At 42.2% G+C, this 72,089-nt stretch overlaps 1 protein-coding gene and 1 long non-coding RNA gene across 2 annotated transcripts; one reads left to right on the forward strand and one right to left on the reverse strand.

Annotated features, from left to right (window-relative positions):
- The first annotated feature begins 6,620 nt into the window (after positions 1-6,620).
- SNX10 (sorting nexin 10) lies at positions 6,621-44,804 on the forward strand. Its single transcript, XM_075083106.1, has 7 exons — positions 6,621-6,689; positions 24,052-24,107; positions 30,850-30,936; positions 32,984-33,084; positions 33,671-33,769; positions 41,802-42,017; positions 42,453-44,804. Exons 2-7 carry the CDS (start codon positions 24,084-24,086, stop codon positions 42,529-42,531), a joined length of 606 nt encoding a protein of 201 aa, XP_074939207.1. The 5' UTR covers positions 6,621-6,689; positions 24,052-24,083; the 3' UTR covers positions 42,532-44,804.
- On the reverse strand, positions 41,420-46,568 carry LOC142052664 (uncharacterized). The gene is made up of 2 exons (XR_012658937.1): positions 46,433-46,568; positions 41,420-41,959 (listed from the first exon to the last, which is right to left on the reverse strand). It is a non-coding gene; the product is annotated as an uncharacterized LOC142052664 (long non-coding RNA).
- Positions 46,569-72,089: the final 25,521 nt, after the last annotated feature.

Here is a 72,089-nt window from a genome sequence, read left to right on the forward strand (position 1 = left end):
CTATTGTTGTTAACAAAGTATGAGGATTGGGTACCACCTGGTGTACATCAGTCACTATTTGATTAGTAACTCCTAGATCTTGTACTAAACAGTGTTCCTGTGAATGTGGCTTTTTAACAGGCAAAATTGGGGTGTTATATTCCATTGACATTCTTGTAACAGTCCATATTTTAGGAAGTTATTAATTATAGGCTCCAGTCCAATACGGGCCTCCATTTTTATGGGATATTGTTTTCGTCTTACCTGTTTAGCTTCCTGCTTTAATTCTATTTTTACTGGTTCGGCTGATTTTGCTCTTTCAGGACTCTCAGTTGCCTATACAAAAGGGGTTACAGCATCTTCTACCTCCAAAAAGGGCTACTTGGTCCCTCCTTCTCCTTGTCTTTCGTTGCCTCAAGCAATTCCTATAATACATATATTTGTGCTTCCCAGGCATTATTTTCTGGGATATGGACTTTTATTTTGTTTTTGTCACAGGTTATCTGTGCCCCTAATTTATTTAACAAGTCCCTTCCCATGAGGGGTATTGGGCATTCTGGCATGTATAAAAATTCATGTTCAAACACCTTGTTTCCAATTTCATATTTAATTGCTTGCAAAAAGGGTCTAACCTCCTGCGTTCCCATTGCACCAACCACGGCCATAAACTATTTACTTATAGGTCCCTTGCAACTATTTAATACAGAGTAGGTTGCTCCTGTATCAACTAGAAATTTAACTACATCGTTCCCCAGCTTAACATCAGCCAGGGGTTTGGCTGGGGATTTAATTTCCTCAACCCCCAGTCCTCATCAGTCCGAATCCTCTTCCATGATCCCAATCAATTGCCCAGGTACTGGGGCTGTAGCTGAGATGGGAGTCCTATTAGGCTGTCCATTCAGACATTAATTTTTCCAATGTCCCTTTTTTTTTGCAAAGAGCACACTGATCTTTCTCCAATGGAATTCTAATTCCTGATCCTTTCCCTGTACCTTGACCCCTTCCTCGTCCTGGTCTCCTCTTGAAACCTCACCCTCTAAATGGAGCCTGTGTCTTAACAAAGGCAGCTGCCAATATTGCCACATTCTGCCTCCTAGATTTAAATTTTTCCTTTTCACTTTCTCTCTTTTCAATTTCCTCCCAATTATTATAGACTTTATATGAAATTTCAATTAACTGAGATATGGTCATTCCTGACATTCCATCTACTTTCTGTAATTTCTTCCTAATATCAGGTGCTGACTGTCCTACAAATAATACGGTAAAAGTAATTTTATTTGCCTCATCTTTAGGGCCCAGGTCTGTCCATTTCTGAGTTACTTCACACACCTGCTCATAAAAGGCAACAGAGTCTTCTGTTTTACCTTGTATTACTTGATACAATTTGGCAAGATTCTTTGGTCTAGATACACCATTTTTAATTCTGTACAAAATCAGTTGCTGATATTGTTTAATCATGAACCTCCTTGTACTTGAATTCTGGTCCAGTTGGCCTCCTAAGTCGGCATAAACTGCTCAGGACCACACCTGGCATTTTGCTGCTCATTTTCTTCCCTTGCTTTTTCCATAACCATTCATTCTTCTTCTGGTGTAAATACACTATTTATTGAAGGGGGGGCCTGTATTACAGGGTGATACTGTGCTTGGGTTCTCCCTGCTACCGAGCTAAAGCTTTCACTGCCTCTCTCCCCCTCCTATTTCACTTGTAACATTTTCTCCATCTGGAGCTACCTACATTTGAATATCCTCTTCCTCATCTTCCAGTTTTAAAGATCTTTTTCCCATGCTACAAGCAGAAAAAGACCACAAAGGTTTTTTCATGTCATCCATTGTCACTAACACATTTGAATCAGGTATCAACAATTTACATTTCTTCCTTGTTTCATGATCCTTTCTTAAAGTAAAGAACAAATCCACATATGGAATCTCATCCCATTCATCTTGCCTTTTACAAAACAACATAAGTTGCAAGATTGTATTATAATTCAAAGACCTCATTTCTGGCCACTTTTCCCTCATCTTCCAATTTATACTTTGGCCGCCACTGAGTACAATGTTCTTTAAATTTCCTTTTGTTAGAGGATCCCCACCAAACTATTCCAATTTTTCAAGATGCATCATAATGGGGAGCAAGGGGAAACCTCTGCAGATTGTCCTGCTCCCATGTTATCCACAAAAAATGTTTTTACCAACTGTGCTTTCATGCACTCTGGTTGTCACCGTCCAAACATACACAAAGTTTACAAAACACTTTAACCCTTTTACCTCTACCTATTTCTATGCACTCCAGTCATCACTGTCCAAATGTGCACAAAACTTTACAAAATACCTTTAAGACCTTCACCTATTGCTTCATGCACTCCAGTTGTCACTGCCCAATCATGCATAAGACTTACAAAACACTTTTACCTTTACCTATTTTTATCCCATGCAATGCCCCATTATCATGTGTCTTTGAGTAGCTTACCTGCTCTGGATGGGAAGATCACTCATGGGGTCCGCCAAACAACAGGTTGGTACGCACTTGGAGTCTAAAGAGCAGCTTCTCCCCAGTGGCAGCTGGCAAGATGATCCAGGCAAGGCCTCACAGCTCTCCCATCTGGGTCTCCAAAAACTGTTGTCCGAAAAGCGGATTCATCGCCCGGTGGGCAATGAGTCAATAATCACGCACTCAAGAGAGACAGTGATAATTTATTTCAGGGTTGCTCAAACATGCGTGCTCGGTGGTTTTCCACAAATCAAGCACACTGAAGCTGGCTACTTCACTATATTTGTACAATAAGTCCATACGTATTCTGCCTATCTAATACATATTCTTTCTAATATACATAGGTTGCGTAATGGCATGAAGTCATTCCTCTTGGCTCTGCCTCAGGTTCTTCCACGCATGCCTTTCTCTCTTCAGGGGCCTTTGGTGGTCTTTACAGATGAAGTACCCTAACCCTTGCTATCCATATATATGGTTGCATGTTACGCAAGGGCAACTTAAAGCAATTTTCTCTTGCCAGCTCTCCTTAATTTTTCTTCTAAAAGGAACATTTTTCCTTGATTAAATGAGTGAGCTGATGGCCAAGACATCCTGTCCCTAAGCTTAGGTTAAATATTAAAACATGAAACAAAGCTTGATCAAAAAGAAAGGAGTCTAGATTCACGCTAACCAAACATATACAATACCCCTTCTTTCCAAGGCGGGGGTTGTTCTCTTACAGAACCAACATTTTAATCACTCTGTGACTTAGGCTATGTCTTAGGAAAAGTTCTGCAGTGCAAACCAGCTTATGCAGATGGCCTAACCTTCACCCTCTGCGTGCTCTGCAGCATTTGTTCCAGGCTGGCTCCATCAGTGGTTGGAGTGCAGCTCTTGGTTATGTCTCAGGTGAAATGGTTCTTCGGTGTCTTCTGCAGCTGCTCCACAAAATGATCCTGATCTGAAAATGCTAACATAGATGCACACTCAAGTTTGCCCTTCCAAGTAAATTGGCGGCCATAACTGTAGCAGATTTAATCTGAAGTAAGTCTAATTGATGTCATGATAGCAGAATAATAATTTATTGCAGTGGAAATATTAAGAGAGAGCTGTTTAGAATAAAATTCCCCCTTTTTTGGCTGACATGGAAAAAATACCTTATTCATCAATAACTCACTGATGAGCAATTAGTTTATCACAGCGTTGAGAGGCAAGATCTCGGTGTAGAGGAAGAAGTCCCCTCAGACCAGCGGGTCAGCCAAAAACAATGGGAGGCCCCCATTGTTCATTCCAGCACTACTGCTGCACGGCGAGAAAGGCTCACAAAAAATCTTGATGCAAATGCATTCTTGGACATTCATGTCAGGACACAATGCTGCTGGTGTGAAAAAAGCTGGACAAAAATAGCATGAGAACTTCACAGAAAATGCACAGGAGTTTCTTCTATGCAAATTCTCAGCTGGCAACGAACCAAATTGGTAACATCAGTTTTACAAAACTCCCCCTTGCCTCCAATTTCTAGCCCTTTCTTCAGGATACTAATCCTCTTTTTTCCAGTGCTTTGGTCTTTTTCCCCTGTCTATTTTTCTTCTGCTGCCTCAGTCTTTCCTGTTGTTTTCCTAGGATGCTATATTTTTGTATTTTTTTATTTAGGACCTGCAATAAACCTGAATTTTGCAGTTGAGCTGGTAGCTATTTCCCCTGCAGTAGGTCCAGTGGTAGATGCTCTGAGCAATAACTGACAGGTTCGTCTGGATCTCTCACCAGACAGCATTACATAGCTCAAAGCAAAATGAGAGCTTGTTTTGCTGGCAGAAGGAAGAAGGGAAAGGAGTTGGAACATATGCCCCTGTCATCCATTAATAAATATAGAACAGAACATGAAATAGGAAACATCAATTAAGATGACTGGGATTAGGAAAATTTTATCTATGCTAGCAAGGTCTGGGTGCATTGACAAAACTTGGCTATGGGAAAAAAAACACCACCCTTTTAAGGACATTTATCAAGGAGGTCTTGGACAGATCTTCTACTTCAGAGCCACGAAATGTGGATGTTGTGATGATTGGCATCCAGTCCTTTTGATGCAAGCTTTCCTACTGAACTTTTCTTCCTTCCTGTTCACATAGGAGCACCATTCCTATGTTCATTATGCTGCTCACCACAAACAGGCATCTTGGTAAGGTCTGATGTCCTCCAGCCTCCCTTCTTTCCTGGAAAATACCTGCACATCATAACTTTATGGGAGGAGTTAATTCACTAGAACACTGAAGTGGGACAGAACAAAAAAAAAACCTGGGAAAGGAATTAAGGGTTGAAATCCTATGAACAAGTTTGGAAGTTTGAACAGACCTTCTCTGAAAAAAAAAAAATTTGTTCCCTGTCATAATTGTTCTTTCCTTTTTCAAGAACACTTGCCTGTACAGCCTCTGTTTGCTAAATTTAACTATATCTAATTCTGATTATTTTTTTGCTGGCAAAATTGTGTGGCTTAGAGGTACCACTATTTCACCTTTACCCAGAGATAACTAAGAGTTATAAATCTCACTGATAATAATTTTTATTATGCTAGACTATAAAAATAAAAGATCCGATTTCTGAAAACAAGCTTATACTAGCAATCCCACAGAGAGCTATTTAGTTGCCAGTTAGCCTCATTCTTCCTTTTTCACTCCAGACTTTTCCTACACTGGCCTTCCTTCGTGAATCATTTCTCAGGCAGGATGGTGGCTCAGAGCCGCTGCTCAGCACAGTGTCTGACAGCAAAAAAGGTGAGGTCCAGCCTCGGCGCTTGCACCATCCTACCAAAAAATGGGCTTTATACAACTTTGCAGGAGAGATACCAGCAGCCGCTTGAGCCCTGTCCACACTGGCACTGGGTCTCTGCTGCCAGCGATGCTGAACCACCGTTACCAAAAGCAGCAAATATTTTTGGGAAAAGGCTGATGTAGACCCTTCCTGTAACCCACCTGTAATTCTCTGTACTCTGTTGTTTTGAATAAATTGTTGTTCGTGTTGATCTCTACATGTCTTTGTAGTGTTTTGCTAAAGGGCTCTTAACAGAGGAGAGTTTTGGGGTACTCAAGGCAAATTAATAATAATAATTTTCTTCTAGCAGAATTTTTATCCCAGAACTTGCTTCCTATTTTAGTATTTTCTGGGAAAAACTAGGCCATAGTTTACATAAAAAGATTAAGAAAAGATTCTAGGCTTTTTAGTATCTAGAAATGAAGCAATTATGTATAACAGTATTAAAACGATTTCTCCTTTTCAAAATAGAAGTTGCTCTGATTCTTTGGTGATTCTTTATCAGTACATAGAGAAGGGAAAATCATTTGAGCTCTTCAAAGTAGAAAACCTTACTAGTTCTTGATGCAACAGAAAATTAACTCGTTTCTTTCCACTCTAATTAGTGGATATTTCCTAGGCACTTTGTTTATTTATCTTAAAACTATTTCAGCACACAAGAACAGCCTCAGCAGCAAGAGACATGTTTTCACAGATAAATGCTTTCTCCAAGCTTGTTAAGCTCCTTTTCAGAAGCCAGATTCCAAAACCCAGGAATCTGACATTCCAGAGATGTGGCACAAAAAGTCACCGTTCTATTTCCAAGCTGATCTCCAAGTGCTAGCACATGATGTTAATCATGTATTTCAAATTCCTCTTGGAACTTTAATGTCTAGCAATCTAAGATGGGATTTAGGTAAAATACAAAAAAACCCACCCCAAACCACACCAAAATCCAATCCCAAAACAGTAAGGAAAAAAAGTACTAGTGTTTTTATTTCCTGAGAAATCAAGTAAAGCTGAAAAGAAATCTTCAGAAGATATTTTATTCACCCTTTAAAAATGTATATTAATTATACTTTATAATTATATATTATATAAAATTAATTAAATTTACCACTCTTAATTTCTCCCTTTTTTTCCCCTCCCTCCTTAACTGAAAGGCTCCTAAAACCAAGTCTTTTTGAGGAAAGCCATTCTTTGTCCCTCTGGGTTTCCATGATACGGATGGAGGACCCAGACCTTAAATTCCACTCATCCGCCGGGAAGCCCCCCCCACTTGGGGCGGGCCCGGGGCTCTCCTCCCGCCCCCCCGCAGAAGCCCCGCCCCCTAACCCCAGCCGGCACCCCGGGGGCGTGCCGGGGGCGTGCCGAGGGCGCGCGGCCCCGCCCACCGCCGGTGGCGCACCGCCTCCTCCCGGCCTGCGGGCGGTGGCGGGAGCGGCGGCGGCGAGCGGTGAGTGCAGACCCGGCGCGGGGACGGGGCGGGACACGGCACACGGCGACTGGGGTCTTGCGGCGGGGTGTCACCCCCCTCCGGCCTCGCCAGGGCTCCGGCACCGGCGGGGCAGGGGCAGAGCCCGCCGGGCGCCCCGGGTGGGATCGCTGCGGCTGCGAAGGCCGGCGTGGCTGGGTGGGTGTGGAGCCTCCGCCTCCTCCTCTGGGTGACGGTGGGGCGCTGCCTGGGCTCGTAAAATAACCCTTGGTTTGGGCAACGCCGTGGAAAGCCCGGGTAGAAGCGGCGGGTACTGTTACAAGAGCTGCCGGCTGTCACAGGGCTTGGTCCCTCCCTGTCTTTTAGAAGTGTATTTATTCCCCTGATCTGTGGGTAAGGATGAGGATACAGGGCTTCGCTGTGATTTACAGCTGTATAAATGACTACTCTTAGTAATGATTAATGCCAGGTGGTAAAAGACTTTGGTTTCAATAATTATTAATCTTGTTTTGAACCAAGGCTTTTTGTTTTGCTAAAGAAAGTCTGTCGCCTTTGGCAACTCTGACCTTTATATGGATGTGTAAAAGCCCTATGTATATATATATGTTATATTATAACCTATATAAATAATATAATCCTGAATGTCATTGTGTATAATAATATTTAAATATACAATGCATATCATATCCTGTATATAATGGCATAATTTTATATTAAGTACATCCTATTTGTTAGTCAGGATCCTGCCTTATTATTATTTTTAAATTCTGCGTGTTATTTATATTAAGCGATGTGAGCACTTTTTGGTACATATGAAGAAAGCCTCTGAAAACATGGTATTGCAATTAAAACTAACCGCTTTATAAACCAAAGGAAGTTCCAGTGATTGAGTTGCTGGGTTTGCCTTGGGCCACATGCTGGAATTAGGCACAGAGGCACGCAGGCAGCTGCCCGCGCCCTTCCCTGAAATGCCCATGTTTGCTTGTGGTCTCGCACCCACCCGCTGGGATGGCCCCATAGAGACGTGCGGTTGCCATCGCATCAGCGCCACGGGCTGGGTGTTCTCACAGCCCCTTGGAGGACGTGGCAACTTTAGGTAAATATTGCCTAATTCTGCTAGCAGTGGTGAAAAGGTAAAGGCAGACGAAGGTGTGGAGGCAGGCCGCTGCGGATCAGGGTCCCGCCTGCTTGGGTGTGTCTGAAGGTCCCACCTGGCACATGCCCAGGTCACCCGTTGCCCAAGGAGAACAGCAGCTTGAGTTTTCATTGCCCAATCTGCTGCTCACATGGTCAGGAAATAGCTCAAGTGAAGAGTATGGTCTTCCTATTTGTGCTAGGGAGAACTGAAACTAAAAGTAATGCAAGGCAGAGCTTATCTAAATGACACAAACCGGGCTTCCTTTAGAAAAATGGCAATACTGATGTTTTCTTTGTGTAGAAGATTAAAATAATTATGCCTACCTCAGCCTAGGGTATTATGCTATGTTTATAATGCTTGACTTGAAATCTAGAAGCCTCCTGTTTATCATGTATGTTTTATATTCACTCTAAGAAGTATTTACCTTTTAATGATTTTCATTTTAAAGAACTTGCATACACCATGCCTGTAGTCATATACTTTTAAGGGCTTATAATACATGTGAGCTTTATTATAGGTGACTATGATTTAAAATTTTATTTGCAAAATAATTATATTTAAGTATTTTTTTAAAGGAGAAAAACATTGTGAAAATATTACTACTAAGGTACTAACAGCATAATCTCTCCACTGCTATAGTAGAATTAGGAGACAGTAGCACCTAGAAGCCTCATCCAGTTACTTGTGCCTCATGGTAGGAGCTGTGCAAATACAGGCAGAAAGGCTGTCCATGGTCCCAGAGAAGTTACGAAATAGAAAGCAAGATGCTATTTGTGAACATAGACAGAAATAGTTGTTTAATCAAGTACCTCCAAATGTTCATACAAGTGGCAAGTTTGTTAGAAATTATATTGGTATCATGGCTCCTCTATCATTTATGTCTCTATAGTTTAATTGCAGTTAACTGTTATCAGCTGAGCTACTGGAATTAAGGATTTGTGTTTCTATACTATTGCAAAACAGCAGTTGCCAGCTTGCAGATGCTCTTTCCTAAAATTAGCGGTTTTGTGATAGAATCTGCTGCAGTAGTTTTTATATTTGAATAAGATTGTAATTTATTTCAGTGATGCAGGTTTAGTGTTTTTTTTTTTATTTGTTTGTTTAGTTTTTCTTTCAAGATATGTTTATGGTACAGGGATAGCCCGGTAGAAAGCTGGAGTAGCATCACACCACTGTGTTGCTGTGTTTCATGAAATATTGCTTAGGTTCTATCTCAATAGACTTTCAGTTTTCTGGTTTTCCCTTGTTCCCTGCCTTGCAGGCAGGGCTGGGTAAATGTTGCCTTTACTCTTCCAAGCCTCTCCCTTTCACCTTTTAATACACTAAGCAGTTGTTTTCAGCTGTGCTTTTCCGCATTAACTTCTGAAGGCAGCACCTTTTATCAGCCCTGGTTTACCTGCTTAAGCTACCTCTGCGCTCACCGCACGCCCACGGTGCTGTGATGCTTTTAGCGTAGATGCTGTGCATGGGTCAGGCATGAGCGGTGCCCTGCTGTGCTGCAGGCTCCAAGTGTCCTGGGATTTCCCTTCCCAAGCACAGTGCCATACACAGCAAAAACCACTGGGGATTTGGGTCAAACTGAGTAGTTCTCAAGCATAAGAGGAGGTGGAGCATTAAATTAAGCCAGCAGTTGGTAAACATGTTGTGATTTGGCTTTTCTGGGTGAGCGGTCACCATCTAGCCAGGACTGGTGATGTGCTGATGTAAGGTAGTAGTGCTGAACAGATAAGGGCAAAGGCTATGTTCCTAGACATTTTTACAGAGCTCATGCCACTGCTGCATATGAATATCTTACAAAATAGCTTTTCCCACCCAGAGAAGGTCGTGGCAGTTATCATTTTGAAGCTTCCTGCATCCTGTTCCTAGTTAAGCAACCTTAGAGCACCTCCCGTTGATGCCTCCCTCCATCGCCTTGATGCCTCCCTCCATCGCCTTGATGCCTCCCTCCATCGCCTTGATGCCTCCCTCCATCGCCTTGATGCCTCCCTCCATCGCCTTGATGCCTCCCTCCATCGCCTTGATGCCTCCCTCCATCGCCTTGATGCCTCCCTCCATCGCCTTGATGCCTCCCTCCATCGCCTTGATGCCTCCCTCCATCGCCTTGATGCCTGTTGCCCCTACTGTAGAGTAGCCTTGCCTTTTGACTGAGGGGCTGCACCTGCTGGTACCAAATGTGCTTGCTTCAGTGTGGTGTTCCCCTCCGCCTGCCCTTCTGCTGGTGCTCTGATCCTGTGGAGTGAAAGATGCTGCCAAGAATATTGATACAGAAGTTGGGCCTTTCTGACTGTAAAGGGCTGAATCGGTCTTGCAGCCCTATTTTAGTCAGATTTTGCTGACTACTTCTCCCTATAATTTCAGGCAACTGCAACCTTCTCTCCTTTTATCATACAAATTTGTAATTTCTCCATATGAAAGAAGGAAACACTTCTCTGGCAGGCTGATTTTTAAAAAACAAAACAACACAAAGAAAACAAAAACCCCAAACCAACAAAACCCACACTGTAATAAATCCCGAAGTAAAAAGGTTGTGAATATTTGCTCAGCAGCATGGACTGCTGCAGGTGTTCCTTGCTTCCTGGGAGTAGGTAGGTAGGATAGGACAGGTGACAAATTTGATATATCATATCTCAGCAATGTATCACATGGATCTTATTTCCATGTATGTGGTATGTAGTATGCATAAGCTTTTGGCTTTGTAAGCAGAGAAGTAAAAGAAATCTGGATAATTTAGGACATTGTGATTTTTCTTTCTTTCTTCTTGTTAAAGATTTTGCATCTTTATGTTATCTCAAAAAAACCTAGCTCAGCAAGTTGTTTATTCTTCTGATACTAAAAATAATAAGAGGAAAAAAACCAGCTATGTGTCCTGCAGGAATTTCCTGACTTCTTGGCAGGATAGCTCTTGGGATAGAGAAGCAAATCATGGTATAGCTGCTTGTTGACTACAGGAAACTACATGCACAGGTCTGGTGCATAGAATTTTGGCTCTGGATCTGTTTATCTGTAGCATTCCTTGATAAATCTCTACACAGTACAGCTTGGCCATGGGTTGGTTGCCTGGATGTAAGTGACTGGTGCCTTTCAGGGTGCCTTTCAGCCTGTCCAAGGGGATCCAGGACATCTTTATGAGGCTGGCATCCTGACACATGACCTACAGTTGACCCACCTTCTTCTTGGGCAGCAGCTGAAGACTAGGACACCTTGTGAGCATCCACAAAGACACTGAATGTTTATGTTTAGCTATCCAGATTTCTGCAGGACAGGGGGATCAGTGGGAGATTTAACAAAACATAATGCAATAATACAATTGCAAATAGTCCTGCATTTCCCACAGAGTTCCTCCAGTGATTCTCTTTCAGCCTGGAGAACTTAAAAATATAATTTCTCTTTTCAAGGTCTAATTAGTGATATGTCTTCACAGAATCCTTAGATACCCTCAGAGCTTCTGGTCCTAGAAACTAGTTTCCTTTTGAATTTTGCTGGGCATGTTACTTACATGCTGTCTTGCTGGTACCACAGCACAAGTTATTTCAAAATGTCTCCCAGTACCACAGAGGAATTAATCAATAGACATGAACCATGCAAAAACCTTTACAACTCAGCATCAACCTGTGGGCCTGGCCTAAAAGGAAGGACTTCATCGGTTTGAAAGGAGTGTCCCTTTGCTCCAGCATCCTCATGTGATTGATTGATTGTTATGGATTGCCACAGAGTCATTGAGCAGGATGCATACTGATGGGTTTCGTTTGTCTAAGAACAGATAAACCAATGATGATTTTGTTACGGATCTTCTCTCCAGTAACTCTTGTGCATGAAAAGACAACACAATTTGCTTTCCATGCCTGCTTCTTGAGGTACGAAGAAATTGGTATTTCTTAGTATTTAAAGGATTTGTGGCGTAAGAAAAATACTTCTTCCTTTCCCTTTCTTTTCTACCAGAGTTGTCTAGGAGGATAAACTTACTGACAGGTATATCCTACACCTCAAAGCAAAATGGATGTTTTGCTCCTGCAACAAAGCATCTATTTTACTAAAGAGCTGACAATGAGTAATATACCCTGACCTCTGTGTGTGTGTGCTGCCATCCGTCAAGTTCAAGTTCCTGCTCCTCCTTTCCCTCAGGGAAGCCCTAAATGCCCACCTATCTTGCTCCATGCATACAGCAACACGTTATAACTTTGTGCCTTCTAATAGTCTTGTTGTTTTAATTGCATAATGGTGATGCATGGTTTTAAATTAGTCATAACTTTGGTACCCGTTTTAATGAGATCTTCAGCTGTCTTCCCAGAGGGGAAGGCTTTGTTTTCCCAAGAGCAGCATGCCTCTTCCCAGAAGAAATGAACCTCTATTAATGAGGCATGAAAAGTGAGGTGGTAAGGGGAGTGTTGGGGAGTGTTTACAAGGAGAAGGGCGATAGCTGTGAGTTCTAGGCGCTGGAGAACATTTTGATAATGCCAGAGCCTATAAAGTCACATCAGTGTGTAGTGTCGCTGCAGTCATATTTGCTTTGAGGACAGTTAAATGTAATAGCCTTGTCTCATGGTGTGGAGTAACACAGCCCCAAAATACCCTCACGTGTCTTCACAAATGTGAAACAATGAGACCAGCGTTTAATGGCTGTGACACCGGTTGGTTTGCTCCCCAGGAATTTATGACTACGTTGCATTTGTTATGTCTGTCTGATCAGGGTGAAGATTGGTTGTGGTATGACTATTCAGAGTTGAATCAACTCTAATTGTTGGGGAGACAGGAAAGCAAATCATTCATTTGATATGAGATAAAACCCCTTGTCTCCCCCTTTCCAGGCGGATGAAGGTGGGAGTTGCTGTGAAGATGGTTGGGAAGGCAGCCAGGTGGCTGGCTTAAACAGTCCCTCCACCTCTCACACCACAAAACTGGATTTGGGCACTAGGGTCCAAGAATCAGAGAGGATTTATAGTGAAAATGTCCCTTTGGGGATTTTATGAAGAACTGTTTGAAGCAAATACTTGTGCAGAAATGAAGCCTTCCTAATCTGCTTGTCTGCAAGGAAGCTTTCTGACTGCTGTTTCACTCCTCATCGCAGGTAGATTTGGTAGGAAGGTCTGCTTGACCTGCTGGCCAGGAAAAGGCTGTCTACACTAGGTGTGTAGTCCAAGGCTGAATCTTAAAGTAGGGATGCAAGATTCTCTCCCCGCTGAGATCTTTTTCAGTGAGCTTTGCACAGCTGAACCACAGGGATTTAATGCAAACCCTGGTATGTAGGTGTTAATAATTCAGGTCAGTTTGCAAAGAAAGCATCCTGACTTTCTCAGGAAAACCACCCTTCAGTACATGCGCCAAGCCTTATGACTAATGCAAGATAACTGTAAAGAGAATTTGGAGTACTGTGGACTATCTTTAAGACAGCATAAAGGCAGTCATCAGGCTTCAGTCAACATACAGATTTTTACTTTCCTTTTTGCCATTACATATTTGAATTTAAGTAAAAGATTTGAAAAATAATAAGCTATCATCTAGCATATGGGTATAAGCAATGATCTTTCTTTTAGAAAAGATTCTTCCATATTCTCCAGGCTCTTCAGAGCCAGAGATCTTTGTCCAAGGCAAGTTTTGCATGTTAAATATCTTTTATTAAGACTAGCAAGTCTGCTTGAGAAGAACATGGCTTTAGGATGTGTAGCACCTCAGATTCATTGGAGGAGGGCTTGCAAACCTGAGAGCTCATTTCTTTTCTCAAGTATACTTCTAACCTGTCATATAAGGCACTGTCTCTGCTTACAGCAGTATGTTGCCTTGCTCTTAGACCATGACAGCGCTGACCGGTAGCATGTTTCTGAATGCTGTAGAGTTATTTTGTCCACCTGAGGATCACTACAGCTTCTGTCATTCTAACCTTGGGTGGCAATTGACTTGTCCTAGACATCTGAAACATAAGTCTGTTGGCAGCGTGGAAAATGGTAATTTGGTTTGGTGTATATGATTACCCATTGACTAGATTTCTAGCAAAGCTTAATTCTAAGCAATGCCATCTTTTCCCCATAAGCTCAGCGAAACCAGATAACTTTCAAACGTCAAATGACTTAATTCTCTCTTTAATGCAGATGAAATTCTTGTTTTTCAGCAGTCAGTTAATAGCTAGCTCTTATACTTACAAAAGTTGTGTTGTTTTTAGGCTAGATGACAACCATTCTCCTTCCTGTTCTCCTGCTAGACCTGTTTTACTAAACAGACCGTGTCGGGACGGACAGCACTATCCTTATAGAGTGCTTTCCAAGTATGTAAAGCACTTGCCCGTATATAAAGTGTTGCAGGATTTGAAACTCACCTATGAAGCGGAACACATTGTCAGTGATGGTTACTTCCCTCTTGGTTGGTGATAGCAACCCAATTGCATCAGTTCTGCGGAAGTTACTGGCAGTGACCAAGTAGGCCGGATACCCACAGCCAGGCTTTCCTCTGCAGGTTCCCAGCTGCAGGGCTCCGCATCATCTGGGCCATTCATTTCGCTGAGTTGCCTTGACTGAGGTTTCGTTCTGAGATGCGTGTGTAGTGCTGGACTGAAAAGCTGTTGTCCCTGCAGCATCATTGTGTTTCTGAAGAATGGTAGAGCTCTTTGTGGCTGTCAGGTCCCAGCAGCCATGTGACAGGTGGTTATTATGGATTTGCACGTAGGTCTGCAAAGTAGGTTTTCAAATACATCCATACATAATGTGTAGGTTTCAACTGGTTTAGCTAAAGGTGTGGTTATATAAATTGGCAATTTTTCTGTTTTAAGACTGGATTGTGCTTTTTTTTGGCCTCAAGTAAATATATTTGAGTGAACTTGGAATAAGCCTGTTGTGGTTTAACCCCGGTCAGCAACTAAGCACCACTTACTCACTCCCCCCTGGTGGGACGGGGGAGAGAATTGGAAGGGTAAAAGTGAGAGAGCACATGGGTTGAGATAGAGACAGTGTAACAGGTAAAGCAAAAGCTGCACGTGGAAGCAAAGCAAAACAAGGAATTAATTCTCTCCTTCCCATGGGCAGGCAGGTGTTCGGTCAACTCCAGGAAAGCAGGGCTCCATCACGCGTAACGGTTACTTGGGAAGACAAATGCCATTACTCCGAACATTCCTCCCTTCTTTCTTCTTCTCCCAGCTTCATATGCTGAGCATGACGCCATAGGGTATGCAATACCTCTTTGGCCAGTTGGGGTCAGCTGTCCTGGCTGTGCCCCCTCCCAGTTTCTTGTACACCCGGCAGGGCATGGGAAGCTGAAAAGGTCCTTGCCTAGTGTGAGCACTACTTAGCAACAACTAAAACATCAGTGTGTTATTAACATTATTCTCATCCTAAATCCAAAACACAGCTCTGTACCAACTACTAGGAAGAAAATTAACTCTATCGCGGGCGAAACTAGGACAAAGTGCGTTCTGCTCATTCAGACAGCACCTGCTCTGTAAGTGGGAAGTCTTTCTCCTGCTAAAGGCAGAAAAAGTCCTTCAGATTACTTAGTGGTCTACTTGAATTCATTGTTGGGAAAATATCATGTGGGTTTGGGTACTGCGAAAACAAGCTGTGGGATGTATTTGTTTTGCAGGGATGAAGTTTTCTACCTTTGCTCCTCTTGCTGCTTGACCTCGAGCCAGTGTTTGTTCTAGGATGGCTGGCAAGTCCTTCAACTTGGCTGTGATGGCAGAACAGTCAAACCCAAGTGCTGCTTTTCTTCTCTTCCTCCCATTTTTGTGTTTGTCATGTCTCCTGCTGTTCTCTCACAACTTCTGAAAGTTTTCCATACCAGAAATCTGCCTCCCATGCTGAGAGTGGGCTGATGCCGATCTTATGAAGTCATGGTGCAACAGTGTGCTCCATAATTGGGGTGAAAGTAACCAAATCACATCTTAACATTTAGTGGGCAGAAAAGAAATGAGAAGCAGAAAATCCAGGGATATGGGTAAATCACTGACTTTCAACCTGATTTTCTTATTGGTCAATCTCACGAAAAGTTCTGCTGGCCAAATGCTGTTTGCTCCTCAGAATTGTCTGTTTTAGTAATGAGTAACACTATTTAGAAGCTGTGTCCTTCCAAAATATTGTTTTCATGCCACTGGCACAGGCTAGCTCAGAAGGAGAACAAAGCCCATTGAACAAACAAGCTGCCCACTTGAAATCACTGTTAATACATTCTTAAATGGTTAATTTAACTGTTGATAGGTGCAGCTCATAAACTAGTGCAATATATGGATGCAGCTATGCAGACGCAACACCAGTAAGGTTTTGCAGTAACAATGGACCATCTGACTTGTTCTTTATGGGAAAAGAGCCTGAAGAGTGAATTGCCATTGTGTGAGAGACTGGATGGCTGATCCAACTGGACCATTTCAAGCATCCGTCGTGGGCTTGATCGACCTAAACCACCCAAGAAACACAACAGTTTGACCGGAGTTGATCAAAATGCGTTGTGAACATGCTGTATTGACTGCAATATTTTCTATCTTCCCCACAGTTTTGAGCTGCGGTTATAGAGAATGCTTAGGATCAGTCTGTTTCAGGATGTTATTACTTGACTCTTCATTTTATTTTTGACTGTATCTGTGCTTGGTCTTTCCCAGCCATCTCCCCAGATGCACATCATAAGACTGGGACTTCTAATTTTGTGGTTACGGCCAAGACTATTGCTTTTGCTTCACTTTCGTCTCTGGGGACAAGACCAAGCACTAGCACCTCCTAGATGGGACCAAGTGGTGTGTCATAAAAATAGCTCTTTTGGTAGAATAAGGAAATCCACAGCAGGAAGAAAGCCAAGCTAAAACACGTAGTGCTGTGTAACAGGAAATCAAGCAGCAGGGAAAAATCATATCGTAAATGAAAAGCATTTGAAATGACCAAAAAATGAAAAATTACTGGCACATGAGATTCAAAATGTTCCAGGGGGTGAGTCAGGAAGGAAAAGGTCAGGCAATGTCAGCGTTTGTGTTTGAGACACTGAAAAAGAAATGTTACAATAAGCCTGCATGGCACTTGCTGATTTTTGCTCTGCTTACTCAGCAGGAAAGAGGCAGCTGCCTTCAGCCCTTCTTTCCCCATAATAAGTAAAAATTAGTTATTACAGAGAGATACCTTGGTGAAGATAATATTTTTAGGGCAACATAATTTGATTTAATGTAATGCAATATTTAATTCCTGTAAGAAACATGAAGCTTTGGAAGAAAGAAAAACATACATTCTCTGAACATAAACCCTTCTTCAGAAGCAGCATTCAAGATTTTTATTAGGATTTTAATCAGTTTGCTGAAATGCTGATACTTCAGTGTCTATGTACAAATCCCTTCATTGTAATCCAGCTTGTAGAAACAACAACTGTCTAATGTGGTTTTTCTAACTGGCATCATATAAAAATACCAGGGGTGGTTTATCTGTCTATGCTTGTACATTGCTGGTTCTTGTTGGTGCATCTAACAAGATGTGCTGTGCACACGTAAACCATACATGTGTACATCTTCACTCATCACTTTTGTAACTAAACAGAACTTCGACTTGGAAAGTACTTGGGTACTATGTCAGCAAGTGATTTTAGCCTGGAAACTACTTGCTGCTTTCCCTTTGTTTTCACGGGTAGTTTTACTGCCAGTGGTATACCCTGTTTGTGTAAGTATTGGTATGCTACGAGCTGTAGTGCTTATCTGGTATTTTCCATGTTGAGTACAGCTACAGTTGAAGGATGGTTGAACTTGCCAGATTGCCAGTGTTGCTTCTGCTTCTGAAATCAGTTTTCCCTAGCTCAAGGGATCTTGGAAGTCCTCTTGAGCAAACACCCTTACTGGGACTTTACCTTGGAGGTCACCAACACTTCCCTTCAAAGACTGCCTTATCTCTTTGTCTTCTGAAAATGCCCTAGCAACAAAACCTGCAATTATTTACGCTATAAAATAATTTAGTGTAATTTAAACTACTTAGTATACACCATAGTGTTTGGAAAGAGTAGCAAAGGCAGGCTCACATGGCAGACCAGATTGACAGGCTGCCTCGAGGACACAGGAGCTAGAGCTGGAGGAGAATTTTGAGTGGTCCCCAGGTTGTCTGCAGAAGCTGTGTCGAGCATCAGCCCTGAGTAATAACTGATTACCATGATGACTCATGGACGTCATGACAGATTGACATGTGCTGTTCCTTCGGTGTCTTCACCCACAATTACCCTTTTCTAACCATTCCCTAAAAGCCCAGTCTACCAGCATTAGCCTTACTGGTATTGTCTTATGGGAGAAAAAGAAAGAAATGGTTGCTCTGGGATCAGCCACCCACCAAAACTGCAGAGTATACATGAAGTCCTTTGGTTGAGCATACCTCTGCAATTTGAGACTGAAGGAGAAAAGAAAAAAAAAAAAAGAGGAGAGTGAAGAAACATCTGATGCTCTCTCCTACTGTGAACAGATTTTTTAGTACTTCTTCCTTGTCTATCTTTAGGCTTTTAGAAGTTTCAGAGAGGCTTGGCATGTGAGTCATGTTGCTGTCCAGCAATATGGTATTAAGTTCATGCAATTCAAAGTGTGGTATAATACCAATATAATTGGAAATCTGTAACCCACACCTGACATGGCAGTCCATGTCATATATATATTTTGGAGGGGAGAGGTAAGTTCGTATGTTTAGTTAACTCTTCGATTCTTGCATTCCTCTGAAATGAATTATTCTTAATTTTTTTTAATGGACTGAATTAATTGTCTTGATAAAACAGGTCTCCATAACTAGGAAGATCGCAGCACAAAGGAATGGCTGGTTGGGGAAAAATGATAACATAGTGTTTAAAGAGGAGCTGTCTTGCACCTGCTGGCCATAAACAAGCATTTAGCAACCAAATGGAGGGAAATCCTGTAGGAAAAGAGTAGTTAACTAAGCATCTTGGCAGCGGTGGCTGGAAGTCAGAATTTCAAGGGCAGCCAGAAAGGCATGATATTTGGCAGTTCATTTCTACATAACGTTGTGGTTGGAGGGAAGGTGTGTGAATTCTGTCGGTGGTTTGGAAAGCTCTTGTTCTTTTAAAAACAATTTAGGCAGTGTCCTCATTTTTTGCTCAGCGGCAAAGTGATTCTGCTGCTACTGTAATACAGCACTGATGAAACAGGTACCTTGAGCTGGAAGGTGAGATGGATTTGCCCAAGGCGTACTTTATTTTGTTCACTTCATTAAGCAGTCTGCAGACATCTGAGCGCTGTGCAGAGCTGAGATGAAAATACTTATGTATTTCATATTTTTCTCACTGCTAATGAGCAGACCTTTACGGTGATTTGCTGAGGGAAGGTGGGGCTGGTAACCAGCAGGGCTGATGAAAGAATGAAGGATGCTCTGTGACCTGCACGGTCTAGTTTCAGTCCTCACCATCCTGTTCATGGACAGTGAGGGACAGAAGGGAACTCTTGACTCCTGTGATGAGCGCAGTCGAGTTGACCCCAGATATTAAACTGGACCAGGAGAAGTAGAAGGCATCAGCTTATGCTGAGGCTGCATTGCTGTGGACTGAGTGGAAGTCTGCTTGGGGAACAGCATTTGAATAATTGAATAATTTGAATGTTTACCGCCAACAAGAGCAGTAGTTCTGTGATGGCCACATACCTGATTCCTGTAAATGCCAGGATGTGTTATGATGTGGTGAGTTTGGTACCACAGAATATGGTACATTTTATATGTATAAATTTATGCCACCTATATATAGTTTTCACATTATTTTCTTCAAAGCTGAGGAATAAGTCCTCAGAATTTTGCCTGTTTCTTATACTCTGAGCTTCCAGTACAAGTCACCATCTAAGTCACTGCTGAACTAGAGGGACCTTTCTGCTGATATATATGGTACGGCTGGTCTTATGATTTCAGGCAGTTCTGTTCCATGAGAAAGTTAACATTGCTTTCTGCCACTCGTAATCGTTTCGTTTGAAACCTATAATAATATTTCATCCATGCTTCTGACTAGCTGTGAGCTAGTGCTAATTGGGGGTTTACCTCCTCCATTTCATACTCCCTTGGAACAGCAGTGGCACAGATGTCTCATGGGTCCTCTGCTTGGTGCAGGAGTTGCAGGAGATGCTCTTTCCCCAGCAGTGATGCTCCCTGCCAGTCACTGACCTTTCAGAATTAGTCCAGAACCTGAGGCTTCTGCAAATCCAATCAATGCTCCCCAAAAGAGTTTTGCATTATGCTATCCTGAATATAAGTACTACTTATGTTTTAGCATGGGATTATAGTCTCTTTTGAATTCTCCAGAGCTAGCATCTTATTTTATTATAGCTCTGTTCTTCATACGCTCCCCCTCCCACCATCGGTCCCTGTGTATGTATTTTCCTTACAAATCCGTACGGATGACTTGACTTTCACAAACATAGTGCGCTTGAGTGCACACAGGTATGTTCTGTGATAGTGAACTCCAGGTACGGATGCAGCTGAACTTTTACGGACTGTAGATTAGATTTCTTACGGTTTTTTTTTTTTTTGAGTGTTAAGGTAAGAAAAACATAAAATGCAGGGAAGATCTTTAAGTATATAGAGATTTAATTGTGATCTCTCCGTCACACTGAAGCCTTGAACAAAAGTTTCATTTGATACTGATGACGGGAACAACCTTGAAAGTGCATCTGAGGACTTTGCTTGTGACTGGATAGGACTTTCAATCATCACCAATGTCTAAAAATAAATCACTCTTCCCCATTAAACCTTGAATCTGGTCATTTAGTCATATGTTTAGAAATAATCAAAGGAGGGTGGATGGATAATTCTTGTAAAGATCAAAACTTATTGCTTGAGGGGAAACACTGGCAACACAGAATCTGTGAGCCCTCCCAGAGCAGACAAGAATATTGCGTAAGCCACTGCCCAGCAATGAGTGAAATCATAAAATTTCACTGTAAATAAACACAGCTACTAATGAGGTAGCTGGGAGGGCTCACATTTGTTTGAGCTGTTTTTGTAGCAAGTTGTCATGGTTTTTGTCTGTGGTACTGCTTAAGTTTTAATCTTTCAGTTTGGGGAATGTAGAGAAGAAGTTACTTCCTCCTTTAAGAGCACTCCATTTACATGATAAAAGGGTATTCCCAAGTAATATAAAAGAATTAGTTTTAATTTAGATATTAAAATATAAAATCAGCTCTATATGATGAAATAAAATGTAATACTTCACAGTGTTTATCTACTATCCCTAAGAAGAGCACTGGGGTTTATCTATTATACCTAAGAAAAACACTGCAGTACTTGTTTGGGGTTCTTCTCCCCCGCACCTGATTTCTACTTTTTTTTTTTTTTTGGTTAGGCTGCAGGAAGTATGGCAAGTCATCCTACGTAATCTTTTTGCTTTGGGTTGTTGTTGGCAGTTGTGGAGCCATTCCCTGGCGGTTTCATTGGTTATGCAATTAACAACTGTCAAAAATATGTACTGTAAGGAGCAGATGTTATATGAAGCTAAGTAATAATAATAAAAAAAAAAACCTTCAGTCTGATAATAGATCAGAAGCAGAACTAAAACTTACTCAAAGCAATGGGTTTTTTTCCCCCAGTCACAGCTGAAAGTATTTTATCAAAACTACAGATCTACCACTGCCTTTTTTGATTCTTTTTCCCAGCATTGGTTCATTTCTTTGTCAGTGGAATTTTTTTTTTTTTTAATGACTAGAGAGACCAGCAACCTTCTGTTTGTCTTCTGGAGGTAGCTGCTTCTATCACCGGTATTTTGGGTAGGGTTTTTCTAAAGATAAAAAGGCATCATCTTAAGCAGACAGTTGAACTGTTCTGCTTCAGTGACTTCTGCATGTGTTAAAGAAGTCCTAAAATACATATCATGCTAACAGCCAGAATACTGCATTCAGTATGTTTGTAAGTGGCAGAAGCATGACTGGGGCAATCCTGGACTTGCTGAGGCGTCTGTGGAAAGGGTAGCTTTGATGGGCTAGTATTTCCATTTTTTTCAAATTATTTGATAAGAAAAATTAAATATTTCAAATATTTTAGGAAGGTTTTTGGTGCTGAAATATTAATTTTAGTCATTAAATATGGCTGTTTGGAGTTTAAACTGTTCTTTCTAATCTGCACTAGCACATAACTCAGTCATTAGAAAGCAGAAGACAGAATGAAATGTGTTATTTCAGCCCTGTCATTCACTAACAGTGTCAGGAATGAGATATTTTGGGCTTGCATAATTTCTTACTTAAAGCAGTTAAGAGACAGGAAAGAGAGAGGCTGCAGAATCTGATAGAATAAAGAGAGATATATAATTGAAAAAAATTTTGAATTGCCATTTAAAAATCAAAACCACATTGAAGCAGAGCAGAAAGGGGGGGGAAGCCCCAAAACTATATAGGTTTACAGCTGCAGAAACCGCCCTTCTTCTAACAGCCCGAGCCCTGCACAATGTTTTCTGTGGTGTGGGCTTGTGCTTGCGTGAGAGCTAAAGCCATTTACTGCCACCAAAAGGAAAGCTCCTCACAGACGTCTGTATCAGCAGCAGTTACAGCTGATGAGCCAAATTCTCGCTGACCTGCTTGGTACCAACTGCGAGGCAGAGCCTGTGCAGCAAGGAGTGCTGAAGTGCTCTTCTATGCCTTCAGCCCTGAGCATATATACCAGTTAAACATAAACACATTGAGCAAAAACCCCAAAAAACTTTTTGGGAGTGTTCAATAGTCCTCTGTGTTTTTTATCAGTGCAACCCTAGCTACAGAAGCGAAATGGTGGCCTTATCTTTATGGAGACTAGAACCGTACTGGTGGCTCCGTTTAGGATGTCTAAAGTCCTGTGCACAGACATCTCTATTTGGAGACAGAGTATCCTATTTTGATATAACTAAGCCTATAGAAATTTGACAAAGATGTGTTTGTTCCAAAATAATTTCCCGGTCAAAGAAATATATGTGTGCTTATCTTTGTGCTCTGTTTTACTGAAATAGGTGGAGCTGTATTTTGAAAGTTAGGCATGTTTGTAAGAGGCATTGGGCAGCGGTGGGTGTCTAGGAGTCCTTAGCTGGCCTTGACCTAAATATGTAGTTATATACTAACAAGAGCTAACCTAACTAACGCTGTATCGCTAAACCTTAGCAAACCACTCCAAAGGTGTAGCCATGTGTCTTCCCTAGTCACATACAAACATTTTGCAGCCAGCTGACCACAGCTGCCAAGGATTGCCCAAGAAAGCTGCAAATCCACCTTTTCCAATGCAAGGTGCCCACCCAGAGAGATGCGTGGGAGGATTTTGCCCAGCTTCTCCTGCTTGAGTAGCATCCATCCTGACCATGGGGCCAGCGCGGGGGGCCATACTCCTGGGTGATGGGGGGATCCTGCTTGGGTCCTCTCGGTTTGGAGAGAGGACGCTGTTTTTTAAAAGCTGAGGAGGCAATAGGACGGTCTTGTAGGTGGGGCTCAATGCAGGTGTTAGCTGGCAGTGGCTGGATGGCATGTGGGAGAGGTAAAGGGGAAAGGCAAATTGCAAATCTGTTTCCCATGGTGGTTGCTTTTCGGCAGGCGGCATGTATGTAAGTTGTCAAGTGAGTAAAGCTGCCCTGCTGTTCCCGTGTGGGTACCTGTCCTGAGCGAACCAGCTGGTTTACGGGACTGCAGAGGTAGTTAAAATTTTTTTTTCTGGGGGGACTTCCAGTGAAAGAGTAGGTTTAAAACATAAGTTAATGACGGGATTTTTGATTTGGTCTAATTATAAGCAACCCTTCATGAGGTTTTAAAACCATGGACACAATGAAATTTAGCCTGAGTTGCAGCTGGCCTGCAGGATCAAAACAGTTTGTTTCTCTGCTTATCTCCGTTTCAGAGAAACGGTTGAAAGGGGCTTTTGATTCTGCTGACTCAGAGGTTTTAGTGTCTCTGGACCTCAGCTGCAGTCACGCAGGCGTGTTCTTGGGTGCCTGAGAGCAAGGTTCAGGCAGCACTGCCTCGGCTGTGTTTGTGCGCTGGGGGTGCACAGTGGGGAGCTGTTGGGAGGTGGGTGCAAGGATGACCCCCGGGGAGGCTCTTGGAGCAATGAACAAAAGTGCTGAATACCAAAGATGGACAAGCATCACTGGGCTGTCATGTACAACAAATATCTCCAGAAGGGAACTAACCTAGTGCTTCTAAAATGGGATTTTCTGGTTTTTTTTAAATGAATGAATTCTTTGATGTAGTTAATGCAAACATGTTTTCTGGTATATATGACACTGAGCCTGGCTATTTCCACTGTCTACTAATGTCCAGCAAAGGTGATAAAGACCTTCAAATAACTACTAAATGCCAATCTGATGTCTGTTTTGTCTTTTCAGGTTGATTTTTATTTTAATACAAACCAGTGAGGATGACACCAAAACATGAAAAACAAGTAAGTCATGTCTAAGCTTTAATAAAAAAGGATTCTAGTTTGGTGGTAGATGCTTTAATTGACAGGCTACGGAATATTCTGCAGTGATGCAGTGCCAGTTCCTTCTGTTAAAGTTTGATGGAAGAATCAAATATTCATTGGATCAGAGAGAAGGAGAGTAAGTGACTCTCTGCATAAAGAGCTCAGACACTGAGACAGGAGAGAAAGACTTGGATTTCAGTCTTCTCTCCATCAGTCTTCAGGTATTTTGTAGGACAGTGGTTGGAGCTGGGTCTGAACTCTGATTAGCAGATGCACACCACAAGAATCACACTTGGACCTTCTTTTCAGCTCAGGCTTAATGAACATTACAAGTTTCAACAAATTATTTTGTCTCAGCTGTTAGTCTCTTGTCATCCTTACTACTCGGCATGCGTGGAGTGAAGATGCCCCACATCCTTTGTGGTTGATCCTTTTACTAATAGGCAACCTGATAGGTATTCTCGTTTAAGCCTAGCCATCAACTAAGTACCACACGGCTGCTTGCTCATTGACCCCCTGGTGGGATGGGGGAGAGAAGTGGAAGAGCAGAAGTAAGCAAACTCATGGGTTGAGTTAAAAACAACTTAATAATTGAAATAAAATAAAGTAAAATAGTAGTAATAATAATAATATACGAAGTAAGTGATGCACAATACAATTGCATACCACCCACTGACTTATGTCCAGCTGGTCCCCCAAACAGTGATCACTGTCCTCTGGCCAGCTCCCCTGCCAGTTTATATACTGAGCATGATGCCATATGGTATGGAATAGCCCTTTGGCCAGTTGGGGTTGGCTGTCCGGGCTGTGCCCCCTCCCAGCTTCCTGTGCACCTCCTCGCTGGCAGAGAATGGGAAGCTGGTAAGTCCTCAACTAGAGTAAGCACTGCTTAGCAACAACTAAAACATCAGTGTGTTATCAACATTATTCTAATCCTAAATCCAAAACACAGCTCTATACCAGCTCCTAGGAAGAAAATTAACTCTATCCCAACTGAAACCAGGACAATGGGAAACTATTTTCCTTGGAAGCTTTGTGGAAAATGACTCTGGCGGTTATTGACTAATCAGATGTGTAACAGTGGCACCATGGAGCATGAGTTCATCACCTGATTTGGTCCTGAGCACAGAGATTTGAATTAAGATGCAGCTGGAATGATTAAAGCAAATAATCAACTCATGCAAGATTATTTTTATTCCTCCTCCTTGTGGTGGATTTTTTTCCCATATTAAAAATAGATATTTCCATGTCAGATTTCCTTATTTTCCTAGTAGGAAAATGTTAACAAGAGACTTCTCAGAAACACAGTTTTTGTGGTCAAATTCTATATAGTAGAGCTTCTGGCTTATACTTGTCTCTGAGTGATCCATTGCATTATGCAGAAATATTTCCAACAGGAGAAGGGCGGGAGTGGGGGGAGAGGAAGACTTCTTATGTCTGCTTTAGCTGCTTTTATAGTGTATTCTTCCTTTTGAGGCAAATCCAAATGTGAACAGTTTTCAATGCTTGTATCTACCTCAGTGCTGCCCTTTTCCCCTGCTGTCAGCACTCGTGTTCTTTGCATGGGACTGTAATCATGAGGGAGTAGGTGTAAACTAGGTTTGGGGGTCACTTTGGCCATTTTGACATTTATGTCTGACACTAACTACTTGGGCTGCTCCAGGCCTTGAGGACAGGGTAGCAAAATGCCATGGTGCTATGCCTAAACTGGCTGCCTTAGCCAGGAGTTAAAAGGCACGTCCAGCCAGAGACGCTGCTCTGCTGATTCCTGCTTGTTAGGTAGTTATGACTACTTTTTGTAGTAGTTATGACTGATTTTGGGGCAGATTTGAAGTTCTTAATGAAGACGTATCCTGGTTTAACCCCAGTTGGCAACCAAGTACCACACAGTTGCTCACTCACCCTCCCCCCCATGGTGGGATGGGGAGGGAATCTGAAGAGCAAAAGTAAGAAAATTCATGTGTTGAGATAAGAACAGTTTAATAATTGAAGTAAAATAATAATAAAAATTGTAATGAAAAGGAAAATAACAAAAGAGAAAGAAAGGAACAAAAGCCAGGAAAAACAAGTGATGTAACTGCTCACCACCCACTGATTTATGTCCAGCTGGTCCCCCAAACAGTGATCACTGTCCTCTGGCCAGCTCCCCTGCCAGTTTATATACTGAGCATGATGCCATATGGTATGGAATAGCCCTTTGGCCAGTTGGGGTTGGCTGTCCGGGCTGTGCCCCCTCCCAGCTTCCTGTGCACCTCCTCGCTGGCAGAGAATGGGAAGCTGGTAAGTCCTCAACTAGAGTAAGCACTGCTTAGCAACAACTAAAACATCAGTGTGTTATCAACATTATTCTAATCCTAAATCCAAAACACAGCTCTATACCAGCTCCTAGGAAGAAAATTAACTCTATCCTAGCCAGAACGAGGATGGGATGTTTGGGCTGGTGTGGCGGCTGCTGGGCTCCATTTCAAAGCTATAGCACTAGCAGTTTGGATAGGAAATGCTTACTTATGAGTTTAGCAGTTTCCAAGGAGAAGGAATAAATGGAGATACCACTTTTTCCAGTAGCTTTCTGCTGAGTCTGTATTGTTCCCAGTGCAACAGGCCACCACGACGAAGCTTGGATACTTTGAAGTGTCAGCAGTAAGTTCTGGTTTTGATACAATTGTTGCACTTAAGTGTTACAGGACACACATTATTCTTGAATGCATGATGGACATGTGTGTATTGTGCCCCTCAATTGAAAAAAAAAAGAAAAAACACAAACAAAAACCCCAACCAACCAAAAACCCCAGAAAACAAAAAGGGAAAGTATATATAATGTGGCATAATAGCTAGATATGCAATTCTGGAAAAACCAAGCAGAACTGGGTGGGGTAGAAGATACCTTGAGAAAGATTGCAGCTGACAAAAGTAAAAAGTCCCTGAAACCTTGGCTCTTTTCAGGCTCTGCTTCTCAGCTTGTGCAGCTGGACTGCAATGCAGTCTTGTGAGAAAAGATGAAGTTAGTCTTCATGTGGGTTGTGGGAGGAAGAGGTCAGCCTCCAGTCCATTAGGTGAACAGTGCATTACTTGAAGATAGACATGCCTACTGAGAGTATCCTAAGTTTTATAGCAAGATGGGGAGGGAATGGAATATATATGGAGGAGAAAGGCATTTGTTACCCAAAACTGCTGTAATCTGGTGACTGTGACCAGTGAACAGAGCAGAGCAGAACAGACTGAGCACACAGCAGCAATCTCCCAGAGAAATATTATTCCTAACCTAGCTCTGCTTGGACCCTAGCATAGCCTATATGTGAATATTGGCCTTTACAAGCCTACTTTTATAGGGAAAGGGAGGCATAAGCACCTTTTCTAGAAGTGTATCTGCAAGTACACTGGGCATTTAGGGCTGCTTTGATTAAATCAATGTTGTTGTCCCAGTGGGGTCATGTATCCTGGAGAAGGCTTAAAGGTCAAAAGAGAAGGGATAGTCTACATCTGCAATGCCAATGTTTCAGAACAGCAGAAACTATAGTGGGAATTGGGATTAACGCTTCCTGGATTCAAGACCTTTATAGAGGAAGTAACCAGAGATCTTGAGAAAGGCTGTACATTTTTGGTTTTGTTTTCTAGTTGCTTAATGTTTTCTTGCTTCATTCTGAACTCATTATTGGTAATCTTAGGTAAATAAAGGGGAAAAAAAAAATAAACAACAAGTGTTCTGCTGAAATCCCAGTTTCAAATCAGAGCTGACACTGACTGTGCATGAGGGCTGCAGTTTGCAGAGGTGCTCTGCTGTACTGCAGATCATTTTTACTCTTGGCTCAGTGCTATTCTGCCTAGACACCTGCCTGCCACAGTGTGTGGCAGGTCTCCTTTCTTCTATAGGTAGTCTGGAGGGTGTTTGACTTCCTCAGTATTGAAACTCAGTGACTAATTGGAAATTAAAAGTGTACAGGTGTGGTTTTTTTGTGTGTGTGAATCATGTAGTCTATAATGATTTGCAAGGCACCCTGTAGCTAACCCCCAGCATATCAAATAGTAACTTTTAATCATAATACTTTGGTATAACAGAGGTTGAAAGAAGCATTTTACTTCAAAGATTGATTTGGTTCTGTACAAAGGAGAGGGTTACAGAATGTTACTTGGAAATGAAGTGATTTGGGGAAGCGGGACGAAAGGGAGGTCAGTGAGAAGTTGGTGCGGCAGTAGGTAAGAGGAGGGGGACTGAGGTTAGAGTATGAGCAGGCTACCTGCAGTTGTCACTTCTGGGCTGCAGCAGTTGGAGGGAAGAGGAGAGCAGAGTTCCGTTTGAAGCTTTCTGGCATAACCCCTCTCCTTCCACTTGCAGGACTGATGCATTTAGTCTTCAGGAAAGAAAAGGAAGTATGTTTAGAAGTGGTTGCAGCTCTGGGGAAGAGTGGGTCACGGGGAAATAGGAGGCTGAGGAAGACAAAAACTTGGGAAAATGTAAGACTATGGCTATGAAAAGATCTTAGAGTGGGTCTGAAAGCATACTATATCTATACACGTATGCTAAATAGGATAGATGGTGAGGCAGGTGGAAAAAAGCAACCAAAAAATGGTTTACCTCTCCTTTGTTCAGCACATTGCTCAGGATCTACCCAGGAGGGGGAATAACTTTCTCATGTCTCCCACCAGCGTTTTTGTAAAAGTAAAGGTGTGACCCTGAGCTGGTAGAAGTATTACAGCTCTGTTCATTTGTTTCTCTTGTGCTACATTGGCTTGGGGTTAAAAAGCTGCAGTGGAGAATCACGCCTCTGGTCTCTGGTGCTCTTCTGCAAGGAAAGAAACGGCAGAGGTGGTGGGAGCCTTTCAAACAGGTTTTCTTTGGCAAGGTACTCATGACACACACCAAAAGTGTATCCAGCAATAATGCAGAAAAGACCCCAGCGACTACGAGCTGGGCTGAGATAAAACCATGGGCTGTATCCAACCATCAGGCCACATGCCTCCCATCCCTGAAGCAGTACTGCCTGGAAATCGGAGTGGTAAACGATGTAATCAAGACCGTGAACACCTCCCTGACATGTACAGAGTGCAACGACTGTTCAGGGAAAAAAAAAATCTTTTCCCTTCAAGGTTGTCATTGTTCTGCTGTCAGTCTTGTGAAGGTTGCTGTTGGTGGCACACTGAAGCGTGCGTGGTGGTGGGGAAAAGACTTGGCTGAAGAGTAAGGTTTTATTTCTGACATCTGTGGTTTGAGCATGGAGTGACACATTTTGAGAGCTTTCTACTTCAAGATTTCTTGATTTACGCAATGATATACCAAAAAAACATGTTAGTTACCAGAGACACTGTCCTTCCACAGTCTCCTGTACCTGGAGATCTTGTGCAGTGCCTTCCTTTCAGGGGGAATGTAACTAGAACTTAAAATTATATGCTTTTCTTTAACTGAGCCATTAAGTGGTTGACTTAGCCCTTTGGGTGAATAGCTTGCTTAAGCAACTGAAGTAGGCCAGCTTATTTGTTTGCTTGGGAAATAACAGGTAGTTGGCACACTTTCAACCTTTGTATTTTAAAGGAACTTTTTCCATCTTAGTATGAGCATACAGATTTAGCTGTAAAGGCATTTTGGTTTGGTTTGGTTTTGTGGGTGGTTTTTTGTTGTTGTTTGTTTTCGTATTTGTTTTTGTTTAAAACCCAGTACCAGTTTTTACATGGTCACTGAGGATACTCAGAAGCATTTAATTCTTCAGCATCTTCCTATTAGTGATGCCCAGTTACATTACAGTAATGCCCACAGGCCTCTCATGCTCCTTTGGGACCTGAATAAATGTAGGAATTACAAGGAAATAGGCTAGATATGACGACTGCTACAACAAAGACTCTATACTGTTGTCCTCTGAAAATGGGGAATTACGCTCTGCAGTGCAGCTGTGTTGCTTCCTTGGGCAGGTTGATGGACAGACTGGAACCAAAGTGCCCAGGTCCTATATCCTTGGCTGTACTCTGTGGCTTAAGTTCCTGGTGTATCAGGAAGGATATACAGCAGAGGGGGAGGATTCATCTCCTTCCACACAGCATCTGGGACACTGGGCTTGAGACCTTGATTCCCTGTGTCAAATCTGTGACTGGGGCAATTAATAGTGGTACATCCTTTTCCACTGGGCTGGAGCAAGTCATTTGGGGTGTAGATAAAGGCAGTTTTTCAGTTCCTTGTGGAGATACCAAGCACTTACCTCAGATCCCTGAGTCTATGGGTATAAATACTTGATTTAAAAGAATATAGATAAAACAGCAAAAAGAAATATAGAAGCAAATAAATTGTTATATATAAGTATTGGGTAGTTGGAGCAGGTTTAAAACACATTCTTTATGAATGTTGATTAATTACAAGGGTGGGAGAAGCCTAACATACCTGCCTAGTTCTCTCTGACATGGGTGACTTTGATTGTTAGGTTTTTATTTTGTGGCTACTGAGTTCACCAAACCTCCCATGCATGAAATATGTATGAATTTTCACAGTATTGCTTAATATGAAATATCCCTTTTCAGCTAGCAGTCTGGCAAAAAATTTCCCAGACATGTGGTGGAGTGCAGATGATTCATTGCTCTTTGCTTCTCCTTTTATAGGGTTGCAAAATTCAATAAAACAGCAGTTCAGCTTTTAATCTGAGCACAGTAGTTTGTGGAAGAGCAGAGCAATCAAGAGAGTCTTTCAGGCTGCCTTTGTCTTTGGAAATTAATTGCTTGATTTTTTATTATGCGCTTGCAGGAATTTGTAACTGTCTTGGTGCGAGACCCCAGGACACAGAAAGAAGACTCATGGCATTCCTACGTAGATTATGAGATATTTATTCACGTAAGTATCAAAATGTCAGCATAGATTCTTTGGGCTCTTACTGCTGTTTCTGTCCAAGCCAGGGTTCTCTTTGGGGTATTAATGGAATTTCTTTATACCACTTCTGGGAGGCTGGAGGCTATTTTCTTCCTTTTAATGACTGAGATGCACTGGAACAGGTAGGGTGGGTTGGCCAAAGGCCGTGTAGAAGGTCTGGCAGAGCTGGGAGTTGAACCTGGTATTGTGTTCACATGTGCACTGCACAATATCTTGCAGCAGAGACTCTTAGCTTTATTTGTCAACTAGAAGACTGTCATAGTCAGTGATATGTTACCATTATAGAAGAATTTTGATTTTAGATATTAATGGGAAAACAACTTTCTTTTCAAGGAATTGTCTGGTTATTTGTACTTTAAGTTCTCCTCAGTTCTTCTTTTTCTCATGTTATTTGGTTCTCGCAATGTGGTTGTTTTCACTGTACCTTGACATTGATATTATGCTACTTTAGTGGTGCTTGGGTATGTCAAGTAACTACCTTTGGGTTTATGATTGTAGTCTACCATATGTTAATGGGAGTGCACTGAGAATTATGGTTCTCATGTGTCTTAAATCTACCCTATACATAATTTTGTTTTGTTGATTATTCTTCTTTGGTGGATGACATATAGAAGGAGTTATCCTAATTTCCCAAACCTTGACCCAGGGATTTTAATTGCAATGTAAAAACAATTTTTGTGAGGTGTATCTGCTATCAGGTGAAGAATTTGAGAGCACGGAGTCACATGGTTAATGCTTGGCTCAAGATCAAAAGCTGTTCCTTCCTGTGTTGGGAGAGTTAAGCATTCAGCATAATGAGAGCAAGCAGTCAAGTGATGGCTTATTAAATGTCCATCGTGACAAGTGCTTCTCTCCTGTGTGGCAATCAGAGCTGTGAAATGTTTATGTTTTGCAATGTGGTTTAGGTACTGGTTCCAAAGCAATTATATTTTTGACTCTGGTAAATAGAAATTCTGTAGATTTGGCGGGGTGGGTGCTGTATTATGGTTTCACAGGCATCGGTGCTTCTGAATAGAAGTAACATTACTGGCTTTATCAGTGACTGCTAAGTTGGGGTGATGCCATTTAGAGCCAGTGGTACATGACTCAGCAAGGGGCATCTCTGAAGCTGACAAGCATCAGCTCAGCTTCTTACTAGCGCAATGCCAGGGCTTTCAGAGACCAAGTCTCTAGGTAAGTCCTACCATCCAGGCTTCTCAGTGGATTCAAAACCTTGGGTCTGGCAGGCTCTTAGACCAGCTGGGTTCCCCTTTGTCCTCCTAGAGCATTTGGCTTCTTAAACTGTGAGCTACCCCAGATACTCTTCCAGAAAGCTGGCGTCTTTGGGCCCTCTAAAATGTGCATCATGCGGCTGGCTCGGAGGCATATGGCGCCTGGCAGGCGATTGAGGGTGGATTGGACTGCAGGCAGATTTATAAGGGACTCCTGTCTGGTAGATGACGTTTCATCTAAATGTATGCTCCACAGGAGAATTTGGCAAAAGCATTTAATTTCTGTGAATTGTTTCTCTTTTGATGAATTGGCATTTTTCTAGTGAGCTAATAGTGTTCTGTGGGAAAACTTCCAAATGCTGCTACATGCAGAGAGCAGTCACATTGGTTTATTTGATTTGATTTAAGTAGGTTTGCACACTGGAAGAACTCTATGTAGCTGTTTGCAGGATTATAACTAGAATAGCTAAATATGATTTTTTTTCCCCCTGGAAAGATTGGTGTTATCTGCTGAAACTTTTTTCTGAGATCTTTTTCCCTGTTACTGCAAGTTGTACCATAATCCAGAAATCTTGCTTTTAAAAAGAAAAAACACTGAAAAATATTTCCCTGAGAAAGCAGTAGAAACTGTCACCAGTCCTATCTGAAATGATAAAGCACAGTCCTTAACCTAAACTGAATTAATGTCAAGCTTTCCACTGGTGTCTCAGGGATTAGCATCTTGGATATGGTTTTAATACCATGCCTGCACTTTAGCTTAAGCTGATTTACAAAGTAAAATGTTTTTTATTCCCCAACAGACAAACAGTATGTGCTTTACAAGGAAAACATCCTGTGTTAGACGACGCTTTCGAGAATTTGTTTGGCTTCGGCAGAGGCTTCAGAGCAATGCAGTACTTATGTGAGCAACTTTATATATGGCTATTTAATAATCTGTCAATCATGGAAGGGGAGGATTGTTTCATCTTAATTCTGAGAATTACAGAAATGAGAGCTGGAGCATGTCCTGTGTGTCTTACTAGCACAAGTTTAACTCCGTACAAGGCATTTTCTCTTCTTTAAATCCAGAAGAATGGGGTTTGTACTAATACCCTTTGTTTGTTGTGCCTCCCTGTAATTTGTAACAGATTTGATCTGTTTCCTTTTGCTATGCACAGGTAACAGAAATAGCAGTCTAGCATAGGTGTACCTACCTCCTTTCTGCGCTTTTAGCATGTGCATAGGTTCTGCAAGGCCCATAACAGACCCAGCCAGACATGCATAAAGGCTTAACAAATGAACCAGAAAAATTAGATGAATTTATTTTTCCCCTTGAGATGTGTGAGAAGCCCTCTCAGTTCTCAACCTTGTGTTCCTAAATTCAATTTCATGAGCTTCTAGAACATGACCTGTGATTTTCACATACTCGGGGTTGGCATTTGCTTATGGCATTTTTCTCCGCTATTTCAGATTGGTTTTAACTGTGTATTTGCTTCTTGTTTATAAAGACAGCTACCTGAACTGCCATCTAAAACTCCCTTTTTCAATATGAACAATCCTCATCACGTCAACCATCGCCGGCAGGGTCTGCAAGAATTCCTGGAAAAGTAAGTACAGTCTTTCCTAGAGATGTTGGCATTTCTATGATGTCATCAGTTTTCTGGTTTAAAATAGCTCATCTCTGGTACTCGAGAGCCACCCTGTGGTCATCTGTACATGTTACACATTTGGTTCTATTTTTTGTTTGTACAGTCATATTTCATACACATGACTTCAGCTCTATTGGTTATAAGGAAACTTTGACTATGGCTTTTCCATTGTGTTTCACTGCATTGGTTATAAATAATAATTTTTGATTTATGTCACTTTGCAGTTGTGTACAAGGGTGGGAGATCTTTCACCATGATGTCTATTTCTACCTTTCAAGAGTGAGCTAGGTATCCTCATACAAAGAAACAGACTTCTCTCCCTCTTTATGTTTATGGAAAATCAGTGTCTTTGAGGGCAAAACCCCTGGGAGCCTGGGAAAATTCTGTAGCGAGATCTCCTAACACAGATATTGCTTATAATGCAAATTACTTTGTTTACCAGTCCCATTAACATAAACAAGCTTTAGCAGCTGTGACCATTTTCAGTACAGCTGCAATCTGTATAAAATCATTCATCAGGGTTAGCTAGAGTCGGGCCTGCATTACAAGGGAGTCCTGTATGAGTTTCAGTACTGCATCCCTCAGTCCTGCTGCTGTAATCACTTCACCTTCTGCAGTGGCAGAGATCCTATTGGTGTAATTTTCTGCTTTCTCTGCCATTCTTGTAGTACCCTGTCACTGCAGGTGTGAGAGCAGGGTGCTCATAGCTGCTGGCGCAGGAATTGTGCATATATTTGCAGGCTCTCTTTAGCCACTGCTCCGGGTAAGGGCACGGTAGGACACTGTGCGTAGTGACTATTCATCTTCCTTCAGTATCAGTGTTTCCATAAATGAGAACTGCATAAGCAAACGGAAAAAGGAAATCATTTAATTAGGCTTTAAGAATTGTGGTCAGTGGGTAGAAGAATATTGGACCCACTATTTTTCCAGTAAATTTATTATAATTATAAGCCTCCCTAACAGACATTGGTCCTGAGGCATATTTGTTAGGCTTAACAGCTGTATGTACAGTTATATGAGATCTGTGGCCAAAAGTATAGCCAATAAGTACTGGTTGAAGCCATGTGAGTCAGGGAAGGGAAAGCAGAAAAGGGTCAGAGGGTTTTTTCTGCACCTCGAGAAAGGACAGTGAAATAGAGTGACTATGCTTATAGAAGAGATAACATTAATGGTCATACAAAGAGTGTGGTAGTTCAGGTCCTGAGTCTGAGCAGTTCTGGCTTAGCTATGCTGCCCCGTGGAGTAGTGAGTTTCCAAAATAACTCTCATTTTAAAATGGCAAAGAGGCCAATCTGGTAACAAGGTACGGTATTTCGCCATCGACAATATTTACAACCACTGTCTATGCTTCAGAAGGTAAAACACAGAGGCAGATTCTCTTAAATGTATCCTCACTCTCCAATTTTGTGGATGTCCGTAGCTTAAATGTAGCAGAAAATGGCGGCATGTGGAGTGTTTTACCTTGCTGCTGTTAGTCCAGGAGTAGGAAGAGAGGCATCTCTGTTGTAAGGTAATGATTTAAATGTTTGAACTTGGATGCTGTTTAGAAAAGTGTCAGCTTTCTCTCAGCCCTGGGGAATAGTTGGAAGGAATTTTCAGAGATATGATGAATTGGCTTGGCACCTTACGTGCTGTACCATTGCCCTCTGCTGGCTGGCACCTCTGTGCTGCTGCTGCTGCTGCATACAGAAGGGATCTTTTTACTGGCTCAGTGAGCCTGCCATGATGCCTTTTTTTGTTTATTTTTATTCTCTCCCCTTTTTTATGAGTCTGAAACAAAGGTTATGATTTCTTTTTCTGAAATTGTATTTTTGAGCTTCGTTGATGTATACACACACACACACACACTTCAGTGAAGCTCTGGGTCTGGATGCTCCATGTTCTGTAGTGTGGCAATGCCAGGGGAAGCTGGACCTCCCTGGTGTATTAGGAAGGTGGTGGGAAAGGAGCCAGAAAGTAGTTGCGTGGGGTCGTGTAACCCAGAACCGCAAAGCTGAGTACTCCGTTCACCCCAGCAACAATGGCAGTCACTGTGCACAGCCTCACAGCCCTGCTGGTGTTTCTTTGTGACAGCAGGAAGAAGTGGGATTCTAGTGTATGTGGACCTGTCAAGGGCGAGGTTCAGAGGTAGCATTTCTCAAATGCCCACATGCAACACAGGAACACAAGCTCCTCTCTGCACTCAGTGTCTTGTGAAGTTATCGGGATCCAAGCCATCTCTGAAATGGAGTTTACATCTTTCACGGTCTTGGTTTGTGCCCTGTGCCTATTTCTGCGTGAGCGGGTTGCTGCCATCTCTGCCCAGACAGGAGCCACGTACCCGAGGAGTAAGGGTCGAGTGGCTGTAGGCTCTCTGGTATTTAGCTCCTGTCCCTGGAAGCTCCACCATATTGCCTATACGTGGACAGCTATGGAGTTCTCTTGTCCTCCTTCACACATCACTCCAGAATGAGTTACCTCGGGGCAAGGTGCTTACTTAGAGCCTTTGTGAAGCCTCTCCGTGCTGAGCACGGTAGCATGAGAATTAGGCCAACAGCTGGAAACTACAGCAAAACACTAGAGTTTGGTGAGATCTGGAAACAGGTGCCCCATTTTGATTTGGCTTCACTGCACAAATGCAGGGTAAGACCTGCTTGTCTTATAGGTTATTACCTCTGAGTGATGAAGAGCTGTAAAGCTCACTTCTTTTCTGGGCATAATTTAATATTTCAAGAGGCCATTTGCATTAACGGAAGTCAGCTAGCCCCTTTTCAATTATGAATTACATCGTAAGAATAAGAAAAATTATGTGTTTTTCCTGGTAAGTATCCTCATACCTTTGAGGATGTCTGTAAATTCACAGGAGAAGCTTATTCTTAAACTGGAGGTCAAAATTAAAACACTGTCTTATAATATTAAGTTCTGTAAGAACCCCCTTGCTTTCATCCCTTTTTAGCTGCACAGGTTTAACTTCAGGATTTAGATTACCTTTATAGATCATCCCTGCTTGCTTATTAGAAAGCTAATTAACAAAACCATTTTAAATGAAGTTGGGTTCAATCAGTGACACTTTTTTACTGAATACAGTTGGATCTCAAAAAAATTATGTGGTTCAGGAAAAAGGATTAGTCTTCAATTAGTTTTCAAACATGCAGTTTACGCTGGGGTGGAAGACATAGTAGGGGTTTTGGGAAAGGATCTGAGGATTGACAGGAGATGAAGGGCATCCACAGTGTCACTGCTCTAGATGGCTGTGTGTTGGGCTCACTTGATGCCAAACAAGCCACCCAAAACTCGGCTGCCTAAGGCAGAGCCATTCTCTGGAGGTGGCTGGGGTCTTGCCCTCCTCCTCACACCTCCTTACCTTCCCCACCGCAGTCACGCAGGCAGGAGCTGGTGCAGGGTCAGAGGACACTCTCCTGGCGGTGTCTCCACTGGGTGCTCTCTCAGGGATGCAGAAAGCAGGAGACTGGCTCCAAAGGGGGTGGTTGCGAGGTTGCCAGGGCTCAGGCAGGAGCATTGGCAGCCATGGGGCAGGTTGGGATCTCCTCAGACGCATGGTGGCTGCCTCTTCCCAGTGGGAGCCTTGCTAATATTTCCTATCTGGTGAGTGAATAATGCCTAGCAGGCGCGTGTCGCTTAATCCTTTCTTAAACGTATGCATTATCATATGCCCTACAGTTGCTCCGCAGTTGCTCGCGTTCAGTAACGTTTCCTCCTTTACAAAAAATGAAGGAGGGAACACAGCTGGCTTTTTTTAAGAGGAAAGTGGGGCTTTGTTTGCTGTGGGCTGGGGCGAGGGGCTGGATGCTCAATAGAGGGCACCACAGTACAGGCTGTCATCCCCCGCCTCTCAACTCCTGCTGTTTTTCTTCCCCTTACTCTCATGATGTGATGTAAACGGGCAGAGTAAATTTGTCGAAAACAAAATCAGAGTGTTAACCTTCCACACACATGCAAGTGTGCATCTGTCATTGTATTAGGTTACAGTAGATGCAGGAAATCTTTAGTTAGGATTAAGTTGTACTGTTCAGCCATATGTTGTTCTCCTCCAGCAGAACAGTGTATAATATACCTAATAAAATCATGTTGAAGAAAACCAGATTTTGGACCTTGTCCAAATAAGACAAAACACATGTTTTGTCTATTGTAAATGTTCTTGCTGTAACACGGGGAAGGAGAAATACTCCTCATATAGTATCCAGCATTTCCTCAGAAATGACATTTTTTTCTTTTGGTTGTAAAGTGACATTTTTTGGCCCTGCTTCTTTAAAGGTCTAGAGATCACGAGCGTTTACTGAAAGCTTACAAACAAAGATTCCCATGGCCGTGAATAAAAAATTATTTTATTACCACTAATTCAAATGTAGAGCCTTATCCTGCAGCCCCCTTAATCACATAAGTAGTCATTATGCATGTGAGCAATCTGGCCGAGCGGAGTGAGATTTCTGACAAGTAATGACTACTGATGGGATCAAGACTTGCAGGATTTAGCCTTTCGTTCTTATTCCAGGCATGCATAGAAAGTCTGTTGTTCTCTTAAATATGCCCGGTCAGTTTATAGGAATTATCACCATGAGCCATGACTCTTCCATTAGCATGACAGCAGCGAGAGCTGATTTACATCGCCGTAACCGCAGCTTTGCACTGACACTGGCTGTAATAAAACTGTTTGAGAAGCACTGGGAGTGCTACCGCTTGTGTTCAAACTGCGCACGCGTTCAGCCTCTGCTAAGATATCCAAGTATTAATATTATGACACTCCGCCTTTCCTCTTGCCTTTTTAATTTGTTAGGTTGTGGTTTGTAATTTTGATTTTTTTTTTTTTCTTTTTAAAGTTCTTGGAGCCAAATCTATTTTTTAGATGTACAACCCTTCACACAGTGAGTCCCCAGGACAGCGAAAGCCCTGGAGAGTAACTGCTGTACCAACACTTTGTACTACTAGTAACGTCTGGTGACAAATATATGGTTATTTCCTTGAAGAAGGAGTATTTTGAACTGGAAAGTATAACATTTACAGAGAGCACAGAATTTATTTTTCATTTGGATTGCTTGAAGGATGCAATTCAAAAGCAATCTAACCTGTTGGTTCAGATGGGGGGAGGAAAGCAGAAGTTATTTTTTGATTAAAAGAAAGAAGAAATGCTTGAAGGGTATGCCTGGGTGAAACGTGTTCATGTATTTGCTTTCAGGATGGTTTTAAATGGTTTTCAAAATGCATTGAGTGTTTGGTCCCTTCCCCCCTGTGAAAATACACACACACACACACACACACACATATATATATGATTAACTTTATGAACATCTTTCCATTTCTTCACTCCTTTCACCTCCAGATGGCACTATGAAGCAGAAAAGAAAATTACTGTGAAATAATGAGTCCAATGTAAAGTAAAATTGGAAATTGAATTATAGCTGCAGAAAAAGGACAGCAGCCTTGAGGTTCTGATCAGTCTGTACTCTTATCACTTTTGTTTGCTGTTCCATGCGTTAGGTTACTGCCGAGTTAATAACAGTGCTTTAGCAGTTCAAGGCTTAGCAGAATTGTACTGGACATGAAATAAAGCTAAAATGAATTTGTGTCCAATATCATTGACATTAGTGCTCATTACTTCTCTGGTGTAATGCCTCAAACCATCTAAAATCAATTTTAAAGATTACCCATTATTTTATAAAGAAAATAAAATACATTTCAAACAGCAACAGAGCTGTAAGTGTAGTGTAATCTCATGAACAGTTAGTTACTTGTGTTTTCGCTGGTTGGCAGGAAACTTTTGAAGGTACAGCAAGAGGAAAATCTGTGAAACTAAATGCCATGCACAGAATTTAATGTCTTGGCTTTTTGCTGGGTTACTTGGTATTAGACACGCAAATGTTAGAATTGCAGAAATGTGCATCCCGACATTGTGCTCGTAAGCCTGGGAAAAACGGTAACTCTAGTTACTCTACACTAAACCCCAGCATGTTATTTTTGTCTTTTATTTTTTTTTCTTGAAGAGGAAGAAAAGAGGAAGGAGAATATTTACTCCCCCAATTGCATAAACTATAAATGTGGATTTATTGTGTGGAATGATACTTTTTCTTTTGCTTTTTGTTGCAATGTTTGTCTTTGTTTGGAATGTATGTTTATCAAGAGTCAAGGCTGAAATCCTCTTTTAGTGGCCGCTGAATTGATGGCTTTTCAAACTGTATTCAGAGAGCTGTTGCTGTGAAGGTGTGTAGACCTGTAAATTCTGTGTTTTCAATCATTTTTGCATAGCATTTGCTGGCTTCTTTTAGCCTACAAAGAAGTTTTTCTGTATATTAACACACTGCGTGCGTTGATTTTACAGATGTCTCTTTGCTATGTTTATTTTCAAGTAAAATTGTGAGAATTTAGATCAGACTAAAAAGGCTTTCTCTAGGTATGAAAGTGTGCTTATTTTGAACTTCAGTGAAATCTGGTCTGAGACTGAATTTCAAATGCACCTGGTAGATCATTAGGGTCATTGCAGACATTTTCTCATTGGAAGGTGTCAAAGTTTGAGTTATTTGGTTGAGACTGCGTGTGTGTTTACCTAGGCAAACAAAATGTGCATGTACACAAATACCCCGCATTTTCAGTTAGATATCTCTTACTACTTACTTTGGTTTGACAGATTTTTATAGGCTTAGATGAAGCCAGAAATCCTTTAATGTATTTATTAAACTTTATTGTAATGTTGGCCACTTTAGAGAACAGTTTTCAGAACGTATTTCTGTTTTAAAACATTACAGTCCGAACACACCATTAATCTTTCTTGAGAGAAGGAACTAATCAGTTACACTTTTCATTTTAGTCAGAGTACCCACAGAATGCAATATTTCTTTCTGCTCTTACTAGTTCTTACATTAATGTCATCTCTTGTTTCCTATTGCATAGCAATGACTTTTTTGTTAACGACAGTAACCTTAATGGGTGGAAATAGGTAAATGTTGACTCTTAATAATTTTGATTTGTTTGAAGATATTTTAATAATTTTCTGTGGAGCACTGTTTGGCATGGTCATAGCTCTGATGACTTTATTACATGAGTAAAATTACATGTACATATAAAAAAAAGGGTGTCTTGCTAATCATTCTTGGTTCTGTGTATTAAAGAATTCCTTCTTTAGGCAAATTTTGCAGCAAACTTGCCTTTTTTTTTTTTTTCAATATAATGATGAGGATCCTCAATTCTCAGTCCTTGTAAAAGTATCTCTACAACTTTCTGTGTTACTGGAATGTATTGTATTTGTTTACTCTCGCTTGACGTAAGTAAATACTCTGTGCTAAATTTATTTGAAGACTTAATTTAAAATACATCTAAACCAAAGATTAAAATGGACTTTTGAAAAGAATAGATGGAATGAAATAGTATTTAAGATTCCCTGAAAACTCTTTGCAAGTAAATTTAAATCATTGTTCCGTATTTGCATTTTCATTCTAGCTTAAATGTACGCGTATTTGTAAAAGTGGAAATTATTTTGGCTAGTGTTGGCTCTGTTGTTTACAGGTATTTCAAAGTCCTGACGCTGTGTGTGTATGAAGTCCTCTGTCTCTGTGCACACTTCTTTCCCCCTCAAAGAAATTGGTGATTTGTAATTTTTAGAAAAGCTTAGCTATTTAAAAAAAAAAAAAAGTTCTCAAACGGAGACCAAATTTTTGTAAGAGTATACGCCTCCAACTGCCCCAAAATCATTAATTGATCCATGTGGTAATAACAGATGGTTAAATGGAAGAAATGTCCTTGAAGTTATTCTAATAGCAGATGTGCCTAACTATTAGCTTCGTGTTTTTACTCACCTAAAATTCCAAATAATGTAATAAGAAAGTAACACACACCTAATCATTTTAATATGTTCATTACCTTCTGTTACTGATTTAGGATTCATCTGAAAACTTAAAAGCAGGACATCATTTAGAATTTGTTCTGGTAAAACACTTCAGAATATCTACGTGTGTGTGTAAATCTATATAAAAACATTTGACTTCTCTTTTTCTTTTTCCAGGATCCTACAAGATGCATTATTGCTTTCAGACAGTAGGCTTCACCTCTTCTTACAGACTCAGCTAAGCCCAGAAGATATGGAGGCTTGTGTGTCTGGACAGACCAAATATTCTGTCGCTGATGCAATTCATAAGTTCGCCTCTTTGAACAGACGTTTTCCTATAGAAGAGGAAGAGAGAGAAAAAGGAAAAAATGATGTGGACTCTGATTCAGAGAGGTGATTCCTGTATTTCCTTACTTTCCGAGATTATATATACATACATACAGACGCGCATGCTTCACTTTTTTTGTTGATGTAATACTAAGATAATGAAAAAATTAATTGACTGAGATTTTATTGAGCTGTGACAGCTCATCATAGAAGTCTTCACACACACCTCCACACTGAATTAATGAATGCAGTAGAAATTCAATTATCTGCATTCTGATTATGTGAATTTCATTTAGTCAGACTTGAATTATTCGCGTTTAAATTATCTTGCTAAAAAAATATCCAACTGCACTCCAAATGGCTAATTAAAAGTCCAAATTTCCTGTCTCTCTTTGTGACTGGAGATAATTAAAGTTCTCCTCTGTTACTCAGGCTTTGAGTGTGTTGTGAAAACCAATTTCCTCCTCTTATTTTTTTTTTCCCCTCTCCCCTTTTCTGCAGTTCATCCTCCAGGCTCGGACCTAGTGATGACAGCATTGCATGTGGATGTAAAGCAAGCCCAGCTTCTGAAGAACCATGAAAAATCATTCCTGTATTGCTGTCTTAAGGACAGTACAAAGCAGTTTCTACTCTGTTTACTGGTTACGTCTACCACGTAAACACAGCTGGCTGGTAACGCGTACCTAAAAGACACATTATCCATACAACCGTATGTCCTTACAGTATTTTCAGAACAGACCTTGATCCTGTTTCTTTGTTGTTCTATTATGTATGTTGATTCAGGTCTACACGCTACCTATTACATTTAGGTTTTTGTGACTATTAAAATCTCAGCATTGGGCGAGTCATGCTCTGCTGACATGTGTGGCAGTTAAAATACTTCCCTTAGCGAGTGCATGTCTCGGATCTGAAAAATAAAGATAACTTAATTCCTCAGCTTAAAAGTTGGTATAGCATATCAAATATATTCAAAGCATCTTTTTGTAATTTGCATCGGAGAAGTTTCATCTTTAGAAGTCATTTGACATTGGTGATGAAATTACATACCCCACAAGGTACTCACTTTTTAAAGTAGCTCAGCAACATCAGCAAAACAACATTTGTACAAACTATATGCTGCTGACAATTTGAGATATAAATATATCTTCCTCTGGTCTTTCTGTAATGTTTATGGAAAGCTTGGTTTTATCATGCATAAGAACTGAAGGCCAAAATTCCTGAGCGTGGTTGCTTAGAAGTTAGAAATATTAATAAAAATGACATCATTTCTAGGCTTGCTGGAGATTCTCAGTTCCCAGGGAATTACGGATACTTGTTCCCAGTGAAAATCCTGCATGAGGTCCACTGAAACCCATGGCTGAATTTTGCATCGGCCTCGCTAGGGCCAGGATTTCACCCAGCACGTTTAACTTCAGTCATTTATATTTGAAGACACCGGGAGAGATGTTTTAGTTTAGGGGTTTAAATGGAGAGTATCTCCCTGTCTGAGGCGATGATGATGATAATCACATAGCTGTAACACCCTTTACAGGCGTGGACCTTTCCACTCTTTGGGGGTAACAGGAGCTGCTCATTTCACTGTGCCTGTAGTTAACGCGTTGGAATATTGTCATTTTCACAAACAAAAGGCAGGCTTGAACACAACTTCGTAACCACCAACGCTTATTTCGATTAAGCGTCAGTTTTGCTCTTTATTGTTAACAGCAGCTGCGTAGTGTCTTGTCCCAGATTCTGTCAAAGGAATATGTTTCACTGTGGTGTTGTATTTATATTTGACATTTAACTGCTATTAAAAAGAGCTAGGAGGTCTGATCGCCCTAGCAAAACTCCCATTAACTCCAGTGCTGTAGTTACCGGCCTAGAAATGGATTTTTTAAAAATTTTATTTTTTAAGAATTCTGTGGATACATTCAAAGAAGGAGCATTTTAAACCTGTGAATTACAGAAGAATATATTATTAAATGGCCAGATAATAAAGGTTTGCATAGGCATGTGTGGGCATGCTTTTTTTTAAAGCATCCAGCTGGGAATCTGTGTAATTTTAGAAACGTGTTTTAATAGCCTGAGGATAACATCTCTTGGGTAACTACTTTAAGTGACTGTATTTTGTTGATGGTAGCACTTTTATAAGATAAATATCCATGTTTCTTTTTGCTCAGTCTTATTGAATTGCACAAATGTATCTATTCAGGTTCTCAGCTTGTGTGTGAGTTAGCAGCAAAGCTATTTTGATGTAAAAGTGGTAACATTTAATTAAAGCAACAAGTTATCACTGAAGGTAGCTTAAAAAATAGCTGTTATTGCCAGGCAGAGATGTTTGGTAACTTGACTTTTTATTTTTTTTGAGATGGCACATTAAAAGAAAAAATGTTTAGCAAATATATTTAAAAATATAAAACCAAAACCTGGAATAATGTCTGAGAAAGATAGTAACGTTTTTATTTAACACAATCTTAGGGTAGTGGGTTTTTTTGTCTTGTTTTAAAAGAGTGAGCTAAACTGTTGGAGCACTTTACAATTCTGGCCTGCTAACACATCCTCAATATCTGATGAAAATTATAGAAATACAAGGTCTGGAGAGCCTTTGTGGCTGGTTTTTTCATTCTAGGAGCTTATCTGTATGCCAGTGAGTGTTTTCCAAATGAAGATGTTTCTGAAATAAATATTTGTTTTCTCATAGTTCTGTTGTTGTTCTGTTATTTTATTCGTCACCCTGTTCAAAAATTCTAAGACTACTATAACGGAACTTTCTTCCCAGCTTTGACAGAAATATGTTTAAATATTTATCTTTTGAATGTTGTTTGTGTAGCTAGTACTACTGGAATTTTTCTTATTAAAGGGGAAGGAAAAGTATTCTATGCTCTAGTATGTCGTCTTTTTGTATCAGCTGTATGTAACTGCATGTAAATGCTTTAAGACATTTTGTTTAATTTGGAACATTTAAACTTAACTGTTACAAATTTGAATGTAAAAAAAATTTATTTTTAATGTCTTTTGTGACTTCAGTGATTTGGTAATTTTTCAACACTGTGTAATATATTTTGATTCAGTTGACCACTGGTATTTTGATTTTCATTTTTAAATTTTGGATAATGCTAATATTTCCTGCTAGTTTTTTTTTAACCAGGCTAATATCCAGTTTATAATAACCATCTAATTACTATTGCTAATTTATATCTAGCTGCAATAACTCTGCACTCAAAAACTTCACTTTATCTTTTGCTTAGAACTTTACATTCTCATTTTTACAGTGATTTCTTAAAAGCTTTTTAAGTAATTAGAAAGTAGTAACTTGATTTATTTATCTCGTGTTTAAACCTGCCAGTAAGGTTTCCTTTATTTCAATATCCTAATCACTTTATGACCTTCCATATGTAATTACTGTTCAACTAAGTGGTGTTTGGTTTTGGGTTTGTTATTGTTTTTGTAGAAGATAAAAACAAGTGAAAATAAGTCCAGTCATACATGCTGACAAATTATATAAGGTGTAACTTCAGGATACTGTAAGCTGCTACTGGGCAACCTGTTACATACAATGTCATTGAAATAAACTTTAAAGAAAAAGAAAAAAGTTGTCTTTTAAAAAAAATCATTTAAATAGCAGATCAGTTTTATAAGCATTGAGAAAACTTACACTCTCAAATGCCCCACCATGCAACAACACTGCAACATCCGAGTCTTTTTTTTTTTGACATGTGCTATGTTGGATTTTTTTTTTTTTTTCCAGAGCAAAATTTAAATTAGATGTGTACACAGTGTCTGTGCCTTGCTCTGTTGTAAAATACAAGGTACAGATAGAGTCAGCGTGAAGAACACAACTAGTATGTTTTCTGTGCCGTGCCTCTGTGACTGCAGGACTAGGAGCGGTGCAAACGGCCAGGGCGTTTACCTTTCCCCGCTAGCTCTTATTATAATGCTGCAGAAATGTAAATCGTTATTTCCAGTATCAGGTCGATTCTTTTCATGAAAGGCCTAAATGCTTTAGGAAGGACGCGGTTTTCCTCTTCTTCGATGCTAAAAAGTACTCTGTAACGTGCTAAATCGCTTCTTTGCCTTCTGGAATAAAAACCTCTTTAGGAAACAAGTGACCTTATCGCACGGAAATCAAACTTTCTCCTTTGGGGCTTAAACCCCCGAGCTTTTAATTGGCGAGGCAGCCCTAGCACACGCGTGGGTGGGGGTGGGCGCTGTCACTCCGCGGCAGGCGAGCGCTCCCAGGGCTCTGCCCGGCGGCGGCGGCTCCCGCGGGTACCGCGCTTACCGGGGGCGAAGAAAAAAAGGGGAAAAAAATGAAAAAAGAGAGGAGAAGGCAGGCGCAGCATCCCAGGTGGCGCTCCCCGGGAGGCAGGAGCGCCGCTCCCGCCGCCCCCCGCCGCCGCGCCCCGGCCGATCCCCGCGCCCTGTCCCCTCCCGGCCCTGCCCCGCACCGACGAGCGGAGCCGGGCCGGGCGGGGCGGAGCGGAGCGGGGCGAGAGCCTTACCTGGGGCCGCCGCGTCTCCGCTCCGCTCCGCCCGGTCCGGCCCGCCATGGCGGGGGCTGCCGCCCCCCCGGCGCACGGCCCGGGCAGCGGCGGCGGCGGGGTGCGCGCCCCCGCGGGGCGGAGTGCCCGCGCTCGCCGGGGGAGGGGGCGGCTGTCAGGGAGTGAAGCCGCCCGGCCTTGATCCGGTAACTCCGGGCAACAGCAGCCCATGGCAACGGCGGGGGGAGCGGGAGGCGGCGGGGCGGGGCGGGGCGGGGCGGGGCGGGGGGGGGGGGGGCCCTCTCCCGCCGCACCACCCCCGCCCCCCGCCATCCCCGCGCCCACGCGCGGCCGCGGGGGGCGCCAGCGCGGCTCTTCCCGCGGGGGCGGTGCGGAGACCGGATCCGCGCCCCCCGCTCCCCCCCGCCCCCCGCCCCTTTCCCGCGCCCCCCCGCTCGCCGCGCCGCGCCGCCAGGGGGCGCTGTGGCTCAGCGAGAAGCGCGCGGCCGGGCGGGGCGGGGCGGGGCGGGGCGGGGCGGTGACCCCCGCTCTGACAGCGCGCTTCGTGCCCGCCGCTTTCCGCGGGGGCGTGGGGGGTTACCGAGTGTGTTTCGTTTATTTCCTCGGCTTTACCGCTCCCCAGCCCCCCACCCCACCCCCCTTTCCCGGGCCCCACCCGTGACCGCGCAGATCCGCGACCTGGCAAAACAGGGAGGTGCCCCCCGCGCGCGGGGAGGGGGCTGTGACGGGGTGGAGGGGGGAGGCTGCACCTGCCTCCCCATGGGGAAGCCCCCGCCGCCCCCCACGCACCGGCCCCCGTGGGATGGCAGCGCCGGCCTCCACAATTTTTAAACAAAACAACCCACATATATATTTTAAATTTTTTTAAAAAATTTATACAAAAGCAATTAGAGGCCAGCACAAAGCCAAGGCGTGACATTTACCAGGCTCGGTGGCAGGCAGGCTGCGCTTAAATGGAGGCCTTTCTGCGGAACAACAAGAGCCAAAAGGCCTGGTGTCACCCAGTTATGTAAGACACAATCTCGCCTGAAAATTCACAATGAATCGGGAAGGATTTATGTAATTAATTGACCAGTCTTAACCTGTTATCGTGATGTAAGGAATTTGGAACTCATTAATTTGGGCCCTGACAGATTTCATATTAGAGCTGGCAAATATGGATTGAGCCTCTTATTCTTGTAGCAGCTGGAATTTCCATGACAGTGAGGATTAGTGAAGAAGACCTATTGCTCGAGTCAAACTGCCTCTTTTGTAATCAGCAGCCCTGCTCTGCATTAAAGGGGTAATGGGAAAGAGAAAAAAAATAAATACCAAGAGAAAAAAAAAGAGAAATATATTCATCTACGGAGCAGGGAGAGGGAGAGGAGGGATGCATCCTGGTGACTGGAGGCACCAGAGTGGTGCTTTCCTGGCCCCGTGTCAGTGAAAACTGGTGCAGTGGAAAGGGAAGGCACCCGAATGACAGATCTGCAGCATCGGTGTGGGGCGTGCTGCCTCCCAGCCAGACCTTCAGATGGAGCCTGCTGGGAGCCACCGAGCACTGGGAGCTGCAGCTTCAGAGGTCCCTGGAATGGGCTCTGAGCTGCCAAGGGCTGGAGGGATTTAGGGATAGAGGTGTTTGGGTCGGGACCTTGGGGAAGTGGGGCCCGGGAGGTACCCCTTTTCCAGCCTGGACTGTGATGTCCTCCCTGGTGGGGAAAAGGATGCTCAAGGAGGGTAAGGAGCAGATCGGGGGGGGGGGGGGAAGGACAGGCCTCCGTGCTACCAAGGTGATGGTGGCTCCACGCATGATGTGCCTCAACTTCTCACGTACAAAGACAAGAGTAAGAAAACTCCCTTTGTCTGCTGGTTCACGGCAACCTCGCAGTACAATTTTTCACGGTGCCTGGCTGGGGACGGCCCTCATCCCATTATCATTTCTAGGCATTGATGTAATAGTAATAACATTGGGTGCAGACTGTATGGAAACAGTCTAGGAGCTTTTATTTTCTCTCCCGGCAACCTGTTAATGACTGTGCTGTAGTGAATACAGTTGTTAGAAATGACTTTAAAAGGTTTCCATGAGACATCATCATCTTTCTCCCTGCAAAGTGTTTACCTACTATTGTGACAAATGCCATGCAAAGGTGGAGGGGTATTTTTTTCCCTTTCTCTTTGTTTCTTTGCTTTATGCTTTTTTTAGTGGAATATTTCCCTCCGCGATTGCGTGGATCCACCATTTGTTCCTGTGGTCATTTCTGCACAAATACTGGAAGAAGGAAAAAGATGTAAAATGGGGAATTGACAGTAAAACCACAATTGTTTGCGAAGACTGTAATGGCAAATGCATATTAAAAATAAAATGCAGCAAATAAGGTCTGTGTGGCTCGAATCCTCTGGTCAACCTCTCCCGTGTGCACGTTGGCCTTGCCTCCCATCATTGTGCCAGGACGGTTATAAGAATGCTGGTACCAAAACTCGAGCATTCAGTCCTAAATTTGAGAATCTCCATGGGCTTGAGTTCATGGTGCTGGAGGCCTGTCCTTACCAAATTGCAGACTCTTTGGAGAAAGGCTACCGTGTCCTCCTTGGCAGGGGACTAGATCTTGCTCTGTGATAGCCTTTACCTTGCTCTCATAGTTGTCACCTAATAATCTGGATGATAGTTTTAATCTCCTTGATTTAAAACAACAAAAAAAACCCCAACCCAACCCAGACCAATAGATTACAATTTGATTGTGCTCCTTCAAAGAATATCTTTTGTCTTACTGTCGCCTGATAAATTAAAAAGTCTTCACACATGTCAACCAGCTCAGATTTCCCCCAAAGGTAGGGAATAATTTGTCTTTTATGGCTGTACACAGATCCAGCTCAACCACTGTCTCACCGAGTCTACCTTTGCTTTTTTTAACGGTCAGGAGTGGCAAGCCGCTCAGGTACTACTGCAGCTATAGGTTTTGCTCGAATGTTCCTCATGTTAAAATGTTGATCAGGCACAGCAAATTTCCATTTTAAATGTGCCAGCACATACCTGATCGTAGAATTATTTCAAAAAACAAAACCAAAGCATTTTTAAGTTTAAATGGCTATTGTAATTTTAAATATCTTCCTCTGATTCCTTCCCACGCATATATTTAAAATATGCCGGAGTGGTAGAACTTTACTGTGACACCCATGATTTTGGATGCTCACAAATTTAAAGTCAGTATTTACTACTATTTACCAGTATTTACTAGTTGGGGTTGTTTTTTGCTTGTAGTTAAGAAAACATCAGCTGGGATGGGCATTTTGCCAAGTTCTTGCACTATTTTTATTCTTTGATGGCTAATCAGAAAGCAAAGCAAAAACACAGTATAGAAAACCAAATAGAGGAAAAACACCCCACAGTTAAACCTTCCGAACAAAAATATCTTTGCTGCAGATATTTTGTAACTTATACCAATACAGAAATCCTGTTCTAATTTATGTGCCAATACTAAATGCAAATTTCAGAGTAGAAGTGGTTAAGAAATACCAAGCACTGATTCAGTTGAAGTAGATGGAAAAAACTTTGCACTGAAAGTGAAAAAATTCTGTCTTCTGAATGGCACTCAGATTAAAAATGACATTCTTGTTTGAACCTATAGGTGGCCTTTTTGAATCTGCTATAGTTAATTTTTCCTAAAAACAGAATAACGTCTACTTTGAAGTAGAGAACATTTTTAAACAGTAATTTTCAAACACAGTGAAAATATATTTTTGTTTCTGATAGGCAATAGGTAGAGACCAAGTTCTGAACTAATTTCCTAGTATTCTAGAAGTTTTCCGTGTACTTTTGTTTACATTAAGTACTGAGTCTTCAATGCATGATAATGGTTAATAATAGCAATGATAAAGTGGCCTACAAAATCTATCCTTTCTTTTTTGTATGTTCCTGCTCTCAAAATGCCACATATTTCCAGCTTCTAAGACCTCTCATAGGTTCTTATTTCATGTTATTTACACAGGTAATTAAAACAGTTTTAAAAGAACAGTATCTCCTTGTGCTTCAGAAAAGGAGCACTTGTGATTTTTTCAGAAGTCACACCTCTGAGCCGAGTGTCAGGAATCTTGACTCTATTTTATTTCCCATATAAGCAATACATTCTTAGAAGGGTTTCTGCAAGGAAAAGGCAGCCAGCAGCCATAGGTGGCACAGCTCTCTTAAAAGCTTGGGTCAGGTGAGGGTGATAAACACTTGAAAATGGAGCCATGAGTTCTTCAGGACATCCCTCACTTGGGTCTGGATCCCCTGAGATATTTTAGCAGCTCAATCCCCGAGCTGTGTTTTTCTGGATACATGACTATGTCTTGGGGATTTTTTTTGCCAAATTTTGGGCTTGTGTTTTTATCCTTGTGAAGCTAGTGTGAGGCTGAGAGCTGGGCAGGTATCCCAGGGAGGGAGGCATGCCTGTCTTGCCCCTGCCATCTTCTCCTGGTGCTTGCAGGTGGCCCCTATCCGATAGCAAATTCAGAGTCACAAGGACCACTGGTGTGACTCAGCTCTGATGTTTCTCAAAGGCAACGGCCTTCAGGTAGTAACATTCAACTCGGTCTTCACCCAGCACTCTCACCATGAAATTGGGCTTTAATTAGACACCTCAGGATGGGCCAGGAGTTGACCCACTCTGTCCAGTGTACCTGTGTTCGCATTTATGTCTGCACACTGTTTTTTTCTTCCAATGCTCATTTGAAGGCTCTGTGTTTTGAATTATGAGACTTGGTACCTGAGGTGTGGGCAGAGTTTTTCTCAAAGGTTAACTTCAGCCTAGGGAAGCTGGTTCCTAATTAAATTTAGTTGCTCTGACTCATCCCCTGAAGGAGCCCATCCTCCCCTGACATGTGAGAGCCTTGGGAGATTCAGTCCTATGATAGAAAAGTAATCCGCTGAATGTCCACCTTGGGACGGTAGTGCTTATTCCCAAGAAATAACTTTGTTGGAAGAGTAACCTGTATATAGCAATACGCTGGCTTCTTACTATATGGCAAAAAAATGCCTAATCAGTGCTGTTTATATGAATCTTCTCTTTTATTACTATTCTCCGCTCTACAAAAGACCCGCAACTCTTGCTACTTCTAATAAACTAAGACACTGGGAGGGGAGGTGGGATATGACTGACTGTCCATCAAAATGTTGCCAACTCAGTTGCACAAAAAATGAAGTCCTAAAGCAAGTTTGGCTCCTGGATGGTTTGAATTATTTTGGGAAGTCAAAGCTCCCCGTTGGCACCAGAGTCAGCACATCACTGGCTGGACATAGGAAGTTAATAATTTGTCTGTGTTTATGATAAAGCTTCCCTGTCTGGAGCCTCAAAGCCTTTTGTGAAGAGGGATTAATTCAGCCTTACATTTAAATGGATCTCCTATTTTACAGCTGGGGAAACTGAGGAAGAGTGAGGCGATGCACAGGGGTGTACGGGGCGTCTGTTGCAGACAAGGGGGAATGAGGATCCTCCAGCTGCCTCCTGGACTCCACTGCTTTAGCTGCTGGGAGGGACAAAGAACCACGCTACTTGCAAAATTCCTCACCCCAGCTATCAGCACAAATTGTGAGCAGTAGCAGAGGGGCCCTAGTTTTTGATGTTTGACCTGAAACACCTGAAAGGGATTTGGTTTTTGCTTCCAAGCGCTGTGTACTCTGGCACTTGGAAACCAATCTCCCTCTGGCATCTGTTGCATGTGAAAATTTAGGGCTAATTATCCTTGGGTTGCAGCATTCAGAAGAGATTTATGTCTATTTTGGAAAAAGGGGGCTACTCGCTCCTCTCTCTAATTAAAAAAAAGAGGTGAGAGGAGAGAGGCAATTCGGGTACCTGGTTTGTATTGTTTAAATAAGCAGCGCTGACAGGATTTTCTCCGAGGGACACTTGCAGAAGTGCTGTGGTCTTGTTGATATCAGATGGTGTTATCATTGGAACTGGACTGAAGGAAGCAGGGCTGATATTGACTAAAAACTATAGGAAAGATTGATTTTGGTTGGATCTTTCAGTCTTCACTCATCCATCCATGACAGCACTTATTAAAATAATTTGGGACTGCTAGCTTGAATAAAGACTGTTTGTGTGAATGAGCACTGCAAACCTGGCTTTAAACTCCCCATACCAAAGTTGTGTTGCCTGGTCAGCTGATTCCAGCTGATCTCACACCACATGAATTTATTTTACCAATGGGATGTGTGACCTGGCCTTCCATATGGCTGTAAAAACAAGTCTCAAAAATTTACTTCAAATACAAGCATTATAGGTAAATATAATTTTCTAGATTGCAACAAACCATTTAATTAAACCCAAGCAGAATCTTTTAAGATTCATATTTTACTTTCTGACCAGGTCTTTTTCTCAGGACAGTGGCTGAGACACTTCACCAGCGGGGCCTGCGAGTTTATCCTTGATTCTGCATTGTTTGTACAAAGTGACGATGACTTCTGAGCAGGAGATGAAGACTGTGCCAAGGACAGAGCATTGTGCTGTGCCTGGAACTTTACTAGCTCTTCCCTCCCACCCTGTTTCTTGCTAATCACAATGGCTTCCTACAACACATTTATCAGTGGAGGCCACGGCCTGTAAATAAGAGAGTTCTTGTCCTTTCCAGAAGCCAGAAGTACAATGTTATCTTTCCTTTTTCCCACAGAAGAAAGCCATTAGGAAATTCCTTGGTTTAGTTTGTTCCCCCTTGTTCCTGGATGATGTTGGAGCCATTGTAAAAAGATGAGGCTTACATTTCCTTCTGAAGATCACAAATTAATTGATGCATTGGATTGAACTGGATGTGCACTGATGTGTTGCATCCTGTAAGGAGCAGGGTATTCTGGGCTGCTTCAGGGCTTGGGAGTCCACAAAGCATTTTGCTGGTCTGGGAATGGAGTACTTGGGACTTTCCTGGGTGAAACACAAGCAAGTACAGACCTGAATGTTAAATTTAGTGAAAAATGATTTGGCAAGTTAGTTCACAGCAGCAGTGGTGATGTGCCCACTCATGACCATCATCATCAGCATCCCCTGAAATTTCTTTGAAGGCAGTGCCCTAATTCCCATGTGGGAATAACTTGGGAAAGAGGCTTCAAAGATTTGGCTTTATAAAGTGAAATGTAGTTCCTAGCCAAGGATCGTCTGGCAGTTCTGTGTTCTCTGCCTGCCATAGCAGGGAGGGCAAGGAGGGGCCCCAGCCTCAAGCTCTCCTGCCACAACCGAGGGGACCACTTTGGCTGTGGATGGTGCCAGTGGTGTCACGAGTGGGAAGGTCACCTGCTCTTACTCATCCCCTGTTTGCATCACTTTGATGTGGGTTTGGCCTGCCCAGCTCTCCCCCCAGGAACGGTGTTTTGAGGTGTGCTGAGAGACTCCTGCCAAATTCTGCCACTTGAATGCATGATGCTTTGCAGCTCCCCTGATAGAGCCGAGGATTTCAAGCTCCCCTCTCGGTTAGGCAGGTATTAACACTGTGCACACGCAGAAACTCTATAGGCAGATAAAGGATTTTACTCTTCGTGAGTCACAGATTAACAACCAAACCATCCTCACTTACAGGAGTCATCCCCCAGGGTCAGAAGAACCATTTGTGTTAGCAAGAGAGGTGAGACCTCCCGAGATGTGCCAAAATGATCCTGAGATGAAATTGCTCCGCTCTTCCCGGGAGGGCCTGCAGCATCTCGCAGGGTTGGCTGCATAAATTGTATGTTCTTCAGGGCAAGGACCTTGTCCTCCGATTTGTCTGGGAAGCACGTGTTCAGTGCTCTGTACCTCAAATAATAAATAACTGCTTCAGTTTCTGGCTGGGCTTGGGATTATGAGTCGATTCTCCCTCCTGATTCATTTCTTGTTCCGAGATGCCAGCGATGCAGTTTTACTGGAGCATGTCATCACTGGTGTTCGCCCCCTGCTCTTCCCTTGCTCACGGTAAGGCAACTGTCATCTCCTGTCTACATCATACTTTACAGCAACAAGGAAGAATATTAATAAGATTTCCAAAGGGCTTGCTGCCACTTTTGGTGGAAAGGTTTCCTACAAAGGATGCACAGCAGAAGTCCCAGGAGACAGAAGGAGAAAACCCTCACTCTGAGAAGAGCTGGTGTCATCCTGTTTCATTGTCTCTGTGTCACCGTAGAGCCCCCCCTGCGACTCTGACAAACTGTTCTGTGCTGCTCTGGCTTGTGCTGCTCAATATAATTTCCTTGGTTGAACATCTTTATTTCTGATTTGTAACATGATATTAACTAGTTTCCCTGTGCCTAACTGTTAGGTGTTTGCGGTTTAAGGAATGGTCTCCTTCCTGGTAAGGTCAGCTAGACTTTTACTTTCCCCATTTGTTTTTGTATCACATCACATTTAAAAAACCCCTCCTTATGTGCCATATTTCCATTCAGGTTAAGGGCTCAGGATCACAGCAGTGCATCTGACAAAGAAATCAGAAATGCACCTTGTCAGTGAGCAACAAACACATTTAGTCCAGCAGCCAAGAAAAGAAGAAGGTAGACACAGAGAATCCCAATGCTAGGCAATGAGGCCCGCAGTTTATTAGATGTGTTTCTCCCGGGCAAGCTGGCCAAGAGTCGGTGTTACTACAAAATTACTAGAGTGCACTTTGAAACGCAATGGGCATCCCTGCTGTTTCTTAGCCATCTCTCACTTGCTGCCATTGCACCTAAGTCTGTGCTAGGTGGTCCCGGAGGGTGGCCACCCCTGCCCTGCTCCAGTGGGGCACTCTGTGCTTCCACCACCCCTTGCCAAGAGAGACCCTTCCTCTCTGCAGTTGGCTCCAGTGGGGTGTGGATCTGCCAGAGGCACCTTGTTGGTGTATGCCTGGCGTCAGCGATCGTGAGGCAGACTGCATTTTCCAGGTCTGCTCCTGAGGGTGCCCCTTAAATATGACCTGTGGACGTAAACAGGGCTGCTTTCTAAATGAAGAGGTAAAGTGTAAGGGAGGAAGGCTTTTAAAGCAAAAAATGCTAATGTTAATTGTCGAGGAGCTCCCATTAGGTGTTAGGCAACCTCAAGCCAATCCAGCAGCTTCCCTGTGCAGATCTTGACCTTTGTTATTTTTATCTTCTTTGGGTTCAGGGGGAGACAGACCTTACATGGAATTAAGAGTCTGTGAGCTGGCTCTGTATCTGCAAGCAGGTGCTCGTCAAGCAACTGCAGAGTTGACCAACAGATTGCTATACCTTTTATTGCTTTTCATGTATCATATACATATATTTATATAGTTTAATAAGTGTAATACTTTAGAAAGTTTGGCTAATATATCAGTGGCGTCAGCCAGACATAACTTTTAATATGGAGCAGTGATATTGCTTGGTGTATTCAAATAATAAATCCCTAACTACTGCATAAGGCATATTGAGTTTTTGTTTCATTTTGTTTTTAGATTGAAACAGGGAAGATGATGTACATGAGTTGCCCCGTTCTGAATCTTTGTCATCTTAGACAGCCCTGCTTATTGCCAGCTCATTTCACAGAGATCTATTTCAAATCAACTCATAAATTATTAATAGTACATGTGTAGGTCAGAGAGACACTAACCCTGACAATCACACCCTAATATTCTCTCTTTAGCATCAGAAATAAGAAAGGGGCTATGCATAATCAATATTCAACAACCAAGGTACATCTCACACAGATATGGTATATGCACTTAGAAAAAAAACCCCAGATCTTTGCAAAACCTGTCAGGCGGGCATTAATCTTGCATGATGAATAATGTGGCAATCTATGAATTTTTAACACCTTTAAAATGATAAAATTGTGGAATGTGATATCTAAAAGTAAATTTGTTCAAATTGGAGAATATTTTTGATCAAATGGAGATATTGAATAATGTGTATAAAAATATTTAAACATCAATTTAAATTGCACAGCAGGCAAGACAGTTTGTACGGGTTTGTGACTGGGAGCAGCTTTCCATCACAAATAATTCGCCAGAAGATTTAATTATAACTCAAAGCTTTAAGCAGTAGCTCTTCTGAGAAAAGACCTAACTCTGGAGGCCCCAGGCAGCTCTCAGGGCCTGCGGGCAGCTCTCGCCCCCCAGCCGCAGCTGGCGTCGGAGGGGCCATGCAGACCTGGCAGGCTCCTGGGTCAGGGAGCGTTGCTTTGCCTGGCTCCTACTGTGCTACACCCTCTGCAGAAAACCACACCAAACCAGGACTAGCATGCTTGCAGAGAGGATGTAATGCAGTGGCAGAAAGGGGCAGGAGCAGAATTTTTTGCCTTTCATTCAGAGCAAGGCTGGACCCTGGATGTGCTGCACATGCAGGCTACCCCTGGGCGCTGCCAGCTTGCACCAGTGAGCAGGATCAGGCCCTTGCTCAGCTGATAATGCTTGGTGGGAGGGGGCGAGTTTGGGTTTTTAGGTTGGAAAAAAATGAACCACTAATGTATAGGAAATAATAGGACAATGCTCTCCTACCTGAAGTCAGTACAAATTTGTTGTTGACATTCATGGGGAAAGGATCAGACTTTACATTTGAAGTCACCTCCCTCTGAGATTGCCTGACAAACACTAAACCAAAATGTTTCATTTAGAAACTGTCAAAAAGGAATTACTAACCTTTTATACTTACTAAAATTGCTATATGCATTCCTGTAAAGGGACTAGAGTGCAGCTGGACATTTTAATTTTCAGTCTATGCAAAATAAAAATGACACTCAATAACTTTACCTATTTTAAAAATCCTTCTAATTAAAGCATTTTATTCCGTTTTTATTGAACAGAAGATAAAATGTGTTTGTTTCCCCAGATTTGAGGAGAATTAACATGTATCTGATTGTTAATATTTGATCCTTCTTTAATTATTTATGGTATCAAGGAATGAATCTGTCAAGTAAATAATGAAATGCGTACATGCAGCATATGTAATTAGGTTAGGTGCATAAATCCAAAGTGTTCACTTTATAGTTGTCAGTGCAAAATTTATTAATAATGAGAAATGCTAAGTGAAGAAAATCCCTAACAGTCTACTCATTAGTGTAGGTTAGAGCAGTTGCTGAAAAGGGAAGTTATCATTCCTCTCTTACTGTATTTCATCATTTAAGAATGTTAGTAAACCGCTATACATTCTCCTTATCTCTGCCTTAAATCTGTAATAAAAGCAGCCTTTAAGTTGTGCTGGGAAGGTGCACTTTATCGTCACACTGCAGAAAGACAGCTATCAAAGTAGAGGTTTTCTGCACCTTTATGTAGTTTAAAGCCAATGTTATACCCCATGTCTTGCTTTCCTTAGGACACCAAAGTTCCTATAGATTTAAAAGGGAAGAACTGCACTGCATTTACCTCCTGGTATTCTAGGACCGAAGGTGATGAATGAATGCTTATATACAAGAGCAAACGTGACCGCACATTTGTCAGGGGGGTAGGGCACAGCCAGTACAAAATGGTGGGTGAAAAGGTGTGCGTTTGCTTGTGCTGTATACCATCTCCTCGGTTAGTGTAGGTCACATAGCCACAATCTTCACACAGCGTGTGTCTTATATGTAGCATACAACCTCATTGCTTAGAGGTCCTAGTTTGTAGCCAGGTGTAACAATCATGACACCATCTATTTTGAGTGGAGTGGTGCGTCTCAGTATTTCTTGGGCCACGGGTGATTTGGTCCACACCATCACAAACCGTAATGTATTGCCAAGGGCAGGTGACCTGAGGGAGGAGCTGCGTGGCTGTGCCTGGACCCAGGGGTATATGAGCCAAACTAATAGGCTTTAACAGCGGGGCTGTGGCCTATGTCACTCTTACCACTCCTTCGCCTTAGCTTGCCATCAAGTTGTTTCTGCTTTTTTGCAGATTATGGAAAAAATGGTTCTACTTAATAAAAAACAAAACAAAATTAATCTGTGAGTTTATGCCTCTTGAGGTCTGAGAAAAATGTGTGAGAGAGATGAAACACCTGTTTGAGACAGAGAACTGTCATTGTGGGACCACAAAGAACATTTCTCGATCCCAAAAGGTATTTTTCAGAGCTCCCTCTCTGAAAGAAGATTTGATTGCTAAATGTATATTTAAAACAATATTTCAATATCATTTTGAAGCTTATGATTAGCATGAGCACTTCATGGGCTAATTCTCTATATCCAAGGATAAGCATTCACCCCAGCTCACTTTCGCTGTCGAAAATTAGATATCTAGTCTGAATTAGTCATCTGGGCTCCCTACACAGCCGTTTTGATTCATCCCAGCCTGAAACTGGGGCTTGAGGCTAAGCCTAAGATACAGGGGGTGAATCACTCCCTGGAGACACCCATGCTCTTCTTGGGCTGCAGAAAGCTCAGGCTGGAAACCTAACTTCTAGGCTGCTAAATGAGGTAAGCTGAATCCCATGCTATGCATCTGCGCTTCCACTGGGGAGTTTAGTGGGGAGGTCATCACGCAATGACCCCTATGTAGCTAAAGCTCTTGGAGACTGACCACGCGACCACAGCAAATTGCTTACGCTGGCTGTGTCTTATTTTTTCAAAGCATTAAAATAAGGAGGACTGGATTTGCTGATCAGCAGAAGCTGACCTAAGCCTGGGCTGTCACTGAAAGCACCCAACCTGAAGCTGCATATCTGTATCCCTTGCTTCTGCTGGCCTCAGCATCCATGCAGCTCAGCAGGCAGCTGCTTCAAGAGCTGATTTGGCTGAGCACTAGTCTTTGGGGGGTGTCGCAGGGTAACTTTTCATTTTTAGAGATCTAGCTGACCATGCAGCCCCACAGTCACTAGTGCTGGCACAAGGGAGAAGATGGGAAGGCAGAGGTTGCCGGCGTTGTGAGGTGGGAGGGTTGCTGCTGCTGGTAGCGGTGCAAAATTAAATGGATTGTGAAATCAAACCCTGAGCAAAAAGGATGCTGACAGACATTCATTAAATTTTGCATCACACTGTTAGAGTTTAATCACAATGTTTTGGATCAGAATCGCAAATCCTCTTATCTGCCGTAAGAGCTTCTTTCAAGCTTAACATTTTTATGCCCCATATAGGATGCAACAATATTCATCTCTGCTAGTCAAGCTTAGAAATGCATTAAACTGCCCAACCAGAAAATCGGGAACAGGCATTTAGTGATGCAAAATGGTCATTTTGCAACCTAATGCCTAAGGGACAGATCAGTCATCACAGACTCCCACTTCTGCCTGAAAAGACCAATTAGGTGACTCTGCCTATTCAACTATCAATACAGGATTGCTCCCAACAGGATATTCCCCTGTGCTTTACCCACTCTAATTTTAAATTACTCAAGTGCCAAGACTTCTATCACTTCCCTGGGGTGACCATTACACAACTGAAGGCCTCACTGTGAGGAAATGTTTCCTGATATTCTGTCACAATTTTCCTATGCTTAGACTCATCCCATTTTACCTAGCTACACATTCTTGAACAGCTCTACCTTCTTTCATAGCCACATTGTCTCAAAATACAATGACAGCTAGCACACATGCCTCCCTTTTTTTATTTTTTTATTTTTTGTAATAATTATTCCTGCTAGGCATTAAAAACATAAAGGAAAAGTCAGTTCTTTCAACTACTGGTATCATTATTGGTGCTGTTCCAGTGCTTAGGTGCCCTGATCATTCAGCATTGAACAAAGCTTCTCAGAGAGGAACTGGTTTCTGCGCACATCCTTTGAGGAAGGATGATAAAGGCTGAACAAAGGGAAGTCTAGGAAAAAACAACTAACTTGAGGTGTTACATATTACTGTGGAAAGAGGAATTTGCTACTCATACAAGAGTCCCCTAATAACGAATAATTAGGGCAAAACTGCTCACAAGAAGAGCTTAAGGCTTATGCTGTAATTCCAGGTTTTCTTAAGTAAGTGCCAGTGTGCAGTGGGTTGTAGCTGGTTCAGGCAAGAGGCAGCAGACCTGTGCCACAACCCAGTGCTCTCAGGCACTCTTTGGTGCCTTTTCTCAAGGGAAAAGGCCTGGGTGCATATTGTATAGCACGAAGAGACTTTTATGCAAGCATCTTTAGCAAACAAATGGCAGGCCTCTTCCTCACCAGTCTTTTTATGCTCAATAAAGGGGAAATAATATTACATTGCTCCTCCTTTCATCTGAATCAACGCCACTCTGAATTTTGGGTCAGGTGCATTCACGATGAGCTTTCCCAAGGTCGTTGCAGGACCTTCCAGCCTGCTTTAGATAGGATTTCTTTTTGAATTTTCCCCTCACAGTGAGTGTCGTTTAGTCAAACCCTTCATCTGTTTTATCAGACTAGCAGAACTGGGAGTCTGATATCTTTTAAAAAAAGATACAGTTCTCTGATTAACTGAAGAGTAATAGCATGAAATTCTAGTCTCCAATAAGTAACATATTGATGCTTATGTCTAATTTAATCAGCATCAGGGGGGACGGGGGTGCCCATTCCTTCACCATCAGTTATGCAGCAGTTCAAGGTGATAAATCCTATCCGCAGAATGATATTCCGTCGACATTTCTATAATATTAATTAGATCACCATGTCAGGCTGTAGGAAATTTGCTTAACATTCATTAGAAATTTCTTATAGATAGATAGGCACCCCTCCCTCCTTCTCCCCCCACTTTCTTTCTCCTGTGATTGACAGATGAGGTCAAGCTGGAGACAGCCCTTCCTCCCTCCCTGTGTCTGGAGAGCTAGGTCACCGGACTCTGTAATGCATGGGGAGTGGGAGGGGAGGATTGTGCCTTGAAGAGATATCCTATTAAATTGGACAAAAGCTCGTCTGCCTCTGGGCTCCATCGCCAGGTCTCCTCGGCCTGCAGCCGGCACGCAGAAAGCAGGCGAGTGTACGACGCAAAAGCCATTTGCATTACCCTGCAGTCATTTTTATATGTGGAGGTAATGAAGTTGTCAGCGGAGCCCTGAGTGTGGCAGAGCCTGATATTCAAATAGACCTGCCAGCTCTCCCCCCTCCTCTTCACCACCCTCCGCCCCCCGCTCTCCCCCCATCCTCACAGCTGATCTACTGACTCCCTGGATTACTGCTTCGCTGGTTCCCCGGCTCCGACTGTGCTTGCACTCTTGCCCCTGTCAAGCGCTTTTGTTTCCAAGTCAGGGAACAGGCAGCTGCGGCTGCCTGCACGCTGCTGCCCGCACGCCCGGGCTGGCCCGTGCGCACCCGCGCTGCCTGCACACACGGGGTGTCATGGGTCGACTGCTAATGAGTGGCAAGCACCCCGGCTGGTCACGCCACAGCCCTGCCCGCTGTAAGGCTGCAGCAACGGTCCTGCCAAATTTGCAAGGAGAGCTCCCCAAGGTACCATGTTAATCCCAGGTCGAACATCTGGGGCATTTTGTTGTGGTCAAACGGAAGAGAAAGGCTTCAAATTTAGGTAGATTTTCTAAGTAAGGTGGAGATGAAGATTGCACATCCATGTTTTGCATGTCTACTGTGCCTTTTTGCTGAGGAATGGCAGAGCGCAGTGCTGACCGTGCGTGCAACTTGGAGGGAGGCAGCGGCCAAGTGATTCTCAGTCCTCATGTTTACTAGTGTCGAGGGGGTGTTGGCAAAGGGCATCACAGACGTACCTTGTCCTCATAAAAGAAACCACAGGATCATAAATAACGAGGCAGTCAGAACTGGCCTTCAGTAATTTTTAAGTCCATTTGGGGGGGGGGAAGAAAAATTCCCTGTAAGCTGCCTGGTAAGCAAAAGGCCTGAATCAACCCCATTAGCCTTGGAAAGTAGCTTTCACTAAATATGGGGTTAGGCTGTCAGCTGGTGTTAATTGGCATAAACCCACTGAAGTCAATGGAATGACAGTGATTTATACCAGGATGGATACTTAAAAAGAGGGCTGTCTTTTCTCTGCTTTCAGTAACTGGACCCACTTGTGGTTACAAGCCTGCAGGAGCAAACGATAGCTTTCAGGCTTGATGGGCAGATGTCACTAGGTAGCTAGGCATCTGCAGGTTGTCAAAAGTGCATTGCGAAACTGAAGGCCACTTAAAAATATTCATCATCCTGGTAAATATTTAGCTGCCTCAATAGTCTCATTTTTGGATCAGCAACTCATTCATTATTTGCAGAAAAGGATACTTTCTGTGCTCTTATGAAAATGATCAATGATCCTTTAGCACAGAAGGCCCATGGGATTAATTTATTTTGTAAGCAGCATGTTAAAAAGACTGGTTCAAGCATTTTTTAAAAACTTACAGGAGGGTCAAAACCACACAGATTTCAGCAGCAGCTTTTTTTGGCCTTTGTTCTTACCATGAGATTTTGAAAGGTTCCCTAGAACCCAGCAAGCTACGAATGATGTATCATTGCGCCACTGGAATTCATATGCCTTCAGGAGCTCATTTTTGAGCAAACTGAAATTTATTTGAGAAAGTGAACTTTGTGTTTACACTACAACAACTAGTCTACAAGCATTTCCAGTATACAGGGCTACTCTAAATGCACCAACCTGCAGATTAAAGGCTCCCTGAGTATAAATTGGCACGGTGCACTGTAAATGATTCACAAATGGAGGAGTCCCTAAGTGTGCATTGACTCGCTACACCATAACATCTCCTACAGAGATTTTACAGCATCATATGCCAATGATCCATGGATTAAGGACTCCCTAAGTGCACATTGACACGATAGACTGGAGCTGTTTTGGTCTATCGTGTCAATGATCCGGGGATAATGACAGTGTCTTGTGCAGATCCACTGAGACCAGAGTTGTCGTGGTTCCTGATGGAAGAGTCAAAATTGTCCCACTTAAGTCATATTGACCTTTTGGGTGCTACAGGAACATGGACAATGTTGTCATCCTTCATACCAATTGAGGAATATCTTCAGTGATGCACTTCTGCAGTCTGGGTGGCTTCTGTTTTTGTATGTACATGCATATACAGGTTCATATAAAAAACTCTGGACAAGTGCACTTTTATATTTTTCTATATGTCTATATTTTTCTTTATACAGAGCATACTAATACTAAAAGTTTGTCACTGTTATCAAGGGTACCAAGGCTTAAACTGAGGAAGAGTCATTCTAGATACAGATCAAGTTCCTGTGCAAAAGAGCAAAGCTCTCCTAGTACAGAGCAGGATGGGAAGGGGAAATGAAGACCCAAACCATAATAATGGCTAGATTTTCTATGACTTGCATCTCAAAAAATGCCTCTCCAACAGTTATAAACCTCCCCTTGAACAGAGGGGGACACTGTAATGAGTTTAAATGATTTGGTAAACCTGTGACCACAGTGCGGCTGGGACCAAAACACAGTCTTTTTTAATATGTCTCAACCCCAACAGCAATGGTTTAATAGGTTGAAGATAAGACTTTGTAAACCTTGTGCCATATCCATGAAGACTCTGCAAGAGGAGGAAACCAGAATGCCTTCAGAGACAGGTAAGAACAGAGCGCTAGGGAGTGTTTATCCTCCAGAAATTGTCTGTTTGCAGCATCCTGGCTCACCATTCTCACTTTCAGCTACTCAAGCTTTAGAATTGCTAGAGCAGAGGAAGTTAAGATGACAAAAAAATCAGGTTGCACATGCAGCTCCAGGAGGGGCAGAGTCAAAGAAGAAAGGCAATAGACTGAAGATAGAAAAAAGTTGTCTCAGAGCCATGATTATGTGTCTACTCCACGTGGCTGGTTCTACCTGCTCCCATCCAAACAGCAGAACCTGCGGCCGTGCAGATGAAATGAGTCTGATATCTAAGTCCCACTTCTTGTTGGGAATTTTCCTTCTGGACCTGATAAAGTAGATATTTCAAAGATTTCTGAGCTGACTTTGCATTTTAAATCTTGGAGTTTTTTGTTCTCCAGATGAAGGAATGACACAGATGACTGATAGAAAAAGGCCAGGACAAACACTATGCATGTGAAGGGACCATGAGGAGAAAATGGAAAGGAAAAAGTCTGGAAAAGGGCAGCTGCCACAGATACAGTGAGTGCTGTTTCTGAAGAAAGAAACATGGGCACAATTTCAGTGTACAGGAGGAGCAGCTTTAGCAAATTGTGAGAGAGACTCTTTATGTCCCAGTGGGACATTATTTCTGGTTTATATAGTCTCTCTGCCTTTTCCCATGAGTTTCAGCAAGAGTTAAACTGATTTTTATAGTAGGATGAAATTGGAGGGGGTACAGTACAAAATTAAATGGGAGGAAGTTGGCACAGGACAGGATTATAATAATCAAAAAATGCATCTGGGTTTAGAGTGACCAGGTTGATGCACTGTTTACACAGAATGTCATGAGGGTGTTTTATGGAAGAAGAAGAACTAAGCACAACTGATGTTTGTCCTGAGTAATAAGACTTGATGGATCTTCAAACAAACATTCACTGGATATCCATCCACCTAAACCCACAGCTTTTGGATTAAGCTATTTAATGCTTCAGTGGGCCTGTCCACAGCTCCACCTCAAGTCACTAGAAGATGCTGGGCTCCACAGTAAACCTCTAAAATTGAGCCTAAGACAACTACTGGCATAGGAATTAGCTGTATGTGTGAAAACCCATCTTTTTTTCAGACTATCGTTATTCACACTTCTTTCCCTGCTTTTTCTGTAAGAGGAGGACCTATGGAAAGTTTTACTGGGACAGCAATTGCTAAGTGCAGAGCACTTGTACCTGTTAAAATACTTAGAGTGGGCCAGATATTTTTTACCTTTTGTAGGTAGATTTGTCTTTAAAATTAAAAAATATGTTGGAAAGCTTGATTTTTAATAAATAAAGATGATATAGAAGGTTCCAGGAGATGATTGAAAAAGAAAATATAAAATTTTAAATATACAATTAAAATCAGAGTCCCATCAACCTCCACAGAACTCTCCCAGAAGAAACTCATAATACTCTGAATACATTTAATTGAAAAGGAGAGAAAGTCTTTGACTGTGATTACAATTTAAATGAATACATTATACATCGACAACTGGACCATTTGGTGAAAGGCTACTTAAAGTTGCAATATATTGGCTTCTCAGGTCCACTGATGTTCATTATAAAATTTCCATTATAATATACTATTTTCTGAAATGTCTAAATTCTTTGACTCCTAACAGTCAAGAGAAAAGGTGCACATTAAGAATATTGAGAGTATTTCCATCTTCTGCATAATTTTACCTTCATAGAAGGCAAAGTCTGACCTCATTTTATCTTCAGAGGTAAAATACATGCTACTGAGACCCAAAGAAAACTGAGAAAGGTCCAGAGATCATCACCGGTATTGGGGAACTTAAATCCAAAATAGCTTATTCTGTTTATATTCCTGGAATGACAAAATTGATTAAGTTTGCCATATTATTGGAAGATAACCACTTTATCTATAGCACACCTACCACTACTCTAACCATGTTAAAAAGGATCAGGAATGTCTGATTAATAGCTATATTTCTTAATGCATCAGGTAAGAGTTTCCCTTTCCCAGGATTTTACTAAATGATTTTCAAGGGTGAGCTAATCCAGACTCCCCATTCCCAGAAGCTCCCTCTCCATGAAGGTCTGACAATATTTGATCACAAGCATGGAGATTTTGAGAAACAGAAGCAATGGCAAATATTCAGTACGCTAACAATTAATTTCAAGAAATACAAAACTGCTATGACCTGAAATGCTGCCATAGATGAGGCTGTAAGCGTCATGCAACCCTGTTCCGGCTGAATCTCTACACAAGCTCCATGATTTTATCTCAGTATAGTGCATAGTCTGTATTGCTTAGCACAGCTCACAGCTATTACTGCTCAAAGAAAACCAGCACCCGCAAACGGTCAGCTCCGCACATCTGGATGCAAGCCTCTCTGGATTATGACATCCCTGGCACCTACTTGCTTTCCACATCATTCTGCCATGGCTTTAGCCTTCTGCCATAATCCAGAGATTTTATTCTTAGTAAGATATCTACACACACACAGAATTTTACAACAAATTCCTAGCTTTCTGAAATAGGTCCCTGCAGAGATGCTGGTATGTTTTCAGTAGCACCACTTAATGTCTGGACAGGGCTGAACCTGTCCTCATCAGTAGCTGTGGGATACACCAGGGACAGCCACTGTCTGTTTCCTGCTGAGGATGCTCCTAGTTATACTGCACACTTCAGTCAATTTGGGGAGAATACTGCTTTTTTTGTAATGTTAATGGGAAATGATATATTAGTGAGACCTAACAGATCTGATGCAGCCCATGCAGGAGTTGAAAGGTAGGAAGAGGAAGAATTAGATTATCTCCCCTTCTTGAGAAACCCAGCCAATGCAGGTTATTACTGTGCACAAAATCATGCTGCAAATTAGAGCCCTGCCTCTGAAATTGTTAAAGAATATGGCCACAGTACTGATATATTGAGGAATGGAAAGTCCGAGTAGGAAATAGATGGAGGAATGAAGAGAAAAGGGAAAGGAAAAGTTCTTTGTGGATTTCAGTTTGGCAGTCAGAATCAAAATGGATCTGAGAGGGTCAGGTTAGGGAAGGATCTGAAGCTCATTTTTCCTCAGAAGTCAGGAAGGAGAAAGGGACATGGTTGGGGATTGAGGAAAGAATGCAAGAAATCCATCTGTACCTCAGAAGTGGGTTTTTCTGTCAAATGGTGAGACCCACTTTTCAGTGGGTGTCTAGAGAAGAGAGCTCCCCAGGGACTGAGGTGCATGATGCCTTCTGGGATGAAGATGCATGAGGTCTCTATGAAGATGGGTGGGGAGAAACTCAGTTATCCACACGTGGTAGTTTTGTTCCATTGGAGATGTCCTTGGCCACTTGAGGGGTCTGTTCAGGCTGGCTGGGGTGACACAGGACCTGTGGGAGACCCCATGCCCTTCTGCAGCGGCAGCTGAAGCCTAGTGCAGCTGCCCAAGGGCAACATAAGGTGGCATTAGCCCCCTTGTCTGGGTAACAGAATCAATCCCATAAAAACTGCACATCTTGTGGCAAAACTGGTGCTTTGCATATGCAATTTATAGCTGTTCTAAGAACCTTTAATTCCTGTGCACATGCCTGAGATAAATATACCCTGAAAAAAATTCCTTCTCTTCTTTTTTAAAATTCCAGATTTTGACATTTGTACCCCTAGCATTTAATTTTGAGATGAAGGGAACCTGGCTTCTTTGTACAGATGAAAAGTACCCTAAACTTTTCCCTTATGAAAGATCTTTCAAACATTAGCTGAATAATTTTTGTCCATTTGACCATCTGAGTAATTACTTTAGAATGTCTTCTCCTGCATTTCTTTGCTAGCAGTCAGACCTCTGTAATAAAATATTATGTTCAAAATATATTTTAGAAGAAAGGTATATAATCTTATTAATGGATTTCTTTAAATTCTCTATATGTGTTTTGCAATGAAATAAGCATATCCATAGCAATTTTTAAAGTTCTGCTTCAGGATTTATGCACTCTTAATGGAAGGAGATTATTTCTTTGGATAATATAATATCCCAAAGATTTAATGAAGCCATAAAGACATTCATTAGACTTCTGTAATTAGAATTATAGTTACAAAAGCTTCAGAGTGCTAAATATACCTGCAGTATTTCATTGTTTCAAGTTTTCAGTAAACAACTTTCATCCAGGAGAACAACTCAGAGCTTGGGGTGTGGAATTCACCTCCAATCTGGTGAAAGGGCCCTGAATATCACCTCCCCTCAAACTGGGCGAATAACCCATGGAACTACATTTACACAGACCAGCTCCTCCAGGCCACCTGCAGCCTGCCAAGATCCTCTCTTTGGGCACTGTTGTGGAGTGTGCCTCAATTAAATGTCATCTCCAGCTTGCAACAAAGCCTGAGGATAGATGCCGCGTTTCTCAGTCTGACGTCTCCTTGATGTTGCATCAGGACAAGAGACAGGATTGGGAAATCATTTGCAGGCCTTGCACAGCTATGTATGTAAATGTTGCAACTGAATTTGGCCCTAATTTCTCACTGGAAGTATGTAAAGGCAATACTTTTTAATGAATGCTGCAAATCAAGCCATTTCTGATTTTGTTCAGGCCACTTTGCTCTCATGCAAATATTTTCTCTGTTTTCTATGCAAAGATCAGCAATGACACGGAGCCCAGTGATGACGTCTCAGAATCCAATCAGAAAACCTGCATAAAGATGAAAGGTCTTACCAACGAGAAGTGAGCTTGCTAAACTACACCTTTCAATGAATTCGGACAAAACTGAAAAATGTTGTTGATATCAGATCCTTAGGCTGATTACTGAAGCGTTCGATTTTTCAGCATGTCAATTCATCACTGTCTACCTGGTTATATTTAACACTTTCTCCTGTTTCCATCCTGTCTGCTGAGATAGGCAATCTCTGTCACACGGTATCTGCTTCACCAGAAGGTCAATAGACCATTGTGGAGGCCCATGAGTCCTGTTCCCAAGTCGCCTTGATTCTCTCCACGATATTGCTGACAGCAGATGGAGCTTCCACGTCTTGTGGGGTCTAAAATATTAATGAGATTAGAGCTTCCATCCTTCAAACAGTTCAGTGTTTCCTTTTCGGTGCATTGCAGTTGTGCAGCCACTCAGTGGAACGCAAAACCTCCCTAGCGATGGTTGTTACCCTATGCTGGTTTTGCCAAATTGTTGCATTAGTTACACTGGTGTTAATTTTCTTCAAGAAAGTGCTGCTTTGCATTTTAAGCTAGCCACAGGTTCAAAGTTTTAGTGGAAGACACTAAGCTTTGGATAACTCGTGGGCTGTATATATAGAGTTTATGTTTGATTACATACAGCTCATCAGTCCTGGCCAGATTATGCAAAATATGTATATGGAAATGGTGGCTCACAACTTCCATGTGCACTAGCCTAGTTTTGGGGCTACCTGAGAGAAGTTATTAGGCTTCCCAAACTCAAGCCTGTTGGAGACTACCTGTGGTACCACAGCTATGGTGTGGGACTGAAGAGGATTAAACAACCTCCTTCTTCTCTACTACTTCTTTGTCAGTGAGGGAGACAGAGCAGCTGTACAACCTGTTAGGTTGCTGCCTTCTTTCTGTCAGATTATCCCTCTGGGTACCTGGATCCTGGATGCATATATGCATACATACACACATATACAGCTTTAAAGATTGACATATATATTCAGAGAACAGTCACTGACTGATTAAAAGGCATTTATTAGAACTTGCTAGAAGTGCTAAGTACCTTCACTGGTTTCTTGGATTGGGTTTATTTTCCAGTGTGAGTCCTGAACCAAACTCTGGATCTGGATCCTTCTGGGTGTTGGGGAAATCAGCTTTTTGCTATTTGGCTTCCCTCCTTTGTAAAACGATAACCATGCAACTTGCCTAGCTTTGTAAAGTGCTTTGAGATCTATGGGTGAGACACACTATAGGCATTCTAAGCATGATTTATTTCCTTGCAGGGCCTACCCCTAAGTGGCTCATTGAAGAAACAACATTTATAAATATGCATAGCTTCCTGGTATAGAATTTTTCCTATTCTTTTCAGAATATACAGGCTAAGCTGTTATTATTCACTTTTCCATTTTTAGAATCAACGATTAAATTGCACTGCACTGCTGTGTTGTACCAATTAAAATAACTACTGTCTATTTGGCAGTCCTTTAATGGGAAATGAAATTCACTTTTAGGCATATATCATGGTAATACATATATCATATGGTATACAATTTAGATCATTTTGGAGGACAGTAGCTGTATTAGTTCGTATTCTCTACCTAGTCCTCGTTACGAGCATCAATTTTGTTAATTAAGAATTTTAAACCCTGTGAATTTATAGTACAATTATGTTTTACTTCATAAGTAGGTCTTTACCCCTCCACAACGATTAACAAAACGTCCACTTATATTATTTGCTGGTGGTTTCAAAGGCTGATGAATTTTTGGATGAAGATTTACCCTTTTTTTCTAAGCTTTGCTCACAGTGTGTCAGCTGTTTGTCAGCAAAACACAACAGTGAAGACTTTTGACTTAAATCTTTTTTTTTAAAGAAAAGCCAATTCATCAGGTAGGAAAGACTGCTGCTCACACTCTCAAGTCCTGCCAAAGACAAATGGCTGTAAAAATTTAAAATCAATCATTAACAGATTAGCTGTTGGTCCAAAGTAAATAGCAATCAGCTTATTAGGCATCAGGCAGAGTGAGATAAAGGGGAAGAGTTATTGAAAATGAGGATGTTTGCCGGGGCTGTGCTGATGGAGCAGAACAGGGAAAGGCTGTTTCTTTGTTGCTCTAATTACAAATGGAAAATAACCTACAGTGCTGAACAAGTTGAGCTCCCTAGCTGAATTGAATGGAGCATAGTGCTTATGTTCTACGTCATGGCTTGATTTATCTTGATTATCAGTAGTTTGCACTACTTCTTCCCTCCCCAGAAGGCCCTGTTTGGAATTCTCTTATACTGAAGTAAATGCAATTTTTGGCTCTGCACTGAATGGTGTGTTGGGGGAGAGCTGCCACGGGAGAAATGCCCTTCTCATCCAAAAATATAATTTCCATACAGGAAATTCCTCTCATATGATGGAATTTTGTTTGCGACAGGGTTTCATTATGGTTAAGCGACAGATTGCTTGTGACTAAATCATGGCCAGCTTTGTGCCATGGTTGTATTCAGACATGGTGAAATTCTGCACAGCAGATAAATTCAGGAGGAGGATGTTGTAAGAGGAAACGGAGGGAGAGAAGGGTGGAAGGGGGAAAAGACTGAGAGGACAGAAACAATAGAAGTTGGGTAGGAAGCAAAGCTGAGGGGGAAGAAGACGACAAACGATAGCTGAGAATAAAATGAGATGAGGAAGCAGAAAACACAATGAAGTGAAGGAGGAAGTAGGAGGAAATGGGTACAAGTCAAAGTCGATAACAAAAGCTCCCTTTCATCATGTAAACACGGGAGTGTTTACACAGAGAGTAATTGACCATTAGAATGATTTACCAGGAGGTAGGGCCATTTCTCCATGACCAGGCATGTTAAATCCACGCTAAGATTTTTCTGACAAAACAGAATACCTGAGCATTGTCTTTTCAACGGTTTGAGCCCAGCAAATAGGAAGCTGGCATGTCTGTATGTGAAGAAATCTGGAAATGGTACCTTTCCGTTAGTGACTTGATTCCACATGTTATAGTTGTGTACCCTTGCACAGTGTATGGCCTGAAGGTAACCTCAAGAAAATCACTGCCCACCAGCCTGGTACAGCCTGTGGCCCCTTCTGCCCCAGGCATGGGTGTGAGGTTACCCATCACTGCCTCCTCCACGGCATCCATGCTGTGTGACTGACCTCTGCTCATAACCGCGCAAATGAGATGCAGGGCCAGTGCCAGCTTCAGCCCTTCTTGGCTAAACTGGCAACACTTCAGCTAGCTTGATCTGAGCAGGTTCCCCTCCATCCAAGCCCAGCACAGTTATATGCTTTGCAGTTATTTGTCTGGGGCCACTGCTCAGCCCGGGAGGAAGGCAGGAGGTATCCACTCTGTTGCGTTGGCACTGGGATGGTTTCTTGCCCTGGTGCAGAGCTGTAGTGCTACAAGGGCATGTCCCCTGCAGGGACTCCTCTGCCAAGAAGAATACAGAGGCCAGACACAAAAAAAGTGGGGATCCTTTTTTCACAGTTTCTTATTTTTAAAAAATTAAAGCTAAGACCAAATGAGTAAGCTCCCACATGCTCCCGCTTCTTTTTCCTTGGTAGGAAAATATACCTAGGGCCTGATGGAAGAAAAACTATTCTAGTACTCTTTAAACCTACTTTTCCATTAAATAGCTGTGGAAAAACAGGAGAGTGGTTGTTTCCTTTCCACCTTTTACATTTATTTTTGTCCTTTTTTTCCTACT

This window comes from Phalacrocorax aristotelis, chromosome 2 (genome assembly GCF_949628215.1).
Source record: "Phalacrocorax aristotelis chromosome 2, bGulAri2.1, whole genome shotgun sequence".
Taxonomy (NCBI): Eukaryota; Metazoa; Chordata; class Aves; order Suliformes; family Phalacrocoracidae; genus Phalacrocorax; species Phalacrocorax aristotelis.

Coding starts and splice junctions, on each gene's coding strand:
- SNX10 (XM_075083106.1), top strand. CDS start 24,084: ATGACACCAAAACATGAAAAACAA. Junction 30,937..32,983: donor ATTATGAGATATTTATTCAC/GTAAGTATCAAA, acceptor ATTCCCCAACAG/ACAAACAGTATGTGCTTTAC. Junction 33,085..33,670: donor CAGAGCAATGCAGTACTTAT/GTGAGCAACTTT, acceptor TTGTTTATAAAG/ACAGCTACCTGAACTGCCAT.